This window comes from Peromyscus californicus, unplaced genomic scaffold (assembly GCF_007827085.1).
Source record: "Peromyscus californicus insignis strain IS unplaced genomic scaffold, ASM782708v3 Scaffold_5__1_contigs__length_169319896, whole genome shotgun sequence".
In the NCBI taxonomy this organism is placed as follows: domain Eukaryota; kingdom Metazoa; phylum Chordata; class Mammalia; order Rodentia; family Cricetidae; genus Peromyscus; species Peromyscus californicus.
In genome coordinates, this window is record NW_026294573.1 from 28,145,050 (window position 1) to 28,216,044 (window position 70,995).

General features: G+C 43.4%; 3 protein-coding genes across 5 annotated transcripts; 2 read left to right on the plus strand and 1 right to left on the minus strand.

The window, feature by feature from the left end:
* Positions 1–12,881: 12,881 nt before the first annotated feature.
* Positions 12,882–54,813, plus strand: Ago4 (argonaute RISC component 4). 3 transcript variants are annotated; one of them, XM_052716531.1, is made up of 18 exons: positions 12,882–12,948; positions 22,100–22,265; positions 25,540–25,660; positions 29,803–29,984; positions 30,149–30,285; positions 30,383–30,517; positions 31,592–31,679; positions 34,974–35,121; positions 35,488–35,607; positions 35,724–35,852; positions 36,035–36,168; positions 37,225–37,409; positions 38,612–38,771; positions 41,171–41,486; positions 41,598–41,732; positions 47,012–47,113; positions 47,353–47,552; positions 49,593–54,813. In XM_052716531.1, exons 1-18 carry the CDS (start codon positions 12,897–12,899, stop codon positions 49,699–49,701), a joined length of 2,619 nt encoding a protein of 872 aa, XP_052572491.1. In that variant the 5' UTR covers positions 12,882–12,896; the 3' UTR covers positions 49,702–54,813. The 3 variants fall into 3 exon arrangements, with proteins under 3 accessions (XP_052572491.1, XP_052572492.1, XP_052572493.1); XM_052716532.1 differs by lacking the exon at positions 12,882–12,948 and adding an exon at positions 13,649–13,800; XM_052716533.1 differs by lacking the exons at positions 12,882–12,948; positions 29,803–29,984 and having other exon boundaries at positions 22,155–22,265.
* LOC128096673 (exosome complex component CSL4-like) lies at positions 17,175–19,035 on the plus strand. The gene has a single exon (XM_052716534.1). The coding sequence runs from the start codon at positions 18,427–18,429 to the stop codon at positions 18,721–18,723; it is 297 nt and encodes a 98-aa protein (XP_052572494.1). The 5' UTR covers positions 17,175–18,426; the 3' UTR covers positions 18,724–19,035.
* Positions 54,814–57,689: 2,876 nt separating the features above from the next.
* On the minus strand, positions 57,690–58,138 carry LOC128097622 (60S ribosomal protein L36a-like). The gene has a single exon (XM_052718248.1). The coding sequence runs from the start codon at positions 58,106–58,108 to the stop codon at positions 57,788–57,790; it is 321 nt and encodes a 106-aa protein (XP_052574208.1). The 5' UTR covers positions 58,109–58,138; the 3' UTR covers positions 57,690–57,787.
* Between the last annotated feature and the right edge of the window lie 12,857 nt (positions 58,139–70,995).

Sequence of the window (70,995 nt, forward strand, 5' to 3'; positions counted from 1 at the left end):
CCACTTCTCAGAATGTAAACTTAACACATAGATCCCCTTTTTCATATACTAACCAGTCATTAGCACTCAGTTGACCTCCTCTTTTACCACTCCCATTTTGGATTATAAAAGAAAGCCTGGTGGTCACTGCCTGAGGAAAATTCTTACCTGTCTTTATGATCCCATAGAATTCAAGCCTGGTGACCTTGCTCAACCAGGGGATTGCTATTGCTTGGGTTTGTAACTGATTCCTGGGAGACTTAGAACTGAGAGAATAAGGAGAGGGAGAAGAGAAAAGAGAATGGAAGAACTAGACGGGTAAGAACTGGAGAGGAACAAACTGAGACAGGGAAAAACTAGATTGAAGGGCAAGAAGAGAGGACTAGAGGAACGAGATGGAAGATGAGGAAGAGCCAGATGGAGAAGAACAAGATGAGGAAGAGCCAGATGAGAGAGAAGGAGACAGGAGAGGAGCTGAAAGGGGAAAGAACTAGATAGATGGGAACCTAGAAGGGGCAGAACTAAGATGAAGGAATTAAGATAGAACCTGGGGGGGACAGCAGATAAATGTAGAGAAAAATCAGGCAAGAGAGGAGCTAAAATGAGAGCAGAGTATAAGCTTGTAGAGAGAGAACTGACACAGAATAATAAAGTGTATGGGCCAAGGAGTTTCGTGTACACAGATTCATTTCTTTTCATCAAAGATTAATAATTATTAGCTGGTTGTAGATTCTTCCCGGACCCTGGGAGGGGACTAGCCAGGGGCTGGACCCGCATAGTCCTTGTGATAGTTAAAACGTTGCTGGTTGGTGGGGTGGTGCTGGTTACTGGCAGAAAAGTCACAGGCCACAGCAAGACCCAATGTTAGTTTTTAGAGCTTTATTAGAAGGGGAAGGGGGGAGAGAGAGCCAGGCCTTGGGAGAGAGAGCAGAGCGGGAACAGAGAGAGAGCAGAGAGAAAACAGAGAGAGAGAGAGAGAGAGATAGAGAGAGAGAGAGGTGGGGGTCTGCCTCTGGCTTTTTAAAGGCGGGTATGTAGTCACCCACTGATGAAGTAAGACACCAGACCTAGAGGAGTGAGGGCAGGATCCTAACACCTCGATAACTGGTATTGGCCCAAGACACCCCAAGACCAAGTTCTCAGCACAAAGGAGATTTATTTGCCTCAGAGAGACAAGGGGCAGGGAATATGAGACAAAGACAGGAGACAGAGGACGAGGGAGAAGGGGAAGGGAACAAGGGGGAGGAGGCAGGGGTATTTGTTCAAGAGAGACAAGGGATTGTTTCTGCATAGAAAGGAGACAGACGTGGCCCATAGGTAAATGGCAGTTTATAAAGGGAAAAGGAGAAACCCTGTGTGAGGATGAGGTATTTAATTTTAATTGGGCTTGTTGATTAGGGTAGCCAAAGGGGGCTTTTGATTGGGGGACTTCAATACTTTGATAGCTGGACCTTGGTAGTCAGCCTCAGGAGGAGGAAGTGGCCACATAAGGGAATGGACCTTGGAGGACAGCTTTAGGAATATCATCTAAGGGTTCTTAGCAAGGCCTGCTACAGCCATGTTTACCATGTTTGGGCTGACTAGAGTCCCATCACACCCCAAATGAATCAGAGATCACCACCAAAGTGGAAGCTAATCAATCAGTACCGGGAGCAAATAAAATTTTAGAACTATTGTAAAGATCCTCGTAAGTGAAAGAAAATATTATATTCCATAAAACAAGTGTATGAAACTATAAAAGAGCACATAAGAGTTATTGATGTGGACTGGGGAAATGGCTCAGTCAGCAGAGTGTGTTCCTGGCATGCAGATAGACCTGGAGTCGATCCCCAGAACCCATGTGAAATGCTGGGCATAGAGATGAATCTGTAATCCCAGAGTTGAGGAAGTGGAGATGGAACGATCCCTGATGTTCACTGGCCAGTCAGTCTAGGTGAACTGGAGAGCTGGAGCTCAGTGAGACTGAGAGATTGTTTCAAAGGAGGCGAACTTCCTGAGGACAACACCCATGTTTACTCACTCACACACATGTGCATGCACACACACACATAAATGTTACCTAAAAAATTTCAAAAATTCAATAGAAGATGTCTCAGTTACTTTTCTATTGCTGTGAAAAGACACCATGACCAAGGCAGTCTATAAGAGAAAGTACCTAACTGGGGGCTGGCTTACGGTTTCAGAGGGCAGGTCTATAGCCATCATGGTGGGTAACATGGTGGCAGGCAGGCATGGTGATGGAGCATCAGCTGTTAACTTACATCTTATCCACAAGTTGGAGGGAGAGAGAGAGAGACAGAGAGAGAGACACTGGGCCTGGCATGGGCTTTTGAAACCTCAAAGCAGTCAGACATGGTGGCACACACCTTTAATCCCAGCCTGCAGGAGGCAGAGGCAGGTGGATCTCTGTGAGTTTGAGGCCAGTGTGGCCTACATAATGAGTTCCAGGACAGCCAGAGCTATATAATAGTATCTCACAAAAGAAAAAAGAAAAAAAAAAAAGGAATCTCAAAGCCTACCCCCAGTGACACACCTCCTTCAACAAGGCCACACCTCCTAATCTTCCCAAACAATTCCATCAACTAGGGACCAAGTACTTAAATATGTGAGCCCATGGGGGCCATTCTCATTCAAAACACCACAGAAGAGTTGGGAAAAAAAATTGGAAATTTGGAAGACAAGAAAATGAAGATAAATTTAGGAATAATCAGTTAATTAGGAAGTCCAAAGAAGAGAAATTAGAAGAAATTATCAAAGAAATAACAGAAGAAAAACTCCAGGGGCGGCCTAGAGAGATGGCTCAGAGGTTAAGAACACCAACTGCTCTTCCAGAAGTCCTGAGTTCAATTCCCAGCAACCACATGGTGGCTCACAACCATCTGTAATGAGATCTGACACCCTCTTCTGTATACATAATAAATAAAAATAAATTTTAAAAGACAACAACAACAATAAAAACCTCCAGGGGCTGGAAATGCAGTTGGTAGAATGCTTGTCTAGCATGCATAGTGTTCTGGGTTTGATCTTCAGCATGGAATAAACTGAGTGTGACAGTGGTACATAGTTATAATGTTCCAGCCATGTGGAGGTAGATACAAGAGGGTTAAAAAATGCAAGATCATCCTCAGCTACACACTGAGCTCCAAATCAGCCTGTATTACATTAGACCTTGCCTCAAAAATAAAAGAAAATTAAAAAAAAAAAAAAAAAAAAGAATGAGCCAGGCGGTGGTGGCGCACGCCTTTAATCCCAGCACTCCGGAGGCAGAGCCAGGAGGATCTTTGTGAGTTTGAGGCCAGCCTGGTCTACAGAGCGAGATCCAGGAAAGGCGCAAAGCTACACAGAGAAACCCTGTCTCGAAAAACCAAAAAAAAAAAAAAAAAAAAAGAATTAAAACAAAAAACTTCAGAACTTAAGATTTTTAGCATCAAAGAGCTCACTAAAGTGCATGATGACTAAAAAAGAAATCCACAGACAGATATATTATTTTGAAGTTCCAGCATATCAGATATCAGATATAAAGAGAAATTTGTATAAAAAGTTCTAGAAAGGAAAATAGGTCACATACAAAGCATCAAGAAACAGAATGGATTTTGTTTTCTCTGCTGATAACCTAGGACATAAAGGAACGGTGTAGGTCTTGCGGGCCCCAAGAATATATTATAGAGATTCAGCTGTGAATTAAAGCTATACTTTGACAGGCCAAAGGTCTGTCAAAAGGCAAGGCATTTATTATGAATATTTGGTGTTATCCAGTTTTTAATATTTCAGCTATCTTCTATGAACTTCTTGTGTGCCCAAATACTTCCAAACCATTTTGGCAAACAGCTAAGCTTCTCAGACACTGTTCCACTAGGTACTAACTCCCCCTGCTGAGCCTAGGAGACTAACAGCCTACTAGATGTATAGTTTTGTTTATTGTGCAAATCAAGTTCAGATCTTCCACTGCCCCAGAGCAACCTCTTAGATAAAAGGGATTTCCTCCACCAGGTGTTTCCAGCTGTGATGCAGCTTGACTAGCTGTCCGTACTCCTCCCCTGCCCTGTCCGGAAACTGGTAGCAGAGAAAAACAGAGGCAGTTTTATTTTCAGTGACTTATAGATTTCTTTACCCTATGACCTGTAAGTTTAGTTTGTATAGTTTGAGCACATTTATGATAGACTCGTAATGTTTTCACCTAGCCACAGTAAGGATAGATTCCTAGCACGTAAATTCCTTCTCTGATTTATTCCAGCGACTATCTAACTCCACCTTCATTCTCTTCCCCTTTTTGGGTTGCAAATGAACCTTGCAATTTTTTTTTAAATTTAATTTAATTTTATTTGGTTTTTCCAGACAGGTTTTTCTCTTTATAGCTTTGGGCCTGTCCTGGAACTCCTCTGTAGACCAGGCTGGCCTCAAACTCACAGAGCTCACAGAGATCCACCTGGCTCTGCCTCTTGAGTGCTGGGTTTAAAGGCGTGCGCCACCACTGCCTGGCTGAACCTTGCAATTCTTAGGTTGTATTGTAAACATGAAGGTGTTGCTGGCTTGGGACAGATATAGACAAGTCCCAATAGAGGCGAGGAGAATTTTTGAACAGAATGATGGTGGCGGACGAATAAACGAGTTGGACGAAAGAGCTCTGTGTATCTAGATTCATTCCCGAGGCGCTGGGAGCGGTACTTCTGGGCATCCTGGGGTAGTATAATATTAAGGCTGGTCCTCTAATATTATACAAAATGTAGGCAATGTTCTTAAGAAGAATTATGCTAACCCAGAATTCGACACCCAGTTAGCAACTGGTCAAGTATGAGAATGGAATCAGAATAATGAGACAAAGATTCTGGGATATCCTAACTTTAATCACAAAGGTTGGAGGAAGAAGAGCAGGAAAGGTGTCAAAAGTCTATAAACTAATAACCTTGAGGCAGAGAACAAATCAACATTTTAGGAGCTAGAGAGATGTCTCAATGGTTAAGAGCACTGCTACTCTTTCTGAGGTCCTGATTTGGTTCCCAGCACCCACATGGTAGCTTACATCCATCTTTAACTCTTGTTCCAGGGGAGCCGATGCCCTCTACTGACCTCTGTAGGCACTAGGCAGGCATGTGGGTCAGACACATGTAGACAAAAGTCATATACATAAAATAAGCTTTTCCCTTTTTCCTACTGGATACAGTGATCATAGCCTACATAATAAGTTTGAAGCCAGTTTAGGCTACATGAGATCTTGTCTTAAAAACAAAATGAAGGGGCTGGAAATAGCTCAGTAAAGTGCTAATCATGAAGACACAACTCCAATTCTCAGAATCTAAGTAAAACATTCATGGTAGCACACACTTGGAACCCCAGTCCTGGGAAGACACTGACAGCTGATCCCTGAGATTCCCCAGCTAGCCAATCTAACTTACCGCGCAAGTTCTAAACCAGTGAAAGCTCCTGCCTCAAAATAATGATGAATGGCACCCGAGGAATGTCATCTGCGGTTATCCTCTGACCTTTGACTTCACTCACTCGCTTACACACACACACACACACACACACACACAAAACCTAAGGGGGGGAAAAAAAGAAATGAAAGAATATGAAGAAATTATAACCTTCATAAATTGCCAGTGGGAATGTGGTGGCCACCAAGGAAAACCGTTTGTCAACAAATGGAATATAGAATGATCATATAAGCCAGCAACCACTTCATCTCCAGCTATACATCCAAAAGAGATGAAAATTTATGGTCATACAAAAAGTTGTGTATGGATGTTCACATTGGTATTACAGCCAAAACATGTACAACTCAAGTGTTAACTAACCAAAGGATAAATAAAATGTGGTGGCATAAGGCTGGCAAGATTGCTCAGTGGATTAAGCACCCCAAGACTGATGACCTGAGTTGGATCCCTGGAACCTAGATGATAGAAGCAGAGAACCGACCCCTTCAAGTTGTCCTTTGACCTGCGTATGTGTGCTAAGGCATGTATGTACACCCAAATCATTCCAGGATAAATAAATGTGCTTAAATAAACCCCACATCTTTTTTATTTATTTCTATGTGCCTGTGTCTGTGTAAGTGTATGCCAAATGCCTGTGGGTGCCTGCAGAGGCCAGAAGAGGGTGTTTTATTCCCTGGAACTGGAGTTATAGAGGGTTGTGAGCAGGCCGACCTGGAAGCTGGGAACTGAACTCTGGTCCTCTGGAAGAGCAACAAATGCTCTTAATTGATGAACCGTCTCTCTCCAGCTGCTGTAATAAAGTTTTTTAAATGTGGTATATTCATACAATAGACTAGAATACATGCTACAACATAGATGAACTTTGAAATTATGATACGTGACCGGCAGCAGTAGCGAGTGGCACATGTCTTTAATTCCAGCACTTGGGAGTCAGAGGCAGGCGGATCTCTGTGAGTTTAAGGCCAACCTGGTCTATAGAGCGAGATCCAGGACAACCAGGGCTGTTACACAGAGAAACCTTGTCTCAACTCCCCCTCGCCCCAAAAAATATATGATGAGTGGAAGAAATGAGACATAAAAGGTCACATAGTCTATGATTTCATTTATATGAAATGTCTAGAATGTGAAAATTCACAGAGATAAAGGTAGATTTATAGTTCCCAGGGCTATGTGAAGGAATGGATAGTGAGTAAATGTGAAGCTTTATTTTGGGGGTGATGAGAACATTCTGGAGTTCTATAGTAGAGCTGATTACATCTCGTGAGTATACAAAGAGCCATTGAACTTTAAAGATGGTGAAATTTACCCAGGCATGGTGGTGCACATCTTTAATCCCAACACGCAGAGGCAGAGGCTGGCGGATCACTTGTGAGTTCCAGGTCAGCCTGGTCTACAGAGTGAGCTACAAACAAAACCAAAAATAAAAAGATGGTAAATTTTACAGTACAAGAATTTTATCTCAGGCCGGGCGGTGGTGGCACATGCCTTTAATCCCAGCACTCAGGAGGCAGAGATAGATCTCTGTGAGTTCGAGGCCAGCCTGATCTACAAAGCGAGTTCCAGGAAAGGCACAAAACTACACAGAGAAACCCTGTCTCGAAAAACCAAAAAAAAAAAAAAAAAAAAAAAAGAATTTTATCTGAGGGCTAGAGAGATGGCTAAAGCTTGCCATCAGAAGATCTGATGACTTCAACTGGATTTCTGAAACCTACATGATAGAAGGATAGAAGTGACTTCCCCAAGGTGTCCTCTGACCTCCCCACTTGAGCATGGCACATGCACACTCACATAAATAAGAAAAATCATAAATAAATCAGTGTAAATTGTTAAAGAAATTATATATGATTTAAGAATTTAGAAGCCGGGCTGTGGTGGTGCTCACCTTTAATCCCAGCACTCGGGAGGCAGAGGCAGGCGGATCTCTGTGAGTTCGAGGCCAGCCTGGTCTACAGAGCAAGTTCCAGGACAGGTTCCAAAACTACACAAAGAAACTTGGTCTCAGAAAAAAGAAAAAAAGTAGAAAAGAGCAAGGTTGCTGTGGACTAGGAGCAGGTGGTTCAACATTCCGTTTCCGTGGCTCTTGGAGAGCTGGTTTAGTTAGGGCACATTGATTGTCTGAGTTTGGTTTCCTGTTGCTGTGATAAACATTGGGACCAAGAGCTACTTGAGGGCCAGGGCTTATTTGGCTCCTCCATCCTGGCCACAGTTGATCACTGAGGAAGTCAGGGCAGGAGCAGAGGCAGGAACCACAGAGGAAAGTGACTTCCTGGCTTGGTCTCCGTGGCTTTCTCATTGGCTGTCTTATACAAGCCAGGATCACCTGCCCACAGTGGCGAGCCTCTTCCATATCAATCAGTCATTAAGAAAATGTCCCCGACATGCCCCACAGGCCAGACTGATGGGGCATTTTCTCAGTTGAGGCTTCCTCTTCCCAGGTGACCCTAGTTTGCATCCCATTGACAAAAACTAACCAGCATAATGTGGGTCCCTGTCCCCATCATTTGGAATCGATCCACTTTAATTTCACCTTGGTTTTTTATTTATTTGTTTGAAAGCTGGACATGGGGGTATATGTCTGTAATTCTAGAGCTTGAGGCTAGGCCAGCCTGGGCAATAGAGAGAGACCTAGTTTCAAAAAACAAACTAAAGGCCGGGCGGTGGTGGTGGCGGCGGCGGCACGGCGGCGTTGGTGGCGCACGCCTTTAATCCCAGCACTCGGGAGGCAGAGCCAGGCAGATCTCTGTGAGTTCGAGGCCAGCCTGGACTACCAAGTGAGTTCCAGGAAAGGCGCAAAGCTACACAGAGAAACCCTGTCTCGAAAAACCAAAAAACAAAACAAAACAAAAAAACCAAACTAAAAAAATTGGTTTGAGTTGAGAGGTTCCCAGCTAAAGAAACAGTAAGATTCCTCCCTACTGCAGCTGGTCAACTGCAAAAGAAGTTCCTTCTCCATATATAAGCAATGGACTTTCAGAAATGCTGGCAGGAAGGGACACTGTGGAGTCAGAGAACAGATCAGAGCAGACACAAGGGTGGAGTGTCACAGGTAGACTGGTGACTAGAGTCCTACCTGTGAGTGAGCTCAGCATCCACCAGTGAGAATCCTTTTGGCATAGCCTGCCTCTGGGACAGCACTAATTAGTTCAAGTAGTTCAGTCTCTGTCACCAACCATAACTGAGCATGCTCTGTGTGCCCAGCTCTCTTCTCCAGATGGGTGAGCCACGTACCTCTCTTTGAGTGGCTCGGGTACAGAATGTGTAAACATGTTTAGTCCCTGAGGGATCTGTTCTCTTCTCTTACACTGGGCTGAGATCTGGAGCATACTGTCTCTCGAGGGACAATCCCAGCAGCTCAACAGAGACACTGCATTATGGGTTTTAGCTGGGGAAAAACAAGGAACAAGAAGTAGCAATTATTGGGTGCGTGCTCACTGGATCCCCAACACACAAGAGCACACACTGGGCTTAGAGGATTCAGCTCCCTGTCTGAGATGACCTTCAGCCGGTGAGGGGAAGGTACTTAGGGTTAGTAAGTTACAGAACAGGAATTGGAGCCCAGACCCATCTGATTAAAAAAAGAAATCTTCACTCAGAGAAGCTTGGCACTTTGCCCAGAGAGTCTCATCTAGAATCTGACTCCAACACTATACCATTTGTAGCTTCCACCATTGAAACATCACTTGTTCACTCATTCGTTCATTCCATAAGCTCCACCCCCAAAGGCATTTGCTACCTGGAAGGTTGTTAGGAAACAGAGACACAAATCTGAATACTTGAATAAAGCCTAAGACCTGTGTTGCTGCATGAGATTTTGTTTGTGTTCTGACAAATAAAGCTTGCCTGGAGATCAGAGGGTGGAGCTAGACACTAGTTAACCACGGAGGCCACACACCTTTTCTTTTGAGACAAGGTTTCTCTGTGTAGTTTTGATGCTTGTTCAGGATCTCACTCTGTAGACCAGGTTGGTCTCGAACTCACAGAGATCCACCTGGCTCTGCCTCCTGAGTGCTGGGATTAAAGATGTGTACTACCTCTGGGCTTGCTACCCGGAAGCGGTAGCACACACCTTTAATCCCAGCTCTTGGGAGGCTCAAACCTTTGATCCCAGCACATGGGAGGCAGAGACAGGAATATAAGGTGGGTAGAGACAGGATCTCAGTACCTATTCAGTCTAAGGATTCATAGAGACAGGATGCTCTATTCTGTCTGAACATTAGTAGAGACTAATTAGGATCACGCTTCAGACCTACCCTCAAGGATTTATAGAGCAGTGGGGAGCCAGGCCTGGACTGAGATACAAGCAAGGAGTTGAGTTGATTGCATCATCAAAGGAGGCCCTACAGTGGTGGCCAGGGGACAAGAGGACCTAGTAGGAGAAAATAATAATTCAAGTATTGGCAATAGAGGCGAATTCTCTACCCATCCCTTTCCTGGAAGTGTGTGAGGTACAGGGGGCTGAGCAGCGAACGGGCAGAGAGATCTGAAGGGGAAGTGGTATTGAGGCATGGCTTCTCAGCCACACAGGAAGCAGAGCAGGAAGCGGAGGGTAGGTAGGCTTCCCGAACTGAGACACGGGGCAATTTAGTGACTACAGAACTGCAACAGAAAGGGTGACTGGGAAGAGGGTTTGAGAATGGAATGGAGAGGAAGAGGGTTTGAGAATGGAATGGAGAGGAAGAGGGTTTGAGAATGGAATGGAGATAATGGAGTAGCCAACAAAGACAGGGTTGGGATATTTGAAGGGGGAAAGTCTGCCTCAAACCAGGCCAGCATTGTTTAAAAAGTTTTGTTTTGAGGCAGGGTCTCATGTAGGTTAGGCTAGCCTTTTACTCATTGTGTAGGTAAGGATGACTTTGAACGTCTAATTCTCCTGCCTCCACCTCCGAATTGCTAGGATTTCAGGCATATGCCACCATGACCTGTTTTGGCAGTGCTGGGGAACTGAACCCAGGACTTCTTCCGGCATGCGAGATAAGGTCTCTCCCGACCAAGCTTCAACTCCAGCTCCACCAACATTGTTTAGATTGTATGAGGAAATGCTGTGAGGTGGGGAAGGGAGGTTGGCTACCAGGTTTGAACTTGAGCCCTGGTGCTAGAGACGACTTATCTATCAAGAGTGTGTCCTAGCTGGGTGGTGGCAGCCCACACCTTTAATCCCAGTACTGGCAGAGCAGGCAGATCTCTGAGTTCAAGGCCAGCCTGGTCTACAGAGTGAGTTCCAGAACAGCCAAAGCTACATGAGTTCTAGAACAGCCAAAGCTACACAGAGAAACCCTGACTCGAAAACAAAACAAAAGCCAGAAAAAAGCGTATACTACTCTTTCGGAGGACCAAGGTTCAGTTCCCAGCACTGGTATTCAGCACCTTATAACTACCCTTAACTCTAGTGTAGTTGGAATTTTCTTTGGACAGCTAACCAGCTCTCAAAGATATGGAGATTTATTATTATGAATGCTCAGCCTTAGCTTAGGCTTGTCCCACTAGCTCTTTTAACTTAATTTAACCTGTTTCTATTCATCTTCGTTTTTTGCCTCGTGGCTTTTTACCTTTCTTTCACTCTGTATGTCCTACTCTCCTGCTTCCTCCGTGTCTGTCTGGCCCCGGCTGTCTATTCGGCATCTCTTTTTCTTTCTGAGCCTAAATTCCTCCTCCTACTTACTCTCCCTTCCTGGAAGTCCCACCTACACCTCCTCCCTCGCTATTGGCTGTTCAGTCATCCTAGGTCACACAGCAAGTTCTAGGTCAGCCTGGGACACATGAGACCTTGTCTCAAAACTGCCAGCAACAACAATATCCAAACCAAACCAAACGCCTTGCTTCTAGCTATTTTTTTCTTTTCCTTTTAGTTGTATACCAGTCTTTCTTGTGTGTGTGTGTGTGTGTGTGTGTGTGTGTGTGTGTGTGTGTGTGTGTGTGTGTAGCAGCTCAGGGATCTTCCTCAGGAGTTATCCTGTTTGTTTGTTTGAGAAAGTGTCTCTCAGTGGCCTGGAGCTCTCCAAATTGTCTGGCCAGTGAGCTCCAGTGACATGTCTGACTTTGCCTTCTCAGTGTTGGGATTACAAGTGTGGCCATCATGCCTGGCTGCCTACTGCTGCTGCATCTTTTAACTGACGGACATATCTCCTTAGCCCACATTTATTTCGTGAATACTTTCTCCTCCAATTTTCTGCCCCCCCCCATCGTTGTTATTTAAGCTAATATTTGACTTGGTTTTTATTTTATTTTTTTAAATTTATTTTTGGAGACAATGTCTCTTTTTTTTTTATTATGTATACAGCATGTATGACTGCAGGCCAGAAGAGGGCACCAGATCTTATTACAGATGGTTTCGAGCCACCATGTGGTTGCTGGGAATTGAACTCAGGACCTCTGGAAGAGCAGTCAGTGCTCTTAACCTCTGAGCCGTCTCTCCAGCCCCCCCCCCCCCCAATATCTTTTAAAGCACGGGCTGGCCTTGAATTCTTTGGTAGCAGAGGCTGGCCTTGAACTCTTCCTCTCCTTCCTCCATCTCCCAAGTGCTCCACCACTCAGATCTGGTTTTGTTTCTTAAAACAATTTAAAGCATGTATGTATGTATGTATGTATGTATGTATGTATGTATGTATGTATTTGTTTATATGGGGTGTACCCATGGCACTCATGTGGAGGTCAGAGGACAACTTCCAAGAGTCAGTTATCTCCTTCCACCGTATCGGCCTTGGAGATCGAACTCAGGTTGTCAGTGTAGAAAGTGCCTTTACCCGCTGAGCCATCTTCCTCATAAGAAGAAGAGGCTACGGGCTGTAGAGATGGCTTAGTGGTTAAGGACACTTGTTATTCTTGCAGAGGACCCAGGTTCGATTCCTAGTGCAGTTTACACGATCTGTAACTTCAGTTCCGGAGATACGGTGCGGTCTTCTGGCCTCCGAAGGCACAAACACATACATGGAGGCAAAACACTTAGACACGTAAAATATTAATAAATCTAAAAATAGAAGATACAAAGGGAAGGCCGTGTGATCACACAGGAAGACAGACATCTACAACCTAAGGGGGAAAATCTCAGAAGAAACCCCTGCTACCCTATCTTATTAGAATTTCAGTCTCCAGAACTGAGAGAAAATGCATTTCCATTAAACTACACAGTTTGCGATACTCAATGGCGGCCCCAGCAAACTAGAACACTACGATGTAATGCCTTTTAAACGAGTAGACCGCCGCTGCCCCATTCAGTTGACTAGACACCCTACGGTCCTGTCATTTTGTGTGTTTTTGTGTTTTTCCAGACCAGGGTTTCTTGGGTGTGACTTTGGAGCCTGTCCTGGATCTCTCTCTGTAGATCCTCCTGCCTCTGCCTCCCGAGTGCTGGGATTAAAGGCGTGTGCCACCACGCCCGGACTAGGGTCGGGTCTTCAATAAAGCCCTGACTGGAAACCTTAAGCCCTCGGCGCCTGCGGGAGGTACACGCTGCCTTGGAGTGTGGACTGCTGCGGAGGCTCGGTGGCCATGCTGACCTGTCGTGGGACCAAGAAGAGGACCTGCTGTTGCAGCAGCACAGGTAAGGAAGGTGACTGGATGCGTGCGTGTGCGTGTGTGTGTGTGTGTGTGTGTGTGTGTGTGTGTGTGTGTGTGTGTGTGGTGTTGGCTGAAGGAATGAATGAAGGGCGATCGGGGTGGGGTGGGGGGGGGTGGAGAGAGAGGAGGCCATCTGGGGTGCGCGAGGAGAGGGGCTGCCTGAGACGAAGAGGCGGAGGGCGGCGCCCGCGGGGCCGCAAGGACTAGAAGCCCGCTCTTTTTCGAGGGGCGGATTCGGGGACCCATCGCCGCCTGAGGAAGGGTCGGCCGAGCGGCGAGCCCGCGCGCGCCCTGAGGGCCGAGCCCAGAGAAGGCGGCGGGCGCGCGCCCGTGCCCGCCGCGGTCCCCCTCCCCCCTCCCGACCCCCCACCTCCGGCCCGCTCGCCGGACCCCGCGCGCTGCGGGGCCGCGCACGCGCCCTCTGCGCCGCCGGCCGGGACTCCGGGTGCGCGCGCCCGGCGCCGCCCCCCCCCCCCCCAGCTCCCCTCCGCCCGGCCCGGCGGGCGCGCGCCGCCTCCCGCTCCCGCTCCCGCTCCAGCTGGCGGCGGCGGCGGCGGCGGCGGGGATTGTTTTTGTTGTCGCCGAGGCCGGAAGAGCCGTGAGAGAAGCCGGGTCCCTGTCCCCGGGCCGGGCGCCCCCGCCGCCGCCGCCGCCGCCGCCGCCCCCTGCCCAGCGCCCGCGTCTTCGCGGCGCCGCTTCAGCGCCAATATTCCCGAGAGCAAGCGTTACGCGGCGGCGGCAGCGGCGGCGGCGGCGGCGGCGGGGCCCGGAGCGGGAGGCGCCGGGGACCGGAGCGAGGCAGCCCCTGTCGCCGCCATGGAGGCGCTGGGACCCGGTGAGGAGCGCGCTCAGGCCGGGGCCGGACCCCGGAGCTCGGGCCGGGTTAGGGGAGGGCGGACGGACCCGGCGGAAGGGACTGTCGCGGCCCCGCCGCCGCTCGCGCGGACCCGGATGCGGGTTGCCAGGCCCCGGGAAGGAAGGGTCCCCGGTCCCCGGTCCCCTCGTCTCTGGGAGACGGGAACCGTGGCTCCACGGTCGCCGCGGGGCTAGCCCGGGCCTCGACAGAGGGACCGTGTGTCTGGTGCACGCGGAGACCCGGCCCAAACCTGGAAGGCCTCCCACCTTTACCAGGGGTGCTCTTGGTGTGGGGCCGAATCCCCTTTCTTCTTTGCATTGGCAGCTGGTTCCTCAGATAAGGGAGACCCACTCATCCCCAAACCCCTGAAAGCCATTCTTTTTTCGAGGTCCTGAAGTTTGGTATCTTGTCAGTTTGTCGGACCCAGAGTGCTGTGGACTAGACCTTGAATGACAGGAGAGTCGTCAGCCAGGACTCCCCAACACAGAGATCAATGTCCTGCATTCTCTTTTAATTGGGTTATGAGTGCTTGCGAGGAGCAAATGAGAAAGTGTTTTTGAAGCTGTGGGATTCATTTCGGGTATGGGTGGCCCCTGGTTATCTCCCTTTCTGCCCCAACCCAAGGAAGCATTCCCAACTCTCATGAATGGTATGGGTGGGCCCTGGCTTATCTCCCTTTCTGGCCCAACCCAAGGAAGCATTCCAAACTCTCATGCATGCTCTGCAATTGGAGCCTAGTGCTTCTGTCTCAAGCCCCAACAGGTTGCTAATGACTTGGCTAAGTAGGGCAAGGTTTAGGGGCAGTGATGGAATTAATTTTCATATTTAAACCTTGTCTATCTATATAGTGGACTTAGTTGTATGCTTTTTAAGTACATAGGAAATTAGGTTTATTATTTGAATTTGGAAACTTGGCAGGTTTGTTTACTTGAACATATTCACATAACTGAGTAATTAAACCCTATCTTCATTTAAAAAAATTAAAGGCCCGCACATTCAAATTTCATAAACCTTTGGAAAATGAATTGGCTTAGCTGGGCATGGTGGTATATGTTTATAATCCTAACAGTTGGGAGGTGGAGGCAAGAAGATCTGGAGTTTAGGTCAGCCTGGGCTACTTGAGACCCTGACTATAAACAAACAGATTTGAGCCTGCTGTGCTGTTGCATACTTATCTCAGCTTCCGGGAGGCTGGGGAAAGGAAGAGAAAGAGTTGGAAGCAGCTTGGGCTACATTGGTTAGTTATATATTGGATAAACCTCAACAGAGTATGCTAAGTTACTTCAGACCTGGTTCCCTAGATAAAAGCATGCGTGTGGCTTTAGGAATATGTCAGAGTTCCATTCAAATCTAATATAGTAATTTCATACTTGTGTAACTCCCTGCCTCCACCACCACCTCCCCACAATTTAATTCCATTGAGCTTCAATTTCCTTTTCTATAAAACCAGGCTACTATGTGCTGTAAGACTGAAGTGAGAATGAAATGCTACGTTTGTGAGACGTCTTCTGGTCAAGAGTAGTACAGATGTTCAACAAATGTTTCTTCTCTTCCCTCCCATGAGTAACTTGTAATTGAAGCAACTGTTGCAATTATTAGCTGATATAGAGACTATGTAACTATGTGTACAAGCTGAGTTTCATGAAAAGAATCAGCATGGTGATGAAAGGAACTGCCCAGGAAACCAGCTGCCCACCCTCTTCTGCTTGATTTTAGATTTTGCAGGTCTGAAGACTTAGCCGTTTTCTTAGAATTGCTTAATTTGTAGAGAACGAATATTCATTAATCCTGTTTAAAAGACACCAATGATTAAGCTGAAATTTTACATAGATCTTCTCTGTTGAGTAACTTTTCCTGTCTGCTATATGACAGACTTTGTCTTGGTATCTGACTACCTTGGAAACCTAGTTAATAACAAATAATAATTGCTTGTTGAACATGGAATCGGAACAAAGGGAGTCAGTGGGTCTTGTGGGGTGTTGCTTCCAGGCTGTTTTAGAACTGGAGAAGCACTTTTTTACTTCCATTAGACCATGCCTAGATCTAGTGTGTTGGTTCTTTTTTTTGGTTTCTTGAGCCAGGGTTTCTCTGTATAAAAACTCTGGGTGTCCTGGAACTCACTCTGTAGACCAGGCTGACAGTGAACTCAAGATTCCCCTGCCTCTGCCTCCAGAGTGTTGGGATTAAAGGTGTGTGCTGCCACTGCCACCACCCGCTGTGTGTTGGAACTTTTGTTCCAACAATCCCTGGAAAAAACAAAAACAAAACAAAAAACAAAACAAAACAAAACAAAAAACCCCTGGAGGCCTCTTGGTCCTGCTTACCTCTGCCACTGCCTAGGTTCATCTTCTGTCTGTAACTTAGAAAATTAGATGACCTTTATCATTCATTTTGGTTCTAGTGATTATAACCTTAATTTTTGCATGGTTCTTTTTTATTTTGTAGTTGCTTGTTTATTTATTTGTTTTTGCAGTGGTTGGGATGGAGCCCAAGGCTCCATGAATGATGGGCAACTGCCCTACCATTGAATTGCAGTCCCCCAGCCCTTTGTAGTGCTTTTATAATTTGTAAAATACTTAATATGGGCTGGGGAAATGACTCAGTGGTTAAGAGTACTGGGTGCTGTTCCAGAGGACCTGGATTCAATTCCCAGCAAACATATAGTGCTGAGAAACTGTTTCTAACTCCAGTCCCAGGGGATACAACACACTCTTCTGGCCTTGTGGGCAGTGCATTTGTGTGGTACACAGACATACATGTAGAAGAAACACCCACACAAAAAATAAATACATCAAAATAAATATTTTCTTAAAAAGCAAGTACTTTAATAATTATGAGTTCATATGAGCCAGATCAGGTGGTTTATAATTGTAATCCTAGCACTTGAAAGGCTGAAGCAGGGGGATTACTGTGAGTCCAAAGTCTAGACCACTGAGTAAGACCCTATCAAAACAAAAATAACAAAACCCCTCAAAATCCAGCCAACCAACCAAACAGAGCCTATTAGTTCATTTGATCCTTTGGGAAGTAGACAAGGCAGACATCTATCCTCATTTTACAGATGAAAAAACAAGGTTCAAAGAGTGTAAACGACTTCATCAAGACTCAAAGCTCCATGGGGAAATGAGGACCAGAGTGGGGTGTCTCATTTCTACTCTGACAACCTCCTTCTTTAAGGGTGATCTCATCCATTTTGAGTTAAATCATGAATGCTTTGTTTTTAGAAAAGTCGTTTTTTTTGACTGTCAAAAAGTTGTAGGGATGCCACGAATATAAAACCAGAATATCTGTGGGCATGTTAAATAACTATAATCTTTATGCAGCTATCATTATAATAGCTAACACTTACTGGATATATAACTGTTACAAGGTGCTATGTTAAGCCTTTTATAGACATCATCTCCTGGAGTCCTCACTACAGTATTACGAGATAGATGGGACTGCCACATACCCCTGTTTTAATAGAATAGGAAGCTGAGATATAGAGAAACCAAGAGACAGGTCCAATGCCATACAGTTAGGAAGTGGTAAGACCAGAACCAAACCGGAACTCAGGTATTTTGGTTCCTGAGGCTTAGCCACTATGCTTTATTGTTATACTAAATAAGTCTTCTTGCCCAACTCAAAGAAATTGGCTTTTGGAATGAAATTTTTAGAATATAATTTCTAAATAGATCTAAGGTTATTAAAAGAAGTGGTCACTCACCTAACCCTTTTTTTTTCTTTTTTAAAGATTTATTTATTTATTATGTGTACAGCGTGTATGACTGCAGGCCAGAAGAGGGCACCAGATCTCATTACAGATGGTTGTGAGCCACCATGTGGTTGCTGGGAATTGAACTCAGGACCTCTGGAAGAGCAGTCAGTGCTCTTAACCTCTGAGCCATCTCTCCAGCCCTAACCCCTCTTTTGTGACACAGGGCTGATGGCTCAGTGGTGAAGAGCACTGATTACTTTTCTAGAGGACTGGGTTCAATCCCCAGCACCCACATGGGAGCTAACAATTGTCTCTAACTCTAGTTCCAAGGGGACCCTGTGCCCCATGCTGCTGGCAAGACACCCATACATATAAAATAAAAATAAATCTCAAAAAAATAACAGGAGGTTTTTGGACAGGGGCAAGCATGGCACCACCTGTGAGATGCTCCATCCCCAGTGAACATCTGTGTAATTTGGAGGAAGGCAGCCCCGGTAGCCACACCTACATCTGCAGGCTACATCTTTTAGTCGCTGGCCGGCTGCCTGACGAAGACCAGTGAGAATGGCGTTCTTCCTGTGGTGTCTGTGATGAGAGAAACAGTCCCAGTTGCTTCCAGATGTGGGCGTTGTTGTCACCTTTAAGGTCTCTAGCATCAACTCACGTTTTGCCAAAGTACACATCTTTTTTTTGTTGTTTGTTTTGTTTATTATGCATACAGTGTTCTGCTTGCATGAGAGAAGAGGGCACTAGACCTCATTTCATTATAGATGGTTGTGAGGCACCATGTGGTTGCTGAGAATTGAACTCAGGACCTTTGGAAGAACAGCCAGTACTCTTAACCTCTGAGCCATCTCTCCAGCCCCCAAAGTACACATCTTGTATGTAGGGGTCCACACCACTAAAAAATGCTTTTCGAGGAACTATCCCCAAAAGATATCCGAGCAACTGAAAAAGACAAGGTTGAAATTTACAAGAGTTTCCGACCAGGTGACATAGTTTTGGCCAAAGTTATCTCCCTCGGTGATGCACAGTCCAATTACATGCTGACTACTGCTGAAAATGAGTTAGGGGTAGTGGTAGCGGACAGTGAATCAGGTATCCAGATGGTTCCCATCAGCTGGTGTGAGATGCAATGCCCTAAGACCCACACTAAAGAATTCCGGAAAGTGGCCAGAGTGCAGCCTGAGTTCTTACAAACCTAACCACACTTTACCCCAATGACAGAGTCAACTCTTTCCAAGAGTACGAGTATGAAAGAACATCAAGATGCCATGGTCTTTATTAAGGTACCTGCAGTCAGCTCATAACCACCTCTTGAAAAATCTGCCAGAAATACATTCATGTAACGAGCACCCAAGGCCCATGCAGCCGAGCAGGAAGATTTTTAGTTCCAAGTTTGAGAACAGCGTGGGCTAGTAAGACTTTTATGTTATGATGATTGTTTAAGTGTATTTTTTTACAAAGCTGATTTGTCTATATGATGTAATTGGGTTGATTAGTAATTGCCTTATCACACCCAGAATAGATAGATCTCTGTGCATCTGTGCATCACAATAGTACTTTTCATATGTGCTTTTTTTTTTTTTTTGGTTTTTTGAGACAGGGTTTCTCTGTGTAGCTTTGCGCCTTTCCTGGGACTCACTTGGTAGTCCAGGCTGGCCTCGAACTCACAGAGATCCGCCTGGCTCTGCCTCCCGAGTGCTGGGATTAAAGGCGTGCACCACCACACCCGGCTCATATGTGCTTTTTTAATATATTATGTGCTTTTGCTTTATTGAAAAATAATTGTCACATCTTGCACGTTAGGGTTGATGTTTCTGTTTTGTTTTTACCTGGAACTAATGATACTCTTCCATGTTTATTGAATTCATACAACTTGCTGGGTGATAAGTTAGGTGTGGAAACCGTGAACTAGAATTCTAGTTCTTCTGAGAATTTATGAGTCTACTATAGAAGACAGGATAGTTTAGCAACTTAAACTCCTCTTTTTTTTTTTGCTTTTTCGAGATGGTTTCTCTGTGTAGTTTTGGTGCCTCTCTTGGATCTCGCTCTGTAGACCAGGCTGGCCTTGAACTCACAGAGATCCGTCATCTGCCTCTGCCCCTCGAGAGTGCTGGGATTAAAAGCATGTGCCACCACCGCCCAGCAACAACTTACTCCTTTTTAAAATTATGGTGTGTGTGCACACATGCATGAATCAGTTCACTCTTTTCACCATGTGGTCATAGGTCAAACTCAAGTTTGGCAGCTAAGTGCCTCTACCTGCTGAGCCATCTTGCTGGTCCACAAGTGATTTCTTATACTTGAGCTAAGTCCTACCCTGCACACAGGGTCTTGTGTATACAGGGGATGGATCTTTCTCATAAAGTTGTATCTCAGCTACATTTGAAGTTTTGAAATTAGGAGGAAAATGAACAATTAATTGAATAATGGGAAGATATTTTCAGTACTTTAACTATTATATTATTGTATGGTGATTTGTCAATACAAATTTCATGAAGATACTTGCTGTGGTGTCCTTAAGTGATGTTGGAACAGAGCAGACAAGTATTTCAAAGCTTTTCCTTTTTAGTGAATTGTCTCTGTTTTCAGTGAAATGTCACTTCAGTAAGAGAACTTGTAACTTTCCATTGTAACCACAACCAACTTTGCTCAGTGCCTATTCATAATAGAAAAGATGCTTATTTTTTAGGCCAGTGTCCACTTGATATTCTCATTAGAGGGAGATTGGTTAGATAAGTATCTGCAGCCTGTGTCTACACAATCCTTTGCTGATGGAGGTTAATAGAGGTTCTATTCTGAGGGGGAATAGAAGTCAAGAGGGAGAGGGAAGAGAGAGAGAGAGGGAGGGGAAGGGAGACAGAGCTGTTGTATGTACAAATGAGTTGAGTAAACGATGAGTTATTTTGTTTATTCATTACATAACTTTTTGGAGAACTAAATATGAGAATGTGTTTTGTAGGGCTGGGGAGATGGCTTAGTGGGCAGTGCAAGCATGAGGACCTGAGTCCCAGCATCCATGGAAAAAGCAGAAGTTGAAGGGGCAGTGCTCCAATATATCTTTAAAAAGTAAGGTGGAGATTGATTGATGAGAATAACTGATGTTGACCTCTGGCCTCCATACACACACACATGGGCATATACCTAAGTTCCAGAATTAAAGGCATGCACTATATCACACTCCTGGGTTTGTTTGTTTGTTTGTTTATTTATTTATTATTTTATTAATTTTATCTATATTGAGTGTCTTGCCTCCATGTATGTCTGTGTACCATGTACATGCCCAGTGCCCACAGAGGCCAGAAGAGGGAATCAGATCACCTTTAACTAGAGTTACAGATATGTTTGTGAGCTGCCATGTGAATTCCAGGAATTAAATCCAAGTCCTCTAGAAGAACAGTCAGTGCTCTTAATGGCTAAGTTGTTTCTCCAGCCCCCTAATTATTTTAATGCATTCAGTGTGTGTGTGTATGTGTGGAGCACATCATGCAAGCAGAGTCAGTTCCTTCCTTTGACCATGTGGGTCCTGGGTATCAAAACAAGGTTGTCCAGCTTGGCAGCAGAGTTTTTATTTACTGAGCCACCTTACTGGTACCTATTGTTTTTTGAGAGAGGATTCTGCCTCTGAGCTCTTAATTTTCTTCCCTTATCATCTTCAGTACAAGGATTACGGGTGTGTGTGACCATGCCTGGCTATATGTTATTTTTATTTTTTATTTTTATTTTTTTTTTTTGGTTTTTCGAGACAGGGTTTCTCTGTGTAGTTTTGGTGCCTCTCCTGGAACTCACTTGGTAGCCCATGCTGGCCTCGAACTCACAGAGATCCACCTGGCTCTGCCTCCTGAGTGCTGGGATTAAAGGCGTGCGCCACCACCGCCCGCCCATTATTTTTATTTTTTATTTTTTTAAAGATTTATTTATTATATATACAGCATGTATGACTGCAGGGCACCAGAAGAGGGCACCAGATCTCATTACAGATGGTTGTGAGCCACCATGTGGTTGCTGGGAATTGAACTCAGGACCTCTGGAAGAGCAGTCAGTGCTCTTAACCTCTGAGCCATCTCTCCAGCCCCGCTATATGTTATTTTTAAATGTATATAATTTTGTAAGCCACTGTATGAGATGAATTAATCATAACTGTCTAACTTTGATCCTTATGTTAAAAATAATAGCAACATGGCTAACTACTTAGAAATCTAGAGAAATTTAGTATATTCAATATCTCAATTTTAAAAGAACAATTATGTGTGTGAGTGTTTTCCCTGCAGGTTTGTACCACATGTGTGCCTGGTGCCATGAAGGCCCGAAGAGGGCACTGAATCTTCTAGAACTGGAGTTATACACTGTGTATAACTGAGCTGCTGTGTAGATGCTGGGAACTGAACTGGAGTCCTCTGGACAAACAATCAATGCTCTTAACCTCTGAGCCATCTCTCTAGCCCCAGAGATTCTAGATTTTTATATCAGAACATGTTCAGTGATGAATAAGCTCTCAATAATTGTAACTGTCATTATGATGGAGAGAATATTCTCCTTACTACCTAATAACATAGTGTATGTCTTCAATCTTTTTAGGACCTCCAGCCAGCCTCTTCCAGCCACCTCGTCGTCCTGGTCCTGGAACTGTTGGGAAGCCAATTCGACTGTTAGCCAATCATTTTCAGGTTCAGATCCCTAAAATAGATGTGTATCACTATGATGTGGATATTAAACCAGAAAAACGGCCTCGGAGAGTTAACAGGTAAGGATTAGAAAGAGTAGATGTGCATCTAATTCACAGAATTTACTATGTAGGTATGTGTATCTAATTCACAGAATTTACTATGTATCATATTGTTTTCTGAAGTCTCTCAGCAGGTAGGCATTATTGTACCCTCTTAATAAGTATATGATGGGATCCTCTTTGGTTGTTTTGGCAACTCTGCTGAATGTATCATTATCTATCAATAAATACATATTGTATGATAAAGTGATTATGTCATTGGTCTTCAACAATCAAAGGTACCAGAAGTTTATAACAATAGATGAAGATGTTAGTATATGGGAAGTAGAACTATCTGGAGATTCAGATTTTATCACTTTGTAATGAAAGTGTACTGAATTGTCTTAGAGTATTAAAAAGAAAGCCCTAGGAGAAGCCCTGCTTATTTCTGGCATTATCCAAGTGGGGTTCTGATAAGGCGCTAATGTGTTCGTGGTCATTTACTGATATGAAGACACCCTGTAGCAAAAGCACATATACACTCACTCACTCATGTCTCTGCTTACACGTGCTCATCCCCCAGTGCCTCTTAGACTAAGATTCTTGCTCTGCTGCCAAGTAAGCTATTTGGTGATACTTAGGGGGTGTTTTGATTTTGGTTTATCTTTTTTTTTTTTTATTTTTTGTTTTTTGTTTTTCGAGACAGGGTTTCTCTGTGTAGCTTTGCGCCTTTCCTGGAACTCACTTGGTAGCCTAGGCTGGCCTCGAACTCACAGAGATCCGCCTGGCTCTGCCTCCCGAGTGCTGGGAGTAAAGGCGTGCGCCACCACCGCCCGGCTATCTTTTTTTTTTTTATACTGCAATAATTTGGCTTTCTGGTACAGTTCAGTGTTGTGTAAGCTCATGATTATTCAGCTGGAATATAACTGAGATCACTCATAATAAACATGCTAATAATAGCTACTTTTAATCTGTTCAACAAGCACTGCATTCTGTATTGACTTGTTTATTTTATTTTAGTTATTTATTTTGAGATAGGGTCTCTTTATAGCCCAGGCTGCCTTTGAATTCCTGATTCTTTTGTCTCTACCTCCCAACTACTGGAATTGTAGGCATGTACCCCATACTCAGTATTTGTTTGTTCTTCTGAGACACAGGGTCTTGATATGTAGCCCAGACTAGAATTGGTTTACCGTGTACTTGAGCCAGGCGGAGGTGGCGCATGCCTTTAATCCCAGCAGAACCAGGTGGATCTCTGTGAGTTTGAGGCCAGCCTGGTCTACAGAGTGAGATCCAGGAAGGCACCAAAACTACACAGAGAAACCCTGTCTTGAAAAACCAAAAATCAAAATCAAACCAAACCGAACCAAACAAACAAAAACAGTGAACTTGAATTCAAATCTTCCAGCCTTAGCCTTCTAAGTGAGAACATGTGTTTTCAAGTGTGTGTATGTGTTTGTGTGTGTTTATCCATGAGAACCAGGAAAGGGTGTCAGATTTTCCTTGAAGCTGGAGGTATAGGCAGTTGTGAGCTGCCCAACATGGGTGCTGGGAACCAAACTTAACTATTTTTAACTGCTTTCAGCCCTAGGATCTGCTAGACATGCTAAGGTTAGGATATTTATTAGATGTACAGAGTATGTGAAATTGGATTCAGGGGAGAGGTGTGCTGGAGGTAGGCATTTGAGAGTCATGAGCATTGTTGGTGGTGTTGGTAAAGCTGTGGTACTGAATGAGATCCATGTAGGAAGTAAACTTAAGACCCCAAACAGCCCTGGGGACTGGGGTTGTAGGTGCAGGCCACCATACCTGGCTCAGCACAAACTTGCCTTTCAGCTCGGATTACAGCCTTTCAGTAACTCAGCAGAATAATGAACAAGAAGGGAAAGAGGAAAGGCATGCTGTGTCTAGGTCTTTCAAAAGTTCCTTTGGCCACATATGAATGAATACACAGGAAAAGTGAAATTGTAGGCATCAGAGGGATGGGTGTTCTTCAGAAACAAACACCTACGAGTGTTACCATCCTACAAGTCAGAAAAGTCTCTGCTGTTTGCCAGAATGCTCTTGACGTCGTTGTATGCAAACAAATGAAGGGCAAGATTCTTGCCAAGAGAATGAGCATACTGAACATATTAAGTTCTCTTAAGAGCTGAGCTAGCTTCCTGAAAATCATGAAAGAGTATGATTAAAAAAAAGGAAGTCAAAGAGAAAGTACATGTGTTCAACTGACAGGCCACTACCTCCACACTGTGAGAATGGATGCGCAGGAGCAAGGTGCTGGAGTCTACCCTTGTGAATTCATAATCAAATAGGTGTAGAAGGAGATGGAAAAGACCCTCGAAACTGTTGGGGAGGCAATGTTTGTGTATTTGAGAAGTTTATATTCTAATGGTCAAAACTTGATAAATCAGCAAGTAAAACATATTTATTAGATGGTGATAAGTACAATAAAAATAAAGCAAGGATGGGGGCCCAAACTGTAGCTCAATAGTAGAATGCCTGCTACTGTCCACAAAGCCCTGGATTTGGTCCCCAGCACCATGTAAACAGGCCTGTCATCCCCACACTTAATATTAGGAGTTCAAGGCTACATAAGACCCTGTCTCCAAAAGAAAAAAGACCAGCTGAGAAGTTATCCCTTTCTAATATGGAAAGAATATATAGCTCTTAAACCAGATTTTTTTTTTCCTAGACAAGGTTTCTCTGTGTAGCTTTGGTGCCTTTCCTGGATCTCGCTATGTAGACCAGGCTGGCCTTGAACTCACAGAGATCCGCCTTGCTCTGCCTCCCGAGTGCTGGGATTAAAGGCGTGCGCCACCACCGCCTGTCTCTGATTTTATGCCATCATGTAATGGTTAAACAACCATGCAAAGCTTAGTCTGAAATAGGCAGATTATTCTTATAAAGCTACAGTTACTTTATTTTGTGTGTGTATGGTTTTCTTCTACCATGTGGGTTCTGGGATTGGTAGCAAGCACCTTTATCTGCTGAGCCATCTCATTGGTCTATTTTTTTGGGGGGGACTGGGTCTTATAGTCCAAGCTGATCTCAAACACAGTATTTAGCCAAGGATGACTTTGAAATCCTGAATCTCATGCCTCCACCTCCCCAGTGTTGGGATTACAGGTATACTTTATATGCTTACTTATTACTTAAGTTTCTTTGTGTTTTTTTTTTTCATACTTGAGTCAGCTTTGTGACTTCAACTTTTTCCTCATGGTCCCACACAGAGTATATTTGAAGGCATGGTGACACTTTGCTTTCTGTTGATCACGTCTCAAAGCTAACTGCCATTGTCTCCATTACTGTTAAGGGAGGTAGTAGACACTATGGTGCGACACTTCAAGATGCAGATATTTGGGGATCGGCAGCCCGGCTATGATGGCAAAAGAAACATGTACACAGCACATCCACTGCCAATTGGACGGGACAGGGTAAGTGTGGGTAGGAGAAACTCTGCGTTACTTAGTAGTAACTACAAGCGGCCGACTGCGCTCCTTTCTGGTCACTCTAGTTCTTTATTCCTTTAGTCACTAATTGTGGGGGCATGTGCACGCCACAGTGCATGTGAGTTGGTTCTCTCCTTCCCCAGTGTGGTTTTCAAGAGATTGAATTCCAGCTGTCAGGTTTGTTGGCAAGCACCTCTTCTCAGCCTTTTGCCAGCTTCCTCCTCCTCCTGCTGTTCCTCTTCTTGCTATGGGGCTTGAACTCGGAGCTGCACACCTCCTACACTCACAGCCTCCTTCTCTTCAGTTCTTAGAGTTGTTTTTCATTGTGATGATAGATCTTTCCACAGTTACTGCAGACTCTTAGCTGATCATGAAAGGTGAGAGGAACACTAGGGTCACACTGATTTTGTCATCCTTACAGCTATTCCACATTTTCACATTAACCATGTACTTGAACAAAGTGCTGTCTAACTTCAGTTAAGAAAATAATGCCACAGCACTTTCTTCATTTTTTTTTCTTTTTTCTTTCTTCTTTTTTTTTTTTAATGTGCATTACTGTTTGGTCTGCATGTATGTCTGTGTGAGGGTGTCGGATCCCCTGGAACTGGAGTTACAGACAGTTGTGAACTGCTGTGTGGGTACTGGGTATTGAACCTGGGTCTTCTGAGAGAGCAGCCAGTGCTCTTAACTGCTGAGCCATCTCTTCAGCCCCACACAGTACTTTCTTAAATATTTACTTTAATAGTAAAAAAAGTACCAGGTATGGTGGTACACATCTTTAATCCCAGCACTCAGGAGACAAAGGCAGGTGTATCTCTGTCAGTTCCAAGCTAATGTGGTCTACCTAGCAAGTTCCAGGCCAGCTAGAGTTACATAGTGAGACCCTTTGTTAAAAACAAACAAACCAAAAACAAAGAGTTATAAAAGAAGTATTTTTTTTTTTTTTTTTTTTTTTTAAAGATTTATTTATTTATTATGTCTACAGTGTTCTGTCTGCACATATCCCTGCAAGCCAGAAGAGGGCACCAGATCTCATTACAGATGGTTGTGAGCCACCATGTGGTTGCTGGGAATTGAACTCAGGACCTTTGGAAGAACAAGCAGTGCTCTTAACCTCTGAGCCATCTCTCCAGCCCAAAAGAAGTATTTTTAAAAATTATGTTTTGCCAGGTGGTGGTAGCAGCAGCACACAACTTTAATCTCAGCACTCAGGCAGGCAGATCTCTGTGAGTTTGAGGCCAGCCTGGTTTACAAAATGAGTCCTAGGACAGCCAGGGCTGTCAGACAGAGAAACTCTGTCTCTAAAAACCCAAATATATATGTTTTTATGACATTTATGTGCATGACTAAAATATCTAATTATTATTTATCGATGAAAAATTGAGAGTCAGATATCAGAGTAAGAACCTGAAAGATCAGAGAAGCGAGGAGCAGCCACCAGTCACCTCCTACCTCTTCCATTCCTCTGTCCAAAAGGGCCAAGATCCTCTCTTGGCCCCACCTTACTACTTCCTGTCTCCTATCTGTCTACGGTCCTTCAAACCTCTATGTTTAATTTTGGTTAGCTAGTGGCTAGCTCCTCCCTCTGACTCCAAGCAAGCTTTATTTGTCAGAACACAATCAAAATATCACATAACACATGACAGTGTGTTTGTGCACGTGGACATGTGATGCCCACAGAGGTCAGAAGAGGGCATCAAATTTCCTGGAGCTACAGTTATAGGGGATTGTTAAGCTCCTAGTATTTGAAAATTAGGGATACTGAAATGGCTTGGTTGGTATAATCTAAGCCAGACAATCTGGATTCAATCCATAGGAATCAGAGGGTGGAAGGAGAGAACTGACTTCTACAGGTTGTCCTTTGACCTCCACACGTGTGCCAAACCACCATACTAACCTACAAACATGTGCACACACATAAACATAAATGAATAGATGTAATAAAACCTTTGTAAAAGGTACTGAAGAGATGGCCCAGCAGTGAAGAGCACTTGCTGCTATTTCCAAGGGCTGAGGTTGGTTTGCAGGGCTAACATCAGGAAGCATAGCTGCCTGTAATTAAGCTCCAGGAAGTCCATTATTTCTCTTCTGGCTTCCGTGGGAACCTGAACTTATACACATAAATAGACAAGGAAGTAAATATTCTAAAAACTGGCTTTTAAAAGTATTTTTAAATTTAAAAAGTTGGGTTGGAGAGATGGCTAAGTGGTTAAGAATACTTGTTGCTCTTGCAGAGAATCCAGGTTCAATTCTAAGCACCTACATGGTGGCTCATATACCCATTTGTAGTTCCAATTCCAGGAAATCCAATACCTTCTTCCTACTTCCTTGGGCATCAGGCATGCATGTGTTACACATACATATACACAGGCAAAACACCTGTACACAAAATATAAAATTCTAAAAGGTAACTCAGTGGTGTGACACTTGCCGAGTATCCACAAGGCTCTGAACTTAATTCTTAGAACCACAAAAATTTTATTGATTTAAGTGAAATTTATAAGTAATATGTGAGCCAGACGGCGGTGGTTCACGCCTTTAATCCCAGCACTCAGGAGGCAGAGCTAGACCCATCTCTGAGTTCAAGGCCAGCCTGGTCTACAGAGCGAGATCCAGGACAGGCACCAAAACAACACAGAGAAACTCTGTCTTGAAAAAACAAAACAAAACAAAACAAAGTAATATGTGAATACATGTACCTTTTAAACTTATTAGACAGTCCACAAAAACTGTGGCTTCTTGACTTTCCTGTGTGTTTATACCTTTCAATTTCCCTTGTTAAGGTCCCACTTTGTTATGTCACTTTAGATATTTCATGTGTGTTATCTTTCTACATAGATATTTTGTAAATGCTTATTTTTGCATATCATTTTGTGATTTCTTTTTTCATTAAACAGTATGTCTAAGTATTGTTTCCATTTATGTACAATTAATATACACCTTACTATTTTTTCTAACTCAAGACAAAATTTTTTTTGAGATATGGCTCAATCTTGCCTTGAATTCATGGTCCTCCTTCCTCCTGCATCAGTCTCCTGAGTGCTGGGATTTTTTCTTTTGGTATTTCGAGACACGGTTTCTCTGTGTAGTTTTACGCCTTTCCTGGAACCCTCTCTGTAGTCCAGGCTAGCCTTGAACTCAGAGATCCACCTGCCTCTGCCTCCCCAGTGCTGGGACTAAAGGCATGCGGGCCCTCCCCCCCACGACTCCATTTTTAAGAGCATTCACATTGTTGTGCATTTGTACTACCATCTATTCTAGAATCTTTCTGTTATCTAGAATAGAAACTCACTACCCACTAAGCAATAGTTCCATGTACTCACTGCCACTTGCTCTGGTAACCACTATTCTACCTTTTGTTTCTATGAATTTGACTATTCTGAGTACCTCATTTAAGCAGAATCATCAATGTTTGTCCTTCCATGTCAAGTTTATTTCACTTAGCATAATATTTGCAAGGTTCGTCCACATTGTAGTATCTTCCTTATTTTATTTTTAAGTTTTCATTTATTTATCTATTTGTGCATATTTGAGCATGTATGTATGGTGAGTCTGTGCCTGCTGTGGTGAGCATGTGTGTATGGTGAGTCCATACCTGCTGTGGTGTTTATGTTGAGGTTAGACAACTTGTGGGAGTTGGTTCTCTACTTCCACCATATGAGGCCCCAGAGTCAAACTCAGGTCATCAGGCTTGGCGGTAACAGCACTTACCTACAATTCTATCCCTCTGACCCCTTATTATTATTATTTTTTTAAGATTTATTTATTTATTATGTATACAGTGTTCTGTCTGCACATATCCCCACAGGCCAGAAGAGGGCACCAGATCTCATTACAGATGGTTGTGAGCCACCATGTGGTTGCTGGGAATTGAACTCAGGACCTTTGGAAGAGCAAGCAGTGCTCTTAACCTCTGAGCCATCTCTCCAGCCCGACCCCTTATTTTTAATGTATAATATTTTCTATTAAATTATTCCTTTACTTACGGACAATTACATTGTTTCCAATGGTCTACAATTACAAAAAGTGTTAAGATAAATATCCATTATGCATATGCCATATTGAGTATTCCTAGGGTCTTTCCCACAACCTTATGAACCTGATTGTATGGATGTATTTTTCCCTAGGTTGACATGGAGGTGACCCTTCCGGGTGAGAGCAAAGACCAAACTTTCAAAGTGTCTGTGCAGTGGGTGTCAGTTGTGAGCCTTCAGTTGCTTTTGGAAGCTTTAGCTGGGCACCTGAATGAAGTCCCGGATGACTCAGTACAAGCACTTGACGTTATTACAAGGCATCTCCCCTCTATGAGGTTAGCACCTTACTTTGAATCCCTTCCCACGAATGTCAGGATTTTTCACAGATTGTATTTAGCCATGTGAAGGTCTGACATAAGTCACAGTTCAAACTTGATTTCAGTTCACACACTGACCTCAAACTGTTTTGCATGAAGTATTCCAACCCTTGTCTCTTCAGGTACACTCCTGTGGGCCGTTCTTTCTTCTCACCTCCTGAAGGTTATTACCACCCTCTGGGAGGCGGCAGAGAGGTCTGGTTCGGCTTTCACCAGTCTGTGAGACCTGCCATGTGGAATATGATGCTCAATATTGATGGTGGGTTGGAACTCTGTCTGTTAACTCTGGTTTCCGTTTGATTGGTTTGGACCCTTTTCTTTTCCTTGATGCTAAGTATCCTTTCTCTGTTTGTTAGTATCTGCAACTGCTTTCTACCGGGCCCAGCCTATCATTGAGTTCATGTGTGAGGTTTTAGATATTCAGAACATCAATGAACAAACGAAACCTCTAACAGACTCCCAGCGTGTGAAGTTTACCAAAGAAATTAGAGGTAGGTATTTGTGTTAGTGTCATCTTGGAGTGAGTGCAATACAGTGCAGATGATCTGGGCTTGAGTCAGACAGACCTGGGTCCCTTCCTAGCCTGATAGCCTAGCAGTGGGGCTTTGGATAAGTTCTTTAGCCATGTTATCTACAGAGTCTCAGTATATACTTAGACTTGAAAAGAAACAGCAGAACATTGATACTTACAAAAACTTATTGACTGAAATAATGAAGTCAGTTATGTAGTCAGGCATGGTACAGCATGCCTGTAATCTCAGCAGTCAGGAGGCTGTGGCAGGAAGATCACAACTGCAAGGCTAATCTGAACTATGTAGAGAGACTCTGTCCCAAAAACAAAAATTGGTTGAGTATCACGAATCTTTTTGCCTTTTTATGATGAAATTGTCTCCATATTGTCCTGTATTAAGTTATTGACCTTTTGTGTGTATGTGGAGAAATCTTTGTTATCTGTAGTAGGTAAGGAGAGCATGAGAATTCTTTCCAAAGTAATGTGCTCCTTGACTTTTTGCTCGGTTTTTTGAAACAGAGTTTCACTTTGCAGCCCTGGCTGTCCTGGAACTTGCTGTGTAGACCAGGCTGGCCTCTAATTCACAGAGATCTGCCTGCCTCTGCCTTTTGAGTGCTGAGATTAAAGAGATTATAAAGATGAGACTGGAGAGATTCAGCGGTTAAGGGCACCGGCTGCTCTCCCAGAGGTCCTGAGTTCAATTCCCAGCAACCACATGGTGGCTCCCAACCATCTATAATGAGATCTGGTGCCGTCTTCTGGTGTGCAGGCACACATGCAATGCAGACAGAGCATTGTATACTTAATAAGTAAATCTTAAAAAAAATAATGTGGTGAGAAAGAGAACACTTTTTTTTTTTTGGTTTTTCAAGACAGGGTTTCTCTGTGTAGCTTTGCGCCTTTCCTGGAACTCACTTGGTAGCCCAGGCTGGCCTCGAACTCACAGAGATCCGCTTGGCTCTGCCTCCTGAGTGCTGGGAGTAAAGGCGTGTGCCACCACCGCCTGGCTGATAATCTAGCCTTTTTTTTTTTTTTTTTTTAAATTCCTCTTCAGGTCTCAAAGTTGAGGTGACTCACTGTGGACAGATGAAACGAAAATACCGAGTTTGTAATGTGACAAGACGACCAGCCAGTCATCAAACGTATGTTGATCACATCTAAAATAATACGGTAGCCATGAATGATGGTGTTTATCCCTGTAATCTCAGTGCTTGGGAGACTGAAGCAGGAGACTTGCTGTGAGTTTGAGGCCAGCCTGAGCTACCCCAAGAGACCCCGTCTCAAAAACTGAAAAATCACAAAATGAAAGAAAAGACAACAAAAACCCAAGTTAACAATAAAATACAGTAGAAATTTGACACTGAACGTCACTGGCAAAGACAGTAGTGTGGTTTCGGGATCACGAGAATCTTCACTTACCACAAAAGCTTTAAAAAATATTTTAGATATTTGTTGAATAGTTGTTCAGTTTACCTTTTGAACCGAGTATGCTACACGTAGATCAAGTTGCACTGGGGAGATGGTCAATCCATACAGTCCCTGCTGTATAGGTATGAACTCCTGAGTTTGGATCTCCATTGCCTATGTAAAAGCTAGGTGGTGATGAACGTCTGTTGTCCTGGTGCCTGTGGGGAGAGATGGGAAGATCCCCAGAACTTGCTGGTCAGCCAGCCTAGTCAGTAGGTGGTGCACTGTAGGTTCAGTAAGAGACTCTGTCTCAAAAAAGTAAGTTGAGAGTGATAGAAGAAGATGTTGACTGCTGGACCCATGTACACACACACACACACACACACACACACACACACACACACACACACACACACAAATACAAATGCATACATATACTACGTATATGTATATACAAACAAAACAAGAATTTTGAAAAGAATATGATTGTCATAATTAGCATCAATTATTATAGTATTATAATTCTCAGTACTTGACAACTCTGCTGGGGTCTAGCCATCATACAGACTTCTGTGGGAAGACAAATCCTGCTTTGCATATTTGTGTAGTTGTCTCTCCCTTTCTTTATAGCTTGATGTTACTCCCAGCTAGTCGTGTACTCCTGCCTCCAGTAGCCTGTTCCTTTCCACTTACTCAATCTTGCTTTAAACCAACCACACAACTTGTAGTCTGTTGAGAACTGTGCCTAAGTGACAATGTTTGGAAGTGCCTATAAAATTACTATATATGGCAGATTCAATCTTGTAATCAGGGTCATTAAACTTGTGTCTGACATGAAAAAAAATTGGCTTTTGGCTCTCGTAAGTAATATTAAATATGTGTGTGTGTGTGTGTGTGTGTGTGTGTGTGTGTGTGTGTGTGTGTGTATACATTACATTATTTTGGTTACTTAGGAGTTCTTTTCTTGTTATAACTTTGTATCCATGGTGTTCTCTGTGTGCGCACACATGTGTATGCCTGTGCATGCACGCACCTGCCTCATGTGCACATCAGTATGCTGTAGTATATGTGTGGCGGTTAGAGGAAAACTTTTAGGAGTTGGTTTTCTCTTTCTATTGCACAATCCTGGGGTTGAACTCAGGATATTTGGCTTGCAAAGTGAGGTGTTTTTTTTTTTTTTTATTTATTTTATGTGCATTGGTGTGAAGGTGTCAGATCCCCTGGAACTAGAGTGAACTAGAGTTACAGACAGTTATGAGCTGCCATGTGGGTGCTGCGAATTGAACCTGGGTCCTCCAGAAGAGCAGCCAGTGCTCTTTTTTTTTTTTTTTTTTTTTCAAGACAGGGTTTCTCTGTGTAGCTTTGTGCCTTTCCTGGAACTCACTTAGTAGACCAGGCTGGCTTCGAACTCACAGAGATCCTCCTGGCTCTGCCTCCTGAGTGCTGGGAGTAAAGGCGTGCGCCACCACCGCCTGGCCGCAGCCAGTGCTCTTAACCTCTGAGCCATCTCTCCAGCCCCGCAAAGTAAGGTTTTTTACCTCCTAACCCATCTCCCCAATCTGTGTATTTAGTCTTGTCACCTCCAAACTACAGAATTTGCCCTGGCTTAGGAATCTGACAACTTGAAGACCTAAAAGTGTGGCTCCAATAACTATACTCTGTTCATTTAGAAAAAGTTTCTCTTAAGCAAATAAAAGTATGTGGGTGACTCCAAGTGCTTATTTGAAGTTACTCATCTCAGTAGCCAGCAAGATGGCCTGTAGAGAAGGCCCAGTGGTTAGAACTTGTTATTATTTTTTTTTTTTTTTTGGTTTTTCGAGACAGGGTTTCTCTGTGTAGCTTTGCGCCTTTTCCTGGAACTCACTTGGTAGCCCAGGCTGGCCTCGAACTCACAGAGATCCGCCTGGCTCTGCCTCCCGAGTGCTGAGATTAAAGGCGTGCGCCACCACCGCCCGGCAGAACTTGTTATTTTTGCAGAAGATCTGGATACAGTTCCAAGCACCCACACGCGTTCACAGCTGTCCATTACTCCAGTTCCAAGGGATCAATGGCCTTTTACTAAACTCTGAGCCATGCACACAGTGGACATAAATACATCCAGTCTGGCCTCAAACTTGAAGTGGTTTTTCTGCCTCACTCTCTTGAGTACTAGGGTTTCAGGTGTGAGCCACCACACCTAGGTCTTTTGTGGAAAAAAAAATTAATTTTATATTTTTTTTGCTCAGCTTCAACAAACATTGAAATTTCAATGGAATTGTTCTGGTACAATACTAAAATGACTTAACTGAAAGTAATCAGACTTTTTCTTTTTTTTTTCCATTTTTTAATTTTTTTATTCTTTGGTGGTAGTGCTGGGGATTGAATGAAAGGCTTTATCACTGTGCTGTACCCCTAGCCCCTGGCCCTTGTTTATTTTTTCACAGTTAATTTGTGTGTGTGTGTGTGTGTGTGTGTGTGTGTGTGTGTGTGTATGTGTGTGTGTATGTGTGTGTGTATGTGTGCATGTTCTCTCTCTCTCTCTCTCTCTCTCTCTCTTTCTCTCTCTCTCTCTCTCCTCATGTGGAAGTCAGAGGACAGCTTACTGGAGTTGCCTCTGTCCTTCCATCACATGGGTCCCAGGGACTGGACTTGGTTGTCAGGCTTGGTAGCAAGCACCTTCACCTAGTGAGCCATCTTGCTGCCTCCCCCAACCCCCTTTGAGAGTCTGTATGTAGTCCAGGCTGGCCTCAAACTTACTATATAGGTGAGGGTGACCTTGAACTCCTGATTCTCCTGCCTCCTCCTCCTAAACTCTGGAATTACAGGCCTGTATCACCATGCCTATTTTTGTGGTTTATGTAGTGCTGGGGACCAAACACTAGGGATCAAAAACTGTTTAGTATGTTAAACAAGCTTTCTACCCACTGAGCCGCATCATCAGCCCTTGACCTTTGTTTCTTACGTGCGTAATCAACTTAGAAAATGTTAGTGGGTTTTGTTTACTTGTTCAAAAAATAGTAAAAGTTCTAAATACACTTTCTTTCCTCTAGCTTTCCTTTGCAGCTAGAAAATGGTCAAGCTATGGAATGTACAGTAGCTCAGTATTTTAAGCAAAAGTATAGTCTGCAGCTGAAGTACCCCCATCTTCCCTGCCTTCAAGTGGGACAAGAACAAAAGCATACATACTTGCCACTTGAGGTAAGCCAAATGAAATTTTCTTTTGCCAATCTCTTGAATTAATTTTTCTTTAAAAAAAAAAAAGTGTTCATGCCTTTAATCCCAGTACTGGGGAGGCAGAGGCAAGTGGATCTCTGTGAGTTCAAGGCTAGCCAGGTCTATATACGAGTTCCAGGACAGCCAGGGCTATACAGAGAAACCCTGTCTTAAAAAACAAACAAACAGACAAACAAACAAAAGATGTTCTAAACTAGTGATAGAATTTAGTCTTTTTGAAGTATTTTGTGCATAGAATTTTATAACTATTTTTTTTCCCCTGGAAATGGACAAAGACTTCATGTATAAGCCCATTTCTACAAAACCTGGCTTCTCTTTGTCTCTTTGCAGGTCTGTAATATAGTGGCAGGACAGAGATGTATAAAGAAGCTCACAGACAATCAGACATCCACAATGATTAAAGCCACAGCAAGATCTGCTCCTGACAGACAGGAGGAGATCAGTAGACTGGTCAGTAAATTGCGATCTTCAGATCAGCCCGCTGTGAGATGAAAAAATCAAAGAGTAAGCAATCCTGAGGGGCGTAGTTCCCGTCTGGTTTCATGTGCAGCTTTTCCATTCCTCAGGTAAAGAGCAACAGCATGGTGGGTGGGCCTGACCCACACCTGCAGGAGTTTGGGATCATTGTCCACAGTGAGATGACGGAGCTCACAGGCAGGGTGCTTCCTGCTCCTATGCTGCAGTACGGAGGCCGGGTAAGCTGCTTCCACACCATTCCCATAAAAAGACACCTTTGAACTTACCTGCCTCTGTGCTCCTTATTACCTTCTGTCTTCTGACCCTACCAAATAAAGTTTTGTTTGTCCCCTCTTCAACATCAAAATGGTCTTAGATTGTAATACCTTTTCTCTTTTGTTTCTTTTTTGTTTTTTCAAAGAATAAAACAGTAGCCACACCCAACCAGGGTGTCTGGGACATGCGAGGAAAGCAGTTTTATGCTGGCATTGAGATTAAAGTTTGGGCAGTGGCTTGTTTTGCGCCTCAGAAACAATGTAGGGAAGATTTACTAAAGTGAGTATCCCATTTTCAGCTCAGTAACACCCCTTCTAGATCCAAAATGCCGTCGTTATGTGACTGTGCTGGGTACGCTGGCACTGACCCCTGATATCAGCCCATAGTGATGTCGTCTGGCTCTCCAGAAGAGACCCTGTGCTATGTTATAAACTCAGAATCTTTGAGACTAACTCAGCTTCCGCATAGCCAGAGTAGAAATTTGTGAGTGACGAGGCTGAAGCCATGCTATTTGGACAGTTCTTCAGGCAGGAAAAGTGTCTTAAGAGTATCAATCGTATCACCTCCTTCCTTCTGTGTAAGGAAATCCATGAGAAGGGTAAAGAAAATCAAGAAGTAGAACTGGGGTGAAAAAAAGGAATCCCACAAGATGTTAGCAAATATACAAAATAAGTCATGTTGAGGCTAGGTGTGGCAACACTCACCTTTAATCCCAACACTGGGGAGGCAGAGGCGGGTGGAACTCTGAGTTTGAGGCCAACCTGGTCTGCACAGCAAATTTCAGGTAATTTCTTAAATTCAAAATTTAAAACTTCAAAATGAAAAAAATTAATGTTGATTTATTGAACCAAACCTATTACAAGTTTTTTTCTAATTCTAAACTTACATTCACATGTTCTCAGTTGAACACGAGCTCACCTCCTATTTTACCAGCCTTACCAAAATAAGTGTTACCTAAAATTGTGATCCTTTTTTCGTTTCTGAATTACTTATTTGATTATTTTTTTAACAATCTTTTGATTATAAATGCTATTCTAGTCCCTAAGTCTCAGCTGAACCGTAATTTTTTAGAAATTAAAAAAATGGGGTTTGGAGATATAGCTCAGTGGTAGAATGTTTGCTTGCCATATTTAAAGCTCTGGGTTTAATTTCTGATACCACAAAAAATAGTAATTAAAATTCAAACTGATGATTTCGTAGTGTGCTAATACAGATTGTTCTGTTATAATTGCAGTGGTACAACTGCCAATCTATTTTTGGCAACTGCTGAAAGTTTTGGTTTGTTTGTTTACATGTGAAAATGAAAGCGCTGTGCCACTGGTTCTATCTTAACAGGAGTTTCACTGACCAGCTTCGTAAAATCTCCAAGGATGCAGGAATGCCCATCCAGGGTCAGCCATGTTTCTGCAAGTACGCACAAGGTGCAGACAGTGTGGAGCCCATGTTTAAACATCTGAAAATGACATATGTGGGCCTGCAGCTGATAGTGGTTATCTTGCCTGGAAAGACACCAGTATATGGTATGAACTGTTTTAATGTTGAATGAGGGATGATTTCAAGTCCCAGGTTTGACAGGATAAGCTAGGTGATGCCACAGTTCCAACTCCGTTCTCAGTGGTCTAAGACACAGAGACAGCCCGTGTGTGTAGAGGGGACAGCTTAGTGCTAGAGTGCTTTACTTGGGGAGATACAACATGGCAACACTTACTTCTTTTCTTTCCTCTACCCCTCCCCTCCTCTCTCTTGTTGAGACAAGATCTTATGTAGGTCAGGGTAGTCTTGAAGTCATTCTGTGGTAGAGAATGACCTTGAACCTTGAATCCCACCTCTACCTCCCACTGCTCAGATTCTAGGAATGAATCTCTGCACCTGATTGTATGGTACAGGAGGTCGGACCCAGGGCTTCATACATGGTAGGAAGTACTCTATCAGCTGAGCCACATCCCGGCCAAGATTTATTACCGGTTCCTTTTTTGTGTCTATCCATGATAGACAGTGGCCTCTGCTCCATATAACCACATCCTTCTCATTCCAAGACCCAACTTGGTAGAGCAGACACTGTTTACAAGGTTTCTGCCACCATGTTTGTGGATATAACCAGCCATAAGGCCTTACCCAGCCTGCGGGGAGGAGGTGACTAGACATGGGGCAGAAATGCTGGGTAGGGCTTCCATAGTCCAGGGAACTGGAAGTTGTAGACTGTTCTGGGGAAAAGCACTTAAGAATATCATCAGAGTGGGGAGAATACAGAGCAGTGGGGTGAGGGCTGCTTCTTCCAGAAGAGGATGTGCTGCATTTGTGTCTGTGTGGAAGAGTGACACGGGCTTCTCTGGTCACCCTCGAGTGAAGACCAACATCCCCGACCTTCTTCTCGTTGCTGCTTTTGTCTACCTCTTGTGTAGTTTAGACAAAGAGAAAGGTCAAATTCAAAGGGCTGGTGTGTGCTCTGAGGAGGGAGGAACCAGGGGATTAGTTCCTTACCAGGCCATTTCTGAGGAAGAGGAACTCTTAAGGGACTAAGCAAGTGGCAGCAGGCAGCACCCAAAGAATAAGGAAGTGGGCTGGTTTCCAGAGCTGCAGCAAGGCAGGAAAGGGAGCTGCACCTTTGACCTGCGCCTAGCACTGTGTAGTCTGTGAATGTTAATGTTCAGTACTTTTTCCTTTACTCACATTAGGTGACTAAGCATTTTAGAGCAAACTGATTTATTGACTTATTTTATAGCGGAGGTGAAGCGTGTTGGAGATACCCTTTTAGGTATGGCTACACAGTGTGTCCAGGTCAAAAATGTTGTGAAGACCTCACCCCAAACCCTTTCCAACCTTTGCCTGAAGATAAACGCAAAGCTTGGAGGAATTAACAATGTACTTGTACCTCATCAAAGGTAAGGTCATGACTTGTTTTTCCCACTTTTATTTAAAAATCTAAATTATGTGATTTATGATAAAGGACACCCTTCCAGCCAGATGTGGTGGTACACACCATTACTGGGGGAAAATAAAGCAGGAGTATTGTGGATTCCGTGCCAGTCTAGGCTACATAGCAAGACCTTGTTTCAAAAAAAAGAAAAAGATAAACCAAGGATTTAGCTGGGTGTGATGGTACAAACTTTAATCCCAGCACTCAGGAGTCTGAAGGAGGCCAATGTCTATGAGTTCCAGGCCAGCCTGATCTACATAGTGAGCTCCAGGACAAAAGTTATACAGTGAGACCCTATCTCAAACAAAACAAAACCAAGGTCTGAGATGTAGCTGAGTGGTAGAGCACTTGCCTAGTGGATGCAAGACCCTGGGTTCCGTTCCCACCAGGGCAAACCAACAAACCACACATCTCAAATACGCATCTCAGTGAGCGACTGTTTCTTAGGTAGTGTTGTGTAACCCACGTAGCCACCACCACGAAGACTTAGAGTGTTTCCAGACTCTATCAGGCTTTCTCTTCCCACTCCAAATGGATGACTCCCAGGGCCAGGACTGTAGCTTACTGGCACAGCTCTTGCCTCTTATGTGAAACCCGGATTATCCTCAGACAGATAACCCACAAGAAACAGCTCTTCTGACCTGCCAGTATAGATTGCTTTTACCTATTGGCCTGCCTATAAATGGAATCACTGGTGTAGCATGCTCTATTTTGTCCTTCCTTCTTTCCTCCCTCCCCCAGCTCTTCTAAATAGAGACTTTTGAGGAACATTTTGTTGTGCTGTTGCTGTGGGATATCAAACAAGCTACATCAGCCCTCTACCATTGAGCCACATCCCCAGGCCTCAGGGATTCCTAATGAGACTGAGTGTTCTCCACTCCAAGTGATAGGCTTTTTTAAAAAATTGAACTTGTTGGATTGGTTCTGGAGTAACCAAACACTAAGGCAAGATAGTGCTATTGTCAACAGAGTACTGATGAGGATTGAAAGATTTGGGTATTTCTGCCCATGTGGATTTTTAAGCTATCTGGTCCTCAGTTCCATGATAACATTTTTATATGAAATCTTAGATGTGAAAGTGATTTGAAAAGTTATACCAAGGGCTGTAGCCCTTGTAGCCTTGGCCATTGATGTATTGGGCAGAAGGTAAAGCTGAATGCCTTCCACACAGTTCTCATCTCTTTGTCTGTGAGTGTAAGTTCTAGATAACTAAATTCTTCCTGAAACATTGGTAATGAGGCATGTAGTTCACAGGTGAAGTTAACCTAAAGTCTGGAACCATTGAGTTTTACTCCAAATATTTGAGATAATATGATGACCTAGGGGCTTAGGACCTATTATTTGGTATCAACTTCTTTTTTCTTATATATTTTTAAATTATGTACGCATGTGTGCAGAGGTGTTATCATGTGCACATGAAGGTACCAGTACAAGTGCTCACAGAGGCTAGAGATGTCAGATCCCTTGGGGCTGGAGTTGTAGTGCTGTGAGCTGCCCAGTGTGGATGCTAGAAACTGAACTCAGATGCTCTGGAAGAGCTATCTACCATCTTAACCCTGACCATGCCATCTCTCCAGCCCCTGATATACCTTCTTAGGCTCGGATTCTGGCCTTGTACATTCTTTATTCTCTTATGTGTTTTTAAAAATTCATTTATTTGTTGAGACAAGGTCTTTTTATATAGACCAGACTGGCCTAGAACTCAAAAATCTGCCTGCCTAAGTATTAGGAACTGTAGGTATGTGTCATCATGTATGGATTATGTCCTTTTGAGATTGGGTTTCATGTATACTAAACTGGTCTTGAACTGAACTCTTTACAGGGCCAAAGGTGATCTTCAACTCCTTATCCTCCTGCTCCCACCTCCTGACATGAGTTCTGAGTTATAGACAGCACCACACCTGGATTTTTTTGACTAGCTTTTATCAGAAAACTATTCATACTTTTCTTTGATTCCTTAGATAGAGGAATCAATGACACTGAATGAATTTGTATTTTCAACAAATATTTACCAACTGCCAAGTATGAGCTAAGGAATGTTCTATGTTCTAGGTACTAGTAATGACCAAGATGTAACAAAATTCCTTCTCTTGTAGGGATTATATAGGTCTGTGTGTGCAAATAAAAATAAGTAAATATGTGATATAAGTGATAAATATTATGTATAAAAATAAAACAGAAAAATGGACTTGATTCTCTTTTCTTTAAATTTCACAACTTAAAGAGATTTGGGTTTGGAAGGCTAATGTTCTTTCCTAATGGGCATAGGTCCTCTTGTCTAAGATTACAGTTATCTTGGTGATATGTTTTTCTAGACTCAAAAGATTTGCACCCATATGACACTGTCTTCTTAAATCTGGACAGGCCTTCAGTGTTCCAGCAGCCTGTCATTTTCCTGGGAGCAGATGTCACTCATCCGCCTGCTGGGGATGGAAAGAAGCCTTCTATCGCAGCTGTGGTGGGCAGCATGGACGGCCACCCCAGCCGGTATTGTGCCACAGTTCGGGTGCAGACGTCTCGGCAGGAGATTGCTCAGGAGCTCCTCTACAGTCAGGAGGTTGTGCAGGATCTGACAAGCATGACTCGGGAGCTACTGATTCAGTTCTACAAGTCCACACGCTTCAAGCCCACTCGTATTATCTACTACCGTGGAGGGGTGTCCGAGGGACAGATGAAACAGGTGCTCCCATCAGCCCAGCGCCATCCTCCCAGCACTCTGACAGAGCACCCTCCAGTCTGCTACTTGAGAGCTGAGACCTCCGTGAAACAAAATCCCCCTTCTGTCTCCTAGGTAGCTTGGCCGGAGCTATTAGCAATTCGAAAGGCATGTATAAGCTTGGAGGAAGACTATCGGCCTGGAATAACCTACATTGTGGTGCAAAAGAGACATCACACTCGACTCTTCTGTGCAGATAAAACAGAAAGGGTAAGAAGTCATGCTGTAAACTTCCTCATCTGACTGTGTGGCAGCAAGTGTGGTTCTGACTAGATGTGTACGGTATTCCTCTAGAACTGGCCATGTCTAATGATAATTTAATAACTATATTAACTGCAGTCGAACTTAGGTGACAAGTTCTGGATAACAGGAGTTTTAAGAATGAATGTTTTGCCAGGCGGTGGTGGCGCACGCCTTTAATCCCAGCACTTGGGAGGCAGAGGCAGGTGGATCTCTGTGAGTTCGAGGCCAGCCTGGGCTACCAAGTGAGTCCCAGGAAAGGCACAAAGCTACACAGAGAAACCCTGTCTCGAAAAACCAAAAAAAAAAAAAAAAAAAAAAAAAAAAGAATGAATGTTTCTTGCTGGATGGTGGTGCCACACTCCTTTATTCCCAGCACTTGGGAGGCAGAGGCAGGTGGATCTCTGAGTTTGAGGCCAGCCTGGTCTTCAGAATAAGTTCTAGGACAACCAGGGCTACACAGAGAAACCCTGTCTTGAAAAACAAAAAGAGATTGAATTTTTCTCTTGTGACAAGAATGCTGGTTTCTAGAATTTTGGAGAGAGGGTTTGGGGAATTGTATATTAGTTACTTTTCTTTTTTGTTTTTGTTTTGTTTTGTTTTTTTGAGACAGGGTTTCTATGTATATCCCTGGCTGTGCTGGAACTCACTCTGTAGACCAGGCTGGCCTCAAATCCAGAGATCCGCCTGCCTCTGCCTCCTGAGTGCCACCACCGCCTGGCGAGTTTCTTTTCTTATCACTGTAAGTAAACATCTGATGGAAACGTCACTCTGGCTCAGACTTTGAGGGTGCAGTCCATCATGATGGGAAGTCACGGTGGCAGGAGCTGGAGGCAGCTGTCACATGACATCTGTAGTTAACAATAGTGCTTAGCTTACTTTCTTTATTTTAGTCTTTTGGGTAAACTACAAGAACATTATATTGGATGACTGCTTTTGGGGTGTTTTTCATGACATTATTTCATTTTGTCTAGGCCTAGGAAGGACCAGATCTTTTCTGTTGCTTAATCATGTAAGCTTGCTGGCTCCTCCAGTTGTTTTCTAGGACAAAAACTGTCTCTTTTCCAAGGATGAGATGAGTTGTTTTGTGTATCATGGAAAACCCGAGCTTTTTCCCACTGTCCCCAGATCTACTAGTCGGTTTATATTAAATCCTTGTCCTTTAGTTGTTCAAACTCTGACTCAATAATATTTCTTAGATTTTGATGATACAGATTATCTGAATGCTTTCTTGTCTGTCACCCCTCTTTTATTGCCATGGCTTCCTCTCTGCTCCACTTTAAACGTGCTGTCTTTGCAGTTTACTGTGGAGTGGAGAGGAAATCTAGGACCTGGATTACTTACCTCCTAACCCCAGTGCTGGGAATGGAACCTCAAATATGGTAGGGAGCAGTTTACCATGGAGCTGTTTCCAGACCCTGAATTATCTTTCTTTCCTATAGCTCTCAATCATCAGGATTGACAGTTCTGATTCTTTAGTTTACTTTATACCCTGAACAGCTTCTCCAGTTCTCTGAACATGCCCTCTTGCCTGCTTCCAACTCCAGAATGTATCTACTTGCTCATTTGCTTTGCTTCTCTCAGGCTGATGGGAGTTGCTGGCTGAACATCACTTACGTATTCGTGAACCGTGTTATAGACACGTGAGAGCAAACCTTAAACCTTAAATGCTGTGATTGTTTTCTTTGCTCTATTCCCCTTAAGTGTTTGTCTCGAATCTTTTTTTTTTTTTTTGAGTCCTATCCTTGATGTCTTAACACTGACAAAAAACTATTTCTGCTCTGCCAGTACAGTGGCAAGCACAGCTGCCTTCCGAATCCTACCTTCTGTTTTCTGGGAAGATGGGACCTGGAAGGCATGGATTTTTCCAGTTACCGACCCTCTCCTTTCAAGTGTGATTTTTGTGCTTTTATTATCTCCTTCCTCAAATCTCAGGCTGATCTCCCCATCTGTGCTTTTGACTCCACTCTTTCTGCCTTTTCTAGAGCCTCACTTCATAACGATTCTTTTTAAAGTCTTTCTCAGTCTTTTACAAAATTTAAATTGTATTTAATTAATTAATTTAGTGTGTAGGTGTTTGTAGGTCAGAGATAGAGTGCAGGTCATCAGCCACAGAGCCAGCTCAGAGACCCTCATCTTTCTTATTCCATGGCTGCCTTCTCCTATTACAAAGGTCGTTCAATTCTTCCTCAGTTCCAGTTCCCCCAATAAACATCTGTTACCTCTGCTTCTCCCTCTCACTTGCTATTTCATCTTTTTTTCTCTTTTGTAAATTTCCTTTTAGAAGAATCATCACTTGGCTTGTTGTCAAGTGTACCATCACAACAAATTTCATACTTTGATTTTTCAGGAAGTAGGGAGTTCAAGAGAGAACTGAAATTTTGCCTCTGTGTCTTCATCTCCAGCCAGGTCAGATTCCCACACTGACCTCTTAGCCACACTTATGACAATATGACTTTCCAGGTTTTGTACTCACCTCTGCAGTCAGATTATCTTTACTTAAGAAAATTAGATTCGGGCTGGAGAGATGGCCCAGAGGTTAAGAGCACTGACTGCTCTTCCAGAGGTCCTGAGTTCAATTCCCAGCAACCACATGGTGGCTCACAACCATCTGTAATGAGATCTGGTGCCCTCTTCTAGCCTGTAGTCATACATGCTGTATACATAATAAATAAATAAATCTTTAAAAAAATAAAGAAAGAAAGAAAATTAGATTTATCTAATTTTATGTATATGAGTGTCTTGCTTCGTGTATGTATGTGTACCACATTCATGCGTGGTGCTCACAGAGGTCTTTAGAGAGGGGGGCAGATTCCTGGGAACTGGCGTTACACATGGGTGTGAGGAGTGTGGGTGCTGGGAACCAAACCCAGGTCTTCTGAAAGAGCAGCAAGTGCTCTTAACTACTGAGCCATCTCTCCAGTCCCTCATTGCCCCTTCTTCCTGTTTTCTTTTTTATTTATTTTTTTAAAGATTTATTTATTTATTATGTATACAGCATGTATGACTACAGGCCAGAAGAGGGCACCAGATTCCATTACAGATGGTTGTGAGCCACCATGTGGTTGCTGGGAATTGAACTCAGGACCTCTGGAAGAGCAGTCAGTGCTCTTAACCTCTGAGCCATCTCTCCAGCCCCTCTTCCTGTTTTCAATACTGTTTTCAGCTCCATCCACTTTTCTAGGCTTACTTGCTTATCAACTCTGAATCCATATTTCTACCCTAGATTGCTCTTTCAGACTCCTGATTTGTGCTTTGAGTTATCTACCAGACACGTTGACTCAGGTGCTTTGCGCTTTGGCTCCATCTCCGCAGAGCAGGCTGTGTGGTGGTGATAACAGCAAGAACCCTTCCTTGTGACTGACAAAGATTCATTTCTTGCTCACATCACACCGTCGCTGTGGCCCTGCTGCAGCTGTGACCCTTCTGTCCTCCCTTTGGAACCTAGGCTGACAGAGCCCATCTGGAACCTTGCCAGTCACTGTGGCGGGAGGGAAGAGACACAAGACAAGCCGTATGCTAGCCCTTAAGGCTTCTGCCCAGAAGTGCCACATTTTATCATCAAAGCAGTTCACATGGCCGCTCCTGTGATAGCTGGGTGGAACTGTATAATCTTCCCCCAGGGAGGGGCACAGAAATATTTGGCACCAGTAATTCAGTCTACCATAGGCATGTCAAGCAAAACACGTCCAAACTTCCCACTTACTGTTTAATCCCCATCCAGAACCTCCCCTGGTTCTCCTTAGATTCTGTTACTGGCATCACTGTGCTTTATGCTAGCCAAACTGGAAACTTGAGAGCCACTTTTAAATTCTTTCCTGCCTTGGTGTCCCCGCCATGTCCAGTCTGTCGGATGGTGTCCTGTGTGCTGCCCCACCTCTCACCTCGAGTTCATGTGTCTCCATTACCCAGGCAGAGCATATCTGTCGGGCCGGGACCCCAGCAGTCTGTTCCTTGCCATTGCTCCCCTTCCTGCTACCGGGCTGGCTTCTAAAACACGGCCCACTGCTCAGAAGTCTTCAAGGGCTCTCCATTGCGCTGTAGGAGTGCTCTGGACCTTGGCTGACCACAAGTAACTGAAACCTTAGCTTAAGACAAGCAGGAGATACTCTCTGGTTTGGCTAGATACCTAAGCTTAATCGGAATTTGAAGGAAGAATTCTCCATACTCCAGGTTTTATGTATTGTTATGTGCTCCATAGCTGGAAGGAATAGTAGTAAGAAAGGAGTCAAACCCATGGGACCGTGTACCTCTGGGCTAATTACACTTTCTCATTACATTCTCCTGAACAACAGAAGACACAGGCTGAGGAACAAGATTTAATTCTGCTGCTGTTCGGTGCATTCTGGAGTCCCCCTCTGCCTTTCTAGAAGTTTGATTTTGGTTTTTGGAGAACCTTAGAATTTTAGAAAAGGTTGTCACCAGATATGATAGGTGATTAGGTTGAGGCTCTGTTCAAGGTGTGTGGCCTTGAGGCCTGGCCTGGATCTGAGCTGTCTTCTCATTCCTTATCTCAGCTGGAGCTTTCGGAAAACCTCTGCAGGGGAACTTCTGTGACTGACCCCATGAGAGTATGAGCTTTGCTGAACATGGTGAACCAGTTCAAAGATCTTCATCTTATCTTTTGCTGAAAGCCGTGTGTGGTTATTTTTCTCTCAAATGAGGAATGAAAGTCATTGCTTCCGGGGATGTTTATCTATCTCAGAGTTTTTCTTTGTTGCGGTGCTGGGGCTTGAACCCAGGGTCGAAATCATGTTCACGCTAAGCAAGGACTCTACAACTGAGCTACATTCTCATTCCTTAAATGCTGTTCCCCCTTCTCTGCATACAGACTGTCATCTATAAATATGTGGCAATATTGCTGTACAGAACCATAGATAAAGTCATTATTTAGATTCCCCAGAAGAGGCTCTGGAGACGTGCTTTAGAAAATGCTTTAGGGGCAGTGGTGGCGCACGCCTTTAATCCCAGCACTCGGGAGGCAGAGCCAGGCGGATCTCTGTTAGTTTGAGGTCAGCCTGGTCTCCAAAGTGAGTTCCAGGAAAGGCACAAAGCTACACAGAGAAATTCTGTCTCAAAAAACCAAAAAATTTAAAGAGAGGTCTGGCTTAACATTTTGAATTAATCTAGTTTTGAGACTTCACATAAGAGCAATTTTCTAACTTATTACTAATTAATGCATCAATGGAAAAAATGGCCTTAAACAAGCATGTTACTCAGATGATTAACTGTACATATCTTTTTAACAGGTGGGGAAAAGTGGCAATGTCCCAGCAGGCACTACGGTGGACAGTACCATCACACATCCATCTGAGTTTGACTTTTACCTCTGTAGTCATGCAGGAATTCAGGTAATTTGGAAGCTGTTCCAGATCTTTGACCTGATAGGGAGATATTTGCCAGTTCGGCATCTAGCCTGAGGAGACTTGTCATTAAACACTGTGCTTAAGCTTTGTTAACTGCCCTGCTCTAGAGATCTTGTAGGTGGGTGAGGCAGAGATACTGTTGAGCTTAATAGTTAGATTTCAGTTCTTTTCTCCTAACTAGCCAGGTCCTACGAAATACACTAATCCTAAAACTCTCCCTCCAGGGAACCAGCCGTCCTTCACATTACCAGGTCTTGTGGGATGACAACTGCTTCACTGCAGATGAACTCCAGCTACTGACTTACCAGCTCTGTCACACCTACGTGAGGTGCACGCGCTCGGTCTCCATTCCTGCCCCTGCATATTATGCCCGGCTGGTAGCATTTCGGGCAAGGTATCATTTGGTGGATAAAGATCATGACAGGCAAGTTCCTCAACAAAAATCTCTTCCTGTTGTGGAAGCATGTTTTAAAAAACAAGCTATATAGAAAACTCTTAAAGATTTAACCTGCAAGGCAAATTAGAAGTGCATGAGGCTTTGAGAGCTTTCAGTGTGACTTTCGGTCCAAGAAGAGCTCAGGCTTGTTTAAACTTGTGTCTCTAGCAGTGTCTCATTGGAGCTGCTTGTGGTTTTCATGCAGAGCTAACTACATTTCAGTTCTGCTGAGGTCTCAGGCAGCCTCAAAAGGTGCTCAGTACAGCACCCTGACTCCTGTCAGAGTAGTCAGAACCTGTGAATTCTCGTTCATGCATGAGGGAGTCCCACCTAGTTCATTTTGCTTCCAGTACAATCCAGAAATGACCGAAGTGAGCCAGGGCTTATGAGGAAACAGAAGGGGTGACTATCCTCATTCCCAGATAGGGATCTCAAGGGACTCAGACATTTTGACCTATTACTGAGCTGCCAATAAATGGTGGCTAAAAAAGCTCTTTGCATTAATTTTCTTTCCCAAATGGCAATCTGTCAAGTGTAGTAGTTTCTGGGCTCTTCCCCAAGTCTCAATTCAGTTGCTAAATAGTAGACATTCCACTGCAAGTCTATTTCTGTAAGGGATTAAAAAATACACTATCACAGAAAAGGCCCAGCTGTGGCTTTGTGCCTTGCATTCTCCAATATACATTCATTCATTTAATACATTTATTTGCTACTGTGTGCCCAATACTGTGCTGGGTACTAGAAAATAACAAGATTAGTAAGCCATGTTTCTTGCCTGCAGGGATTTTATGTTTCAATATGGAGATAATAAAGGCAAATGTAAAACCGACAGCTAGTCTAACTCAGTATAGATAACTGCAGTGGGATATCAGAGGAAAGGCTGGCAAGGATTTTACAGCTGGGTGAGCAGGGCTTAGCTTTATAAAGGAAAGAGGATTTTCCAGGCAGAGAGGACAGTGGCCATAAAGGAGAAAGGGAGTGACAGTTTTGGACAGTAGCAAGTTTTCTTTGGCTGGAGCATGTTAAAAGGGAACAGCAGGCATGGGGCAGAAAACTGTGTTAGAATAAGATTGTCCTTGCTAGATGTAAAACGCTCTTCCTGGGATAGAATCAAGTAAGTGGGGGAGGAAAGGATGAAGTCAAAGGTGATTAGGATAGTAATCAGCATTTAAAGAGAGGTCAGAGGCCAAGGTGTAGCTCCGTGGTGAGTGTTGTGCTTAGCATACATAAAGCCCTAGACTGACTCTGCAGCACTAAAAAAGAGATGGTGTGCCAGACTCCTATGTTACATGATCCCACCCTGAAGATGGGTGTTTACAGTTGTGAGCACTCTGCTAGGTCTGTAGACTCATTAATTTAGGAAACTAGCATTGTTAGCAAGTAAAAACGAAGTTAAGCCAGGCATGAAGGTGCACACCTCATAGGTAGGTGGATCTCTCTTGAGTTTGAGGCCAGTGAAGCCTTCATAGTAAGATCCTGTCTCAGAAGAAGAAAAAGGAGGAGGGGGAGGAGGGGGAAGAGGAGAAGGATGCTCCTCTCTTGGTGATTTCATTCCAGTGAAGAAAAAAAAATATATCCAATAATACCTAGTAATGTCCCAATTAACAATTTCATTTTGGTTGTGTCTAGTACTAAAAAAGGAAAGAAGAACTGTCTATGAAAACATATTCTAGGTGACCCTGACCTGAACTTGAGAGTCAGCGAAGATTTCGAAGAGGGAAATGACTTGTAATTGAAGCCTGAAGGATGAGTAGGAACTAGCCAGACAGAAGGGACAGTAGAAGTCCTTATGCAGGTCCTATCAAACACCTGGTCTTTGTGAATATTATTTAATTATTGCAACCATCCATTAAATAAGTCGTACTATATTTTTCAGTTGAACAAGCATGTCTAAGGAAAAATTGTTTGAGTAGCCCAGCTTGAGCTCAAGATATTCTTGAATCTAGTACTATTTGTGCTATCTGAAAAACTGAAGTTGGACGTAGTCTTCTCTTAACACCTGTTTTTTTTGTTTTGTTCTCATTATAGTGCGGAAGGCAGTCATGTGTCAGGACAGAGCAACGGCCGGGACCCTCAGGCCTTGGCTAAGGCTGTGCAGATCCACCACGATACTCAGCACACTATGTATTTTGCCTGAGAGTCTTGGAAAAGAACTCAACCAATTTGGCATCCTACACATCCTCAAATGTTTCAGATGCCTACTGCCTCTAGATAGTGCCACGTTGATTTCAAGTGGTCCCTACCAGCAGTTTGGAATAGATAGTTGCACTGAATCTATACTTTGCAGCCCTGTCTGATGCATCATCAAAACTGAGCCATTTAAAAAAAAAAAAAGAAAGAAAAAGAAAAGGAAAAAAAAAGAAATAGAAACTCATCGATTATGTTTTCTGATGCACTGGACAATTTTTACCTCAATGTGCAAAGGCTGATCAGCCTTTACTTTCTAAAGGACTTACTTTCCAAGGAGGGTTTCTATGGGATATTTTGCTAGCTGTGGTATTCACCGCATCTAGTCTTATAAGAGGAGTATTTCCTTTTTCCTGTGTTCATTGACTGGGGTGTATGCATAAGTGGGAGAGAAAAACCAAACGACCTGTTTCATTTCCACGCAACTTTTTTTTTTTTTTTTTGGTTTTTCGAGACAGGGTTTCTCTGTGTAGCTTTGCACCTTTCCTGGAACTCGCTTTGGAGACCAGGCTGGCCTCGAACTCACAGAGATCCGCCTGGCTCTGCCTCCCGAGTGCTGGGATTAAAGGCATGCGCCACCACCGCCCGGCTCCACGCAACTTTTTAACTGGGTGGGTCCATAGACTTTTTAATGGAGATTTCTGACTTCACCACTGTAAATGCCTTTAAGGAGCATTAATTTTTGAAAGTTTTACAGAATTTTATTACTTCCACTGCTTTATCTTACTGATCTCTTCGGGCCTGTGCTGTGGAGAACAGGCTGCCCGACAATTGCACTATATTTGGCTGCAGATTCGAACAGGCAGTTCTCTTACTTGGCTGGCTTTGGTGACTGACATGAGCAGGTGTGATGCCTGTCACAGGGACACCTAACACTGCCATGGTAAAAAGTAAAAGCTCTCCTCCCTATTTGAAAAAAAAAAAAAAAAAAAAAAAAACTTTTAGTATTTTTCCAGGTTTTTGAAAGTGCCCATTTTATGCTGCTATGTGGTTGGTTAGCTCTAAATGATTTTTAGACTTCTCTCATAGAAAGTTAACTTTGGCAATAAGTGTTTTTAAGAACCCCTCCCCTTTCTCCCCAACGAGGTAGTTTTCTAGATGAAATTTTACTATGATTTTTATCAACTATTTCTTAATATATCATAACCTAAATATTCTGAAACACATGTATTTCCATGCCCTTTAAAATAACTATTTGGGTTTTTTTTTTTTAACCTATTTTATAGTCATAGTCTGTGTCCTGTCACTTTTTTTTTTTTCCTTTTAAAATAAGCTGGAATCAGGATGCTCCCTGATTGGCCAGGCTTTGCCAGTGTATAAGGCACATTGAGGATGCTGCACTTAAAAAAAGTACCAGCATGTAAAACCCTCGTTTTCCCTGGGAATCAAGGCTGTACACACAGCTGAATACAGTACAGTTCTGTTTGCTCTTCTTTCAGCCTGAAATGTGCTGGGGGGGCTTTGCCGTCCTCTTTTTCACCTAAAACTATGTAGAAGAAGTTGATTTTTTTTTTTCCCCTTTTCTGTAGATTCTGGATTCCCTCATAGGAAGACAGGACTCCTTTTCTTGTCCCACAAAGGGAGTTGATGTAAAGCAAGCATCAGTTAGAACATAGGGGAGATGTATTCTGTAGTTAGTGTAGATAATAACTTTTTTTGTAAAGGACCACGTTACATAGTCTAGGTAGTTAGTTCTACCCATGGTTTGCCAGCCCACGTTTTACTCTGTCCCGGAAGGGCAAGGAGTGAAAGGTAGGAGGCTCTCTGGAGAGCCTCACTCCTCAAGGCTGAGGAAGGGGCTGGGGAAGAGACAGGCACAATATACTAAAACAATTCTGTCGTCTCTAGAAACTGTTGGTGAGAAACACTGGATCAGATGGTGAAGGGTGTTTGCTTGAACTCATTGGTTGGTCCAAGGTCCAAATCTGTTAAACTAGCCTTCTCAAAATGCCAGCAATATGAAGCACTGTTCTCCTTCAGTCTTTTATACAAGCTTGTAAATACATTAATGTTTACATTTCCATGTGCTGTTGCTCAGCAGTGCCACCAGTATTGGCTGAGCTGGTCTCCCAGAGAGTTTTATAATGTCCACCAAGTCCTGTAGCACATGAGGATGAGTGCAGACATCCTTAGTCCCTGCGGACAGTGGGGAGAAGCAAGTCCTGTGGCTGAAGCACAGCTAGGAGGCGTGAAGAGACGGCGGATGCTCGCTCCTTAAGATTTTCCCTTTTTTTTGCAAATACCTCACTTGGATAATACAAATCAGGACATGTTGATGAGTGGCTGACTGCCACTTTTATTCACACTTGTTCAGGGAGAGCACAGAAAATACGCTTCAGCACAGCCACTGTGGACCCAAGAGGAGGAAAAAAAGAGAGTTTTTTAGGAGGAGGACTCGCCTGGAGCCTGTGATGGGAACTTGGTGGCTGGCTGGCTGGCTGGCTGGCCAGCGGGCACCATACCCGCACTTGAGTGCCTCGGGCTCGCCGGTTAACAATGCACAGAAGAAACTCATGCCATCTTCCTGCATGATGGAACAGGGAGCAAGCTGGGTGCCCAGAAGCCCCGATCCACTTGTCTGCAGTTGGGCTCTATACTTGACCTCGAACAGAATGTCTGAAACACCTCAGTCTGTCCTAGTATGCTGGGACCAATCTGCGTGGTGGTGGAAGAAAAGCCAGGAGGCCAACTTTTGTAGGAAAACAGTACCATTAAGGGTGTGATGCTGTTGTTGTAGACAAATGGAAAGAAATATGGAAGCATTAGGATTGTTGGGGGAAAACTTGCCAAGGGAGGAGTAGTTAAGAGGTGATCCCTGCAGAATCAGACCTGCAGCAATGCTATCACCAGCAAAAATCTGAATGCATAGCTTAAACTTAGTTAGGGTTAACAATTCAAATAGTTACCCCCTTGGAAACTGAATTGTTATGCATGTGTCAATCAGCGGGAGGTGTGCATTCTCCAGAAGTAGTGTTGGACTGTTTGGTTTTTTTAGACGCAGCCTGTTTAGGCACTGACACGTAGTGTGGAAGACTGCAGCAGCGCTGAAGAACAAGAGTTCTGGGCCAGGGAGCATGGGACACTAAGAGTGGGGGAGACCCGAACGTTGAACCAATTACATTCTGTTGTTGTCGAATCCCGAGCTGTTTATAAAGGGAACCAGCTGGCTTGATGCAGCCAGCGTTCTGGGCAGGCGAACCACTTTCCTTCTTACTGTAAATTCTACATGCTGCTTCCAAAGGTGATGATTTATACGCAGGCATGTCCTATATGGTCTGTATTTTAGAATCTGGTGCCCAACCTATATCCTATAGCAGAGCTTACCCACTTGGCTCAGCTGCCTACTCCTTCACATGGAAAAGGTAATCCACTGTTTTTTGTTTTTTGTTTTTTGTTTTTTTTAACAAGGCTCACCCTCTCTACCCTAGTGGCCCTCTGTGGATATACTATAAGATTCTCTTGCTCATTAGCAAGGTGGCAGCTCAGCTTTCATTTTAAGAAAGCGGAGGTTAAGGGCATTGTATTAATATTGCTTCAACTCCAAGAATTTTTTATTGTAAAATTAAAGGAAAGCTCTTTATTGGCCAACCATTTTTCTTTTCCTTGCTATTGACATATTCATATTCTTTATGTCTACTGGCTGAAAATGTGTTTGTTCATCTGACTAATGGTATGGTTTTTGTTTCTCTATGGTTAGAGTTGTAATGTTTTAAAATGTATTTTATTAATTTGGACTGGATGTCTGTTTCTAGCAATACGAGGTACTTTCTAAGCTATTAAGGAAGGGTTTGTATCCCTGTGTGAGATAAGGTGATGGTTGTTTGTTTAAAAAGGATTTTTTTTTTTTTTTTTTTGGTCTGCAGGGATATTTTGTGTTCACGTGTCCAAAAATGGGTGGGTGGGTCGGGGAGATAAATTGGCATTCTTGTGCTAAAAGTTGTTTTTCTTGTCAGTTGTGTAATAAATATGGAAGATATGGTAATGGCATCATACATGGCTATCAAGAGAGGTGAAACAACTGTGTTTGACTTCTGGGTTGCCCTATATTTAGGAATTGCCATTTGGGAGTTTTTGAAGGATTTTCAGTACCACTTCACATATGGAAACTTCAAGATTCATGACGGTTCTGGGTACTGCTCTCAATGGGAAGTTCTGGTTAAGTGATGTCTTAAGGAAACTGGTGAGGTGTGGTGGCTCACTCCAGTAATCCCAGAAGCTGGGAGGCTGAGGCAGGAATATTATTTCAGTTCTCAGTCTATCCTGGGCTTTCGAGTGGGACCCTGTGTATTACTACTTTTCTCTTGATTGGATAAAACATGACCAAAAACAGCCTATGAGAAAGTTATTTTTCCCTTTGCTTATGGTTCTAGAGCGAGAGTCCACAATGGTATAGAAAGCATGGCAGCAGGCAGCCTGTCAGCAAGAAGCTGAGAAATCATATCTCCAACCATAAGCATAAACCAGAAAGTGATACAGAAATGAGGCAAGGCTGTGAACTCAAAGCCTGCTCCTAGTGATGGACTTCCTCCAGCAAGGCTGCACAATTGTATAGCCTCCCTAAACAGTGCCACAACTGAGAGCCAAGCATCCAAATGCCTCAACCTGGGGGGACGTTTCTCAGTCAAACCACTACACTGTGCTTGTCTCAAAGACAAAAAACGAAAGTCCCAAGAAGACAGTGTGGCCAGATGCTTTTTTTTTGGTTTTTTGAGACAGGGTTTCTCTGTGTAGTTTTGGTGCCTGTCCTGGAACTCACAGAGATCCGCCTGTCTCTGCCTCCTGAGTGCTGTGATTAAAGGTGTGCACCACCACCACCCAGCCAGATGCTTTTATTTATGACTAAGTTCTCTAGAGAAGCTCCCCAAATTCACACAAAATGGAGTTTCTAGTCTCTGGTTTGGGGACAAGGTCTCCCTGTGTAGGCCAGGCTGGTCTTGACCTCTTACTCTTGCTTCAGACATCAGAACTCCAAGATTGCTGACATGAGCTACCATGCCCAGTGTTCATGACTTCTAAAACTTAACAATAAAACCCTTTTGCCAAGTTATAACGATAATGCAGAGATTTGCCCAATCTGAACTTTATTCTTGGTGAATCTAGTTCATCAGGAGGGAAAGTCCCACACACAACCAACCCCTGAGACGGTGGCTTTTGGTTTCCCATCCGAGGTTTCTCCTCCTCATGTGCCATTTATTAGACATGCCTCACAAATGAGGTGTGTGCAGTCTCCACCTCGATACTCAGAACACGGAAGAGTTAACAGTTTCCTCAAACAGTTCATTCTAGAAGCTGAAGAGAGGGCTCAGTGAGTAACGTGCCTGCCATACAAGCGTGAGGACCTGAGTTCAGATCCCCAGAAACCACATGGTCAGAGAGACAGAACAAGCCACAGCTAACCTCACCTGGCCAACTTGTCAGCTGGTCTTGTTTCCTCAGACTGGAAGCTTCTGTGTCCTCATCCCAATGGCTCTCAGCTGAACTGCTACTCGAAAGCCTGAAGCTTAACCAGCTAAAAGCTTAACCAGCCAAATGCTTCTAGTTCCTGGTCCTCACACCTTATATACCTTTCTGCTATCTACCATCACTCCCTGAGATTAAAGGCTCACTCCCTGGGATTAAAGGCGTGAGTCACCATGCCTGGCTGTTTCCAATGTGGCCTTGAACTCACAGAGATCCAGAGGGATTTCTGTCTCTGGAATGCTAGGATTAAAGGTGTGAGTGCCACCATTTTCTAGCCTCTGTATCTAGTGGCTGTCTGTTCTCTGACCCCAGATAAATTTATTAGGGTGCACAATATTTTGGGGAACACAATAACACCACAGGAGACTCTAGGCAACTACTTCCTCAGAGAAGATTAGAGTAGTTATAATTGTCTGAATATGGTTTTTTACTCCTCTTTCGGGAGACAGAAACCCTCTTTTATATGGGAGTCAGGAGAGTGGCCTTCCTTACATACCATCTATATATCATACTAAAGTCTTTCCCTGAATTACAAGGGCCGGAGGGAACAGGTGTTACCACAGCCAGGAATGACTCATGTCCCTCCTGTTGCAGCCAGTAAATAGGGGAGAGAGAAGACTGGTGGGCACCTTTGTAGGGCGTGTGCCTCTTCTGTGTCTTTTCCTCTCTGTTGGCTCTGATTTCCCCTGTGCTAATGTCTCCAGAAGCTAGTGGCAAGTTCTTACAGAGAAGGGGGATAAGGGGATATTTTAAAAAAGAAAACAGAAAGCAACTGTAAGTTTACCAAGCAAAAGCAGAAGTGACTAGAACTATTTAACAACATTTCCAGGGGTTCTGTTATAGGCTAAGAATTACAAAGGCACAGAGTAACCTGCGGCCATTGAGTTTGTTTAGTAAGCTTGGGGCGAGGCATCAGATAAACAGGTAGCTTTAGTGAGATTTCTGAGAGAGAACCTTCAAGGAAGCCTTTTTCACTTATTGGGAGTGCCTGTCAGGCAAAGGACAGCTTGCAGAAACCGGTTCTCTCCTTCCACCAATATGATTCCCGGGAAGCAGCCTCAAGTCGTCAGCCTTGGCAGCAAGCACCTTCACCCACTGTGCCATTCACTGGCCCAAGGAATGCTTCTTAGAAGAACCGATGAGTTAGCTGTCATAAGGAATAGAGGCAGAAGGATTGCTGCGAGTTTTAAGCCCAACCTGGTCTATATAACAAGTTCCAGCCCAGCCTGAGCTATCACAGCAAGACCCTTCACAGAGACACAGTGATGGAGAACTGCTTAGCCATGAAAAAAAAAAAATGGCTGAGGGCTCACTGACTGCTCTTCCAGAAAAGTCCAGATTCAATTCCCACGGCCAACCATTATTTGTCACTCCAGTTCTAGGGGATCCTTTGCTCTCTTCTGTCCTCTGTGGGCACCAGACATCCACTTGGTACACAGACATGTATGCAGACAAAAACACCCATACACATAAAACACTTTTTTAATTACTTATTTTTATTTTATATATGCAGTGATGCTTTGCCTGCATGTGTGTCTGTGTGAAGGTATCAGATCTTGGAGTTATAGGCAATTGTGAGCTGCCAGGTGGGCACTGGGAATTGAACCCCGGACCTCTGGAAGAGCAGTCAGTGCTCTTAACCTCTGAGCCATCCCTCCAGGCTCCACATAAAAAAATTTTAATTTTTTTTTAAATAGCTAAAATCCTGTCTTGTTGATATCGTGATGGAAAAGATGGTTGATACGTTAAACAAGCCAGGCACAGAAAGGCAAGCACTGCATAATCTCATCTGTGTGCAAATGTAAAATAGTCTCTTACAAGTAGAGGGGGGGGTGGGCTGGAGAGATGGCTCAGTGGTTAGAAGTGCCTGACTGCTCTTCCAGAGGTCCTGAGTTCAATTCCCAGCACCCACATGGTGGCTCACAACCATCTGTAGTGGGATCCGATTCCTTCTGGAGTGCACGAAGACTGAGCACTCACTCACATACATGAATAAATAATTTTTTTTTTTTTAAAGAAAAAGTAGAGCGGAATCACGAAGACTGAGCACTCACTCACATACATGAATAAATAATTTTTTTTTTTTTTTTAAAGAAAAAGTAGAGCGGAATGCTGATTGTCAGGAGCAAGTTAGGTGACTAGCACAGGATACAGTTTCGGTGGATGGAATTAGCACAGGGTACAGTTTCAGTGGATGGAATCAGCACAGGAGCTCTGTTGAACAGCATGGTGAGTGGTGGTATATTTCTTCGTGAAAATCACTAAGAAAGCCAACCTTTAAGCATTCTTACCACAAAAATGCCGGAAGCCAGAAGAGGGCTCCAAAATCCCTTGGAGCTGGAGTTACGGGAGGGTTGTGAGATGCTTCCTGTGGGTGCTGGGAATGAACCCCAGATCCTCTGCAAGAGCTGTATATACTCCTGACAGCTGAGCCACCTCTCCACCTCTACTTCTCCCACCACCAGGTTTTTTTTTTTTTTTTCAGAGAATTTGTTTATTCCCTCCCCCAAAACCAACTGCAATCGTAAGAGGTGAGTACAAGCTCATGATTTTATTGTCTTCATAACAAGATCAGCTTAGAACTGGATCACCTGGCCCTTTCTCTTCTTATCGCCTCCCAGTTCAAAGTGCTTGCATCTCTTAATAGCCAGCATCCTCTTCGATCTGCAGTTGGGCTCAACACACTCAAGTCTCAGCACTATCTTCTTTGTCGTTTTAGCCTTTTTGCGGAAAATAGGCTTAGTCTGCCCACCATAGCCGCTCTGTTTCCTGTCACAGTGCCGCTTTCCCTGGGCATACAAAGAATCCTTGCCCTTCTTGTACTGGGTCACTTTGTGGGGTTGGTACTTGCCACATTTCTTGCAGAACGTCCGGCGGGTCTTAGGAACGTTCACCATGTTGGCGGGAGCGATATCGGCACAGAAAGAAAGAGGTAAGGCCAGCAACGGAAGTTTATAGCCCACCACCAGTTTTTTTTTTTTTTTTTTTATTTATTATGTATACAGTGTTCTGTTTGCATGTATCCCTGCAGCCCAGAAGAGGGCACCAGATCTCATTACAGATGGTTGTGAGCCACCATATGGTTGCTGGGAATTGAACTCAGGACCTCTGGAAGAACAGCCAGTGCTCTTAACCTCTGAGCCATCTCTCCAGCCCCCCACCACCAGTTTTTAATGCAATGCAAACGGTTGAACTCCCGGCCTCCCTCTTGCTAGGCAAGCACCGTACTACCTAGCTCTAGCTCAGCCCAGTATTCTTTGATTTTAAAGGCTGGAGGGGGAGGAAGCGGAGGTGATAAAGCTGAATAAGGGTCAGGCACCAATTCTTTACAGGACAGGGCTTGAATGGCATTTTAAAGAGTTTAGAAACTGCCTTGCAGGCACAGATTCTGCTTTGTGCTTGTTTTGCTGGCAAGAATATTGTGGCAGCTGGAAGCTGAAATTCTGCTAAGAGAAGCTCAAAGTTTTTGTAATTTTTGCAAGCAAACATGGATGAGGCTTGAACTTGAGCAGTGAGGTGCGGTCTGAAGGAAAAGAGATAAGAAAGAAAATAGGAAAGACCTTGGTGGCTGAGTGGATATGGAAAGTGAGGGGAGGGAGGGAGGCTCACTAGGGATCCCAGCCTCTGGTCTGGGTAGGTGGGTAAACAATGGTGCCACTAAAAGGAAGAACATAGGGAAACAGCAGGTTTATGGGAAGGAGGGAGATAGTAAATTCAGTTTCAGGGAAGTTGGATTGGAGGGCATTGAGTTTGGACAGGAGAAAGAATTGGACACATCAGTATGTCAGTGGTGATTAAAATCATCCAAATGTGGTAACAGGGGTCATGCAGATGGGAAGAGCATGGAGTCCTGAGGAACACGGCTGTTTAAAGGCAGAGGAAGGGTAAGGGAGAGACCCAGAGATAGAACCAGTTGTTCTAGAAACTGAAGGAAAAGAAGACTCCTTGTCAGTTACGGTTCTGCACACCTAAAACCCCAGGACTCGGGAGGCAGCGTCAGGAAGATCAGCACAAGTTTAAGGCCAGCCTGGTCTAGGGAGTGAGTTTCAGCCCAAGAACCCGAACAGTGGAAGGAGAGAACCAATTTCTTGCAACTTGCAAATTGTCCTCTGACCTCCACCACACACACACACACACACACACACACACACACACACACACACACACACACACAGAGAGAGAGAGAGAGAGAGAGAGAGAGAGAGATGTAAAAATTTTTTAAGCTAGAAAATGCTGTAAGTGGAGTCTCTTCTGTTTCCTTCTCAGTTTTTCTGCTTATATGTTGAATCTTGCCCCCCACTTCCTTCACGGACTCCCTCTACCACACACTTTATTTCTGTCCAGTGTTTTCAATTGTTCCTTCTCTATTCACCTCTTCTCCAGTGTTCACATGTGCTCAAACCTCTCCCATTCTGCAGATGCGAACTACTTCCAACCTCATCCAATACCAGAATTCGTTATTTCTCTTTTTGTCTGATCCTCTAGCTAGACCTGACCTAGAGACTCATCCGATCTCTTCAGTCATGGTCTGCTCCCTCCAGCTACGGGTACTGCTTTCATCACAATTAACCCTAACTTCCCTGCTGCAAATCAATGAACATTTCCCAGGTTTTGTCTTTTTCTTTCTTTCTTTCTTTCTTTCTTTCTTTCTTTCTTTCTTTCTTTCTTTCTTTCTTTCTTTCTCTTTCTTTCTTTCTTTTTTTCTTTTCTTTTTTTCCTTTTTTTTTTTTTGAGACAGGGTTTCTCTGTGTAGTGTTTGGAGCCTGTCCTGGAACTCACACTCTGTAGCCCAGGCTGGCCTCAAACTCACAGAACTCCGCCTGCCTCTGCCTCCGGAGTGCTGGGATTAAAGGCATGTGCCACCACTGCCTGGCTTGTGTTTATTTTTCATGGTACTGGGGTTTGAACCCATGGCTGGCTTTCCACATGCTAGGCAAACGTCCTATGACTGAACCACACTCTCACTCCTAGGTCTTAAGAAAATTCTTACACTTATATGTGTGTACACATACATAGAAACTTGGACATGCACATGTCACAGTGCACATGCAGTTTAAGGCCAGCCTAAGCTGTAAACAAAATAGCCACTATCTTTTAAAAAATGATGAATGAATGAATGAATTTGTATGTGTTTGTGCCTGCCTGAGTTTATGTGTGCCATGTGCATGCAGGTGCCTGTTGGAAATCAAAAGATGGCATCAGATCCTCCTTGGTTCTAGAATTACAGGTGGTTATGATCCACCCTGTGGGTGCTTAGAACTGAACCTGGGTTCTCTGTAAGGGCAGGAAGCATTCTTAACTGCTGAGCCATCTCTCCAGCCCCCAATAGTCAAGCTGTCTTGACTTGGTAGTACTCAGGAATTTTGCTTGTTTTGAAATATATATAAATGAAGCCTATTGGTTTTGGCTCATTCCCTCAATGTTATATTTATGAGACTTGGCTATGTTGTTCCACGTAATGAAATGTGCTCATTTTTATTACAGTATACTATATCATATATGAAACTGTGCTAAAAAGATTTTAGTGACATTTCTATTTTATAGTTATTGTGAATAATGCTGCTGTGCTGATTAGCTATAAGCTAGAGTCATCTGGGAAGAGAGAACTTCAATTGAGAATTTGCCTCCATCAAATTGACCTGTGGCTATGCTTGTGGGCTGTTTTCTTGATTAATGATTGATGGGGGAGTGCCCAGTCCACTGTGGGCAGCCAGCTACCTCTGCGCAGGTGGTCCTGGGTTGTTTAAGAAAGTAAACTGAGCACACTGTGTGAGCAAGTCATTAAGCAGTGTTCCTCCATGGTCTCTGCTTCAGTTCCTGCTTCCAGGTTCCGGGCGGTCTATGTCAGTTCTTCACCTGTGAACTCCACATCTTAACCTCCAGAGCAATGGTGCTATCATCCTTGTTACCAGAGCATCCCCATGTACCACTTCGTCATGCTTGCTTTTTTTTTTGGGAGGGGGTGTCAGAGATTGAGCAATCTCATGTCACACAGCATGTAAAATCCAGGAATTTAAGTGTTGTTTTTAATTTTACATTTATTTCTTGTGTCTGTAAAAGTGTGCATGTAATACTGTACTTGTGGAAATCAGTATTTGCCTTTCACTGTGAGGAACCTGGGATGAATTCAGCTCACCCTACTTGGCCACAGTCTTTGAACTGAGCCATCTGGCCAGCCCTTAGGATATACATTTATATGTATGTATACATATACATATAATTCTGTTATTTTGTCTGTGTATGTGTATACATATATATGTATATACACATAAAAGTCTTTCCTTTGAGCCATAAGTAATGGGGATTTCTGAAGATGAAGACAGGACTTCGAAGTTTCTAAACTTAAAACTGCTTCAACAGAGCACCCCAACTCCTTTTCAGGCACCGTGCTCATTGGAGGTGGTGGCTGTTGCCTCTATTTCCCCCTAAAACAAACAAAAGAAAACAGTAAGCATGCTTCATGACATGCTTTGGCATTACTGGTGGGAGTTTTCTTCTGGGTGTACAAAGTGAACAATGTGTCTTCTTCATTGGAAACATCTGAGAAAGATTATTTTGTTTGTTGATCTTTTCTTCTCCATTTTTTTCCTCTTCTCTCCTGAAGTGACTCTTCTATTGGTCAGATGGAGTCTGGTGGATGCCTCTCTACAAAGCTTTTGTTTACTGTTTTCTATTAAATTTTTTCTCATTGTTAGTCTTTTGTTTAAAAAATGTAGTATTTTCATCAACTATTTAAAGATAGGAATGATTTTCCCCCTTATTTAAAGATGAGAAAATTAAGGAATTACTAATTAATATTAAAAATATTTTTCTCATGTATATTATAAAGCAAAATGTAATGTAATAACCGGCATAGCCACGATTCCGCTTACTCAGTGGGCAAAAAAGAAAGAGAACATTACTTTTTTTTTTTTTTTTTGGTTTTTCGAGACAGGGTTTCTCTGTGTAGCTTTGCGCCTTTCCTAGAACTCGCTTTGGAGACCAGGCTAGGCTGGTCTTGAACTCACAAAGATCCTCCTGCCTCTGCCTCCCAAGTGCTGGGATCAAAGGCGTGCGCCACCACCACCCTGCCTTTACCTTTTAAAGTGGTGTGTGTGTTCATCCGTCATCTGGTTCCATTCTTTTCTCTTCCCATTGTAACTATAATCTGGGATTTGGGTTTGCCATTTCCTCGATTTTCAATATCTTTTATTTGTTTTTCTTTATTTGTTTGTGTCTGGATGCCCTGGAGCTGAAGTTACAGGCAGCTGTGAATTGCCTGATTTGGGGGGGGGGGGCACGCGCGCTGGGATCTTGTGCAGGCTCAGTGGAGCACTGAGCCATGCCTCAGTGCCTTGCTTTTCTTCTTAGATTTATAGATTTTTGTTTTATGTGTGTGAATGTTCTACCTGCACACATACTTGTATGTATGTATATGTGCATGTGTGTGTGTGTGTGCCTGCAGAGGTTGGAAGAGGGCATCAGGCCCCTAAAACTGGAGTTACAGATAATTGTGACTCACCATGAGGGTACTAGGAACTAAACCTGGGTCCGCTATAAGATCAACAAGTGCTCTTAACAGCCGAACTGACTTAGCCAGGCAGTGGTGGTGCACACCTTTATTTAATCCCAGCACTAAGGAGGCAGAGGCAGGCGGGTCTCTATGAGTTCAAGGCCAGCATGGTCTACAAGGTGAGGTCTAGGACAGACAGGGCTAAACAAACAAACAAATACAACAACAACAAAAAACAGCTGAGCCAACTCTCCAGCTTCCCCCCTTGCTTCCCTGTCGCACCGCATGTGTGCATTTGTATCCTTAAACCATAAGGAATTTACTGAGCTGGAGAAACAGCCCCGCAGTTAAGAGCACTGACTTCTGCAGAGGATCTGGGTTTGATTCCCAGTAGCTGCGTTTTGGCTCACAACTATCCTTTAACTCCCCTTCTAGGGGATCTGATACTCTCTTCAAGCTCTGCATATAGGCAAAACATTTCATACATATAAATAAAAATATTTTAAAAAAATGTAGCCAGGCATGGTGTTGCACATCTTTAATCCCAGCACTTGGGAGGCAGACAAGCAGATCTCTGTGAGTTTGAGGCCAATCTGCTCTACATGATGAGTTCCTGTGTAGAGAGATCCTGTCTCCGATTTCTGTCTTTGTAGAGAGATCCTGTCTCAAAACACAAAAACAAAACCAATAGGTAGGTTGCTTTTGGATATGTTTGAGTTTTGTGTAATTAGTGATAAGCTTTTTAATTTGAATTTTTAAAACATCTAGTACAGAGAAACATTATCTGTGGGAGCCCACAGAGGTTTCCTAGTGAGAAGTTAGGGTCAGAGAATCTGAGCTTGCTTTACCCAGCAGGGCTGCATAAGGGGATGATTTGACCACAGACGTGTTTACCAAGTGTTTGGAAGGGTCTACACTTGGCTGTACAGTGTGCTTTATCTAGCAAGGGGGAGGTCTTTTGCCTTTCCCCTTGGCATTTTATAAAAAGCTTTTTTGAATAAACGTCAAGGCTGTTGGGTATTGGTCCAGGCCCTCTTGTCTTTCTTCTTACTGGCTAGGTCTCTCTTTCTATCTAATATTTTCTTATCCCTCTCTCCTCCTCCTAAGAACCCTTCAAAAGGTGGGAGCTGGACTCCCACAATTATCAGTATTCAGGGTTTTGTTTTAGGTTTTTTTTTCCCCCCTTTTCATGTTTGGTTTCTCAAGACAGGGTTTCTCTATGTACTGCTGGCTGTCCTGAAACTCACTCTGTAGACCAGGCTGGCCTCAAACTCAGATCCACCTGCCTCTGCCTCTGGGTGCTGGGATTAAAGGCATACACCACCACTGTTTGACTTGTTTTAGTGAGATACATACATACATACATATATATATATATATATGTGTGTGTGTGTGTATTTATAGATATGTGTGTATATATATATATATATATATATATATATATATATATATTATGCTTTCTCTATAATACCTATCTCTGAACCATCTGCCCAGCCTCTCACTAGTCTGTTTTGAATGGTTACTATCTGTTTTTGCTTAGGAATTCTTCCACACCTCAAGTGCCTTACATGTTTGTCTTCACACAGTTTTCAAGACTTTTTTTTTTTTTTACAGGAATTGGTTTTTGTGTGTGAAATGAGGTAGAACTCTAATTATTTCTGTATCAATAAACAGTTGCTTGGCTCTGTTATTGGCTAGTCTGTCCCTTGCCTAGCATCCACGTTGCCACTTCAACCATACCAGTACTGTTTTTACTTGTATAAGGTCAGTTTCTCAACTTTGACCTGTAGTCTCCCTTACCCCTGTCTTATCTTCCATGGTGTTGGTTAACCTTCTGTCATCCAGAGCGTGAAAATATTAAAGTTCTCAAGCTGGACCTGGTGGCAAAGACCTGTACGCCCAGATCCTGGGGAGGCTGACGCAGAAAAATTACAAGTTAACAGAGTAACGGGTAGGCCAACCCGGGCAGTCTATTGGAACTCTACATCAGAAAGAAAAATTAATAAATAAAGGCAGAGTTGGCAATGTAGCTCAGTGGTAGAACACTTACCCAACATGCCTGAGTCCCTGGGTTCTATCCCCAATGCTGCAAAACCCAGCCAACCAAGCACGTAAACTAGAAACACAATTCATAGGTTTTAAATTGCACACCATTTGGCTAGGCAGTGGTAGCACATGCCTTTAATCCCAGCACTCAGGAGGCAGGTGGATCTCCGTGAGTTCAAAACAAGCCTGGTCTATAGAGTGAGTTCCAGGACAGCCAAGGCTACTCAGAGAAACCCTGTCTCAAAAAAACAAAAACAAAAGAAAACAAAAAAGGAAGGGAAGATGGAAGAAAGGAAAAAATAGAGAGAGAGAAAGAGAAAGATTGCACACCATTCACATGGAAATTGCTCTATTCGGCATGGGACATGGCATCTCCTTTGTCTAGCCCTGTCTACCCATGTAGGTATACTGTGTGTGTTACCTACCAGTTAATCACCTGGTGACCTTCTGTTATTAAATTGACTATTGTAGTGTTGGAATGCTTGTATTTATTTTACTTAGCAATGGCCAGTGTACAAAGCAGTGATGCTGGCAGTTCAGATCTACCACAGGGAGCCATAAAGGGCTTCTTTATATGAAAAGGTAAAGTATAATGGACAGATAAGATGGATGGTGGTGGTGCATGCCTTTAATCCCAGCACTCGGGAGGCAGAGGCAGGCGGATCTCTGTGAGTTCGAGTCCAGCCTGGGCTACAGAGTGAGTTCCAGGAAAGGCGCAAAGCTACACAGAGAAACTCTGTCTCAGAAAACAGCAACGACAACAAAAGAATAAAACATAAAAACGTGGACAGATGAGAGAGAACACATTTGCATTACTTGTTACATCAGACTGTTAAAATTGTTTTATGTTATTAGCTATTGTTTTTTGTCTCTTACCATGACTATACCTTTTTTCAAGGTATATATGTATTGAGGAAGGTATATGTATGGAGTTCAATTCTATGAGCAGTTTCAGGCATCCATGAATAGAATGTATGAACAAGAGATAATTGATGTATTTTATTGTACTAGCCATCTTATGCAACTTTAGGCTACTACCCACTGTCTTAATACCATAGTTATATAATAAGATTTGATGCCTACTAGACCAATTTCTCTGCCTTATTCTTTTCATGTATCTACTATTTTTAGTTCATCTATATGCATTATCTTGGAGTTGGTTTGTTTTCTGACAGAGTCTCATCATCTGCAGCCCAAAGTAGTTCCTACTGTCCTTGAACTCGTAACTATGCTGCTTAAGTCTCCCGAGTTGCTGGGATCACAGCCATGAGCCGCCATAGCTTTTTCTAAAAAGATTTAATTTTACTTTTATTTGTGTGTGTGCCCGTGGAAGTCAGAAGAGAACAATGACTCCCATGGAGATGGAGTTATAGATAGTCGTGAACTGTCTGACAGGGGGGCTGGGAACCGAACTTGGGGACCCTGGAAGAGCAGCCAGTGTTCTTAGCCACGGAGCCATCTACCTCTTCAGTGTCATTTATATACCTTTTAAAATAAGACTGTCAGCCAGGTACAGGAGCAGATGCCTGGAGTCACAACTGCTCCATCTCAAAAGAAATAAAAAATAAAAAGGCTTGTCACATTATGTGTACATAAATACAATGGGGCTTAATAATGATTTCAGTGACAAATTCCAGAATACAGTAATGAGATGTCCTACCTAGGAGAAGAGTCTTTCTCAACATTTATTTAGTACCTTAATGTTTCTCAATAAAATTTTCATAATTATTTCTTATAGAGTTATTGCAGACCTTTTGTCAAATTTATCTCTCCTGCTGTTTAAAAACATCTTATTAGCATATATTAATCGTGTAGAATAATGCATTTCATAATGAGATTTTCATTTATTTATTCTATGTGTATGAGTGTTTTGTCTGCATGTATGTCTGTGTACCATGTGTGCTTGGTATCCTCAGCGATCAGAAGAGGGTGTTGGATCTCCTGGAACTGGAGCTAAGGGTGGTTGCAAGCTGCCAGGTAGGTTCTGTGAATGGAACCTAGGACCTCTGTAAGAACAGTAAGCGTGTTTTTTTTTTTTGTTTTTTTTTTTTGTTTTTGTTTTTGTTTTTGGAGACAGGATTTCTCCGTGTAGTTTTGGTGCCTATCCTGGGTCTTGCTCTGTAGACCAGGCTGGCCTCAAACTCACAGAGATCCACCTGGCTCTGCCTCCCGAGTGCTGGGATTAAAGGCATGCACCACCACCGTCCGGCACAATAAGTGCTCTTAACCACTTACTCATCTCTCCAGGCCCCATATTGAGATGGTCATACATGCATATTATGTACTTTTGTCATATTCACCCCCATGTCCCTTTTTATATGTCTCGTGCTGGTTGGTTTTTGTCAACCTGACACATAGCTGGGAATTTTAATTGAGAAAATGCCTCTGTAAGATTGGCTTGTAAGCAAGTAGGTAAGACATTGTCTTGACTAACGATTGCTGTTGGGAGACCCATTTCATGGGTGAGACTGTGCCATCCCTGGGCAGGTTTTGACTGGTGTAAACAACAACAACAACAAACAAAACAACAACAACAACAAAAAAAAAAAAAAAAACCAGACCATTTAGCCGGGTTTGGTGGTGCACACCTTTGATCCCAGCCCTCAGGAGTCAGAGGCAGGCGGATCTCTGTGAGTTCGAGGCCAGCCTGGGCTACAGAGTTCCAGGAAAGGCGCAAAGCTACACAGAGAAACCCTGTCTTGAAAAAAAAAAGCAAGCAAGGAAGGAAGGGATGGAAGGAAGGAAGAAAGGAAGGAAGGAAGGAAGGAAGGAAGGAAGGAAGGAAGGAAGGAAGGAAGGAAGGAAAAAAGGAAGGAAAAGGAAACAAGTCAGACTCAACACTCCTCCATGGTTTCTGCTTCAGTTCTGCCTCTGTGTTCCTGCCCTGACTTCCCTCTGTGATGAAGTGTGACTTGAGAGTTCTAAGATAAAATAAACCCTTTCCTCCACAAGCTCATTTGGTCATGTGTTTATTACAGCAACAGAGACCTGTTTAAAGGCACTCCTGCAGGTCCTGCTCTCCCCAAACAACCCTTCTGCCTCCATGGTGCCCCCCTCAGAACATGGGGAAAACAGTGAACAGTAGAGCCTCCACCCTCTCCCAAATGCTCTGCCTCATTTCCAATCTTTCTCCCTTCCGAAGATTTTTTAAAAATTTGACACAAAGTTTTACTAAACTACTCAGGCTGGTCTTGAAATTGTTCTTTGGCCTTGAACTTCTGATCCTCCTGTGAAGTTTCTCAAGTACTTAGAATTATAGGATGAGCTACTGGAGCTGGTTCATGTCTTTTTTTATTTTTGGAGATAGGGTCTGATGTAGCTCACACCGGATTTGAACCCCTGATCCTTTTGCCTCTGTTTCCCGAGTGCTGGGTGACTGGTTAAGGAATTGATGGGTGTCATGATTAGGGTTTCATGCTTGTTAGGCAAAAAGTACACCAAGTGAGCTATGTATCTCCAGACCCTCAGGACATTAAAAAAAAAAAAGTAAATTTCTGTATATCCTTATACCTTCTTAATTATATTGCCATTGTAAATTATAATTGTTGTTATTGTTTGTTCATTTGTTTGTTTGGTTTTTGTTTTGAGACAGGGTCTTGTGGATCCCAGACTGGCCTCAAACTCTGTGTGTATTTGAGGATGACCTTGAACTTCTGATCCTCCTGTCTTCAATTCCTGAGTGCTGGGATTGTAGATATGTGTCACCACGGCCAGTTTATGCTGTGCTGGGGATCACGCTCAGGATTTGTGAATTCTAGGCAGAGCACCCTTTCAGCTGAGCTACAGCCCCAGCCCTGTTTATTCATTCATTCATTTATTTGAGAGGGGGTCTTATTACATAGCCCAGGCTGGCCTGGAACTTAGGGAGATTACCCCTGCCTCTGCCTCCTTCATGCTGGGATTATAGCTGTGTACCACGCTATCTATGTCTGGTTAGGGTTTTTTGTTTTTGTTTTTTTTGTTTTTTTTTTTTTTTTGAGACAGTCCCATTGTGCAACCAGATAAGTCTCAAACTTTTTTTTTTCCTTGGTTTTCCAAGATAGTGTTTCTCTGTGTAGCCCTGGCCATCCTGGAACTCACTCTGTAGACCAGGCTGGCCTCAAACTTAGGGATCCACTTTCCTCTGCCTTCCAAGTGCTGGGGTTTGTTTGTTTGTTTGTTTGTTTGTTTGTTTGTTTGTTTTTGTTTTTGTTTTTCGAGACAGGGTTTTTCTGTGTAGCTTTGCGCCTTTCCTGGAACTCACTTGGTAGCCCAGGCTGGCCTCGAACTCACAGAGATCTGCCTGGCTCTGCCTCCCGAGTGCTGGGATTAAAGGCGTGCGCCGCCGCCGCCGCCGCCGCCCGCCGCCGCCGCCGCCGCCGCCGCCGCCACCACCACCCCCCAGCTCTAATGTTTATTGTTAAGAACAAAGTTTAGGGCCAGCAAAATGACTTATGGGTGAGCTCTTGCTTCCAAGCTTGTTGACTTGAGTTTGGTCACCAGAACCCATCCACATGGTAGAAGGAAAGAACTGACTTCCAAAGGTTGTTATTTGGCCTCCACATATACTCTACGCGCACACACACACACAATTTTAAAGAAGTTTAAAACTGAGCACAGTGGCTCACACCTGTAGTCTCAGCACTCAGGTAACTGAGACAGGAGGATTGCTTAAAGGCCACCCTGGGCTATAATGAATTCAAGAACAGTCTTGTCTCAAAATAAAACAAAAAAGGAATTGAATTTCTGTTTTATTCCTCTGCTAGCTAGATGATGAAGATTTGAGAGTTCAGTATACCAGTCACTTCAATTTTGTGCACGCTTGGACAAGTTCCACAATATAATATTAATTTTAGTTCATTTGTATTTGTTTGGTTTATTATTTACAATATTAACTTAAAGTATGTGCTATAGGGCTTTGATAAATATCCAGTTTAAGAAACTCCTGGTTTCCTAGTTTTTGTCTGTGAGTAGGTATTGAATTTTATTTACTGATTCTTCTCTATGAGTAGATCACCTTGTTGTTTAGTCTGACTTTTATAGATTGCCTAATAATAGATCAGCCTTATATTCTTGGGATAGATCAAATTTAGTGAAGTTTTATTTATTTAAATTTTTAAAAAGTATGTTTCAAAATATAGAGAGAAAGCTGGGTGTGGTGGCGCACGACTTTAATCCCAGTACTCAGGAGGTAGAGGCAAGCAGATCTAGTTCGAGGCCAGCCTAGTCTACAGAGGGAATTCCAAGATAGCCAGAACTACTCAGAAAAACCTTGCCTTGAAAAAACAAAACAAAACAAAACAAAAATTCTTTTTAAATTTTTCAGCAGGGTCTTGCTTTATAGCCCTGACTGGCCTAGAACTTGCTATATAAAGCAGACTATCCTGAACTTGGCTGTGGTCCCCCTGTCTCTGCCTGCCGAGTGCTGCTGTTATAGGCATGTACCACTTCATTCAGCTATGAGCTTCGTCTTGATCACAGGAGTAGTGAGTGATTTATGTCTGTAATCCCTGATGTGGGAGGCTAAGGCAGAAAGCTTGTAAGTTTGAGGCCAACCTGGGCTACCTAGTGGACCCTGATTTAAAACCAAAATCAAAATGCAGTACCAGATGTGGCTCCTTTTATTTTTACAACCTTGGTGAGTGAGTGAGACTGGTCTGTAATAGTTCTTTCTTGTGCAGAACTCATTGGCTTTGGTGAGATGGCTGTACTGACTTAGGAAGTACTATACTGTTTTCTGACACAGTGTATACCAAAGTATATGTCTAGTGACCTCTTATTTTTCCAACCCCTGGCGGAGCTCTCCCGCAGTGCTGTGTGCGTCTGGGTGTGTGTTCTTGCCTACTGACTCAGTTTCTTTTGTCATCTTGGCTAACGGTTTGAAACTCCTCTGCCTATTTTTTTTTACTCTATTTCCATTTTCTCTATTGTATTTCTACTTTTAACTGTAATTCTTGATATTTGCCTACTGTACAAATGAAAATTTTTGGTAAGACTATGGTTTTCTCAGGGCCACATGTCTGCATGAGGTAGGTCTGAGATTTTTACCTATATTTGCCTTTATAAACACCTATATTTGTGTTTCAGTATGTACAAGGTGGACTTTTATCTTGTATAATATTAGCTGGACCAGCCTTAATATTATACATCCCAGGGGCTCAGGAGAAAGAACTACTAACGGCGAGGATTATTCTCAGGAAATAGAATCTCAGCACACCGAGCTCTATAGTCCACTTGCTTTAACTCCTCTGGCATAACATCCTTTAT

Excerpts from the sequence above, each read along its gene's own strand:
- Ago4 (XM_052716531.1), top strand. The coding sequence starts at position 12,897 with ATGCTGACCTGTCGTGGGACCAAGAAGAGGACCTGCTGTTGCAGCAGC. Across the intron at positions 22,266-25,539 it reads CGGCCTCGGAGAGTTAACAG|GGAGGTAGTAGACACTATGG; the intron begins GTAAGGATTAGA and ends ATTACTGTTAAG. Across the intron at positions 30,518-31,591 it reads GTTTACCAAAGAAATTAGAG|GTCTCAAAGTTGAGGTGACT; the intron begins GTAGGTATTTGT and ends ATTCCTCTTCAG.
- LOC128096673 (XM_052716534.1), top strand. The coding sequence starts at position 18,427 with ATGCTTTTCGAGGAACTATCCCCAAAAGATATCCGAGCAACTGAAAAA.
- LOC128097622 (XM_052718248.1), bottom strand. The coding sequence starts at position 58,108 with ATGGTGAACGTTCCTAAGACCCGCCGGACGTTCTGCAAGAAATGTGGC.